At 40.6% G+C, this 72,089-nt stretch overlaps 1 protein-coding gene across 3 annotated transcripts; it reads right to left on the reverse strand.

Moving 5' to 3' along the window:
* Window positions 1–3,596: 3,596 nt before the first annotated feature.
* Window positions 3,597–59,142, reverse strand: LOC109922174 (signal-transducing adaptor protein 1). Of its 3 annotated transcripts, none has more exons than XM_048614168.1 (15): window positions 58,949–59,142; window positions 40,463–40,534; window positions 37,674–37,793; window positions 36,757–36,813; window positions 35,909–36,075; window positions 35,058–35,189; window positions 31,295–31,364; window positions 30,137–30,239; window positions 27,596–27,679; window positions 25,090–25,161; window positions 13,392–13,424; window positions 11,739–11,831; window positions 9,948–9,980; window positions 7,604–7,696; window positions 3,597–5,245 (listed from the first exon to the last, which is right to left on the reverse strand). In XM_048614168.1, the coding sequence occupies exons 2-15, from the start codon at window positions 40,463–40,465 to the stop codon at window positions 5,145–5,147; spliced, it is 1,161 nt and encodes a 386-aa protein (XP_048470125.1). In that variant the 5' UTR covers window positions 40,466–40,534; window positions 58,949–59,142; the 3' UTR covers window positions 3,597–5,144. The 3 variants fall into 3 exon arrangements, with proteins under 3 accessions (XP_048470125.1, XP_048470124.1, XP_048470123.1); XM_048614167.1 differs by lacking the exon at window positions 58,949–59,142 and adding an exon at window positions 58,577–58,752 and having other exon boundaries at window positions 3,597–5,242; XM_048614166.1 differs by lacking the exon at window positions 58,949–59,142 and adding an exon at window positions 58,577–58,752.
* Between the last annotated feature and the right edge of the window lie 12,947 nt (window positions 59,143–72,089).

Below are 72,089 nucleotides of genomic sequence, written 5' to 3' on the forward strand. Positions count from 1 at the left end.
GCACATTGCTAGTTACCAGCATTTATTACACATCCCTAAATGCCCTGGAGAAGGTGGTGGTGAGGTGCTTTCTTGAACCACACAGAAACAAACATAGTGCTGTCCAGGATTTTGATCCAGTAAAGGTGATATAGTTCCAAGTCCAGATGATGTCTGACTCAGAGGATAATATGCAGGTGGTGGTGCATTAGCCTGTATCTGCTGTCCCTTCCTTTCAGGTGGTAAACGTTATGGGTTTGAAAAGTGGTGTTGAATGAGCCTTAGGTCAAAAATCACAAGACGCCAGGTTATAGAACAACAGGTTTGTTTGAAAACACAAGCTTTCAGAGTTTTGCTCCTTCTTCAGTGTTAGTGAGAGACGTGGCATCAGGTACAGAATTTATAAGTAAAAAATCAAAGGGTCATAGAACTGATGCAAATGCATTGAACAAACCTAAAATAGCTGTTGAATCTTTAATCAATTAGAAAGGAGATGCAGGTTTCAATCGATTAAAATGCAAATCCCAGAATTTTTTTCAAGTTACTGCCCCGAGATAACTAAAGGTTTTATCAGTATACCAGAGGTGACATATCAGGTCAGACAATGCATTTTAGGTGTGAGGCCTTGTTTAGAATCTGGGCCTGTGTTATATCTTGGAATCAGATTGGTTTTATTTCCAAAGTAGGAATTTATAAAATACCACATTGACTGTGCATAAATCGTGTGCTTTTTGAACAAAATAGAATGTCTTACAAATTACAAATCTGCAAAGGCAAATTCAACTCATAGATTTATATGTGTGCGCCTGTGTGTGTCTGTGTGAGGGAGAGAGAAAGTGTGACAGACTGTGACAGACACACACACACACACACCTACAGGGTGAATTCGCATTTGCAGATTTGTAATTTGTGATACATTCTATTTTGTTCAAAAAGCACACGATTTGTAGACAATGAGGCATTTTATAAATTCCTACTTTGGAAATAAAACCACTCTGACTCCAAGTAATACAGACCCAGATTCTAAACAAGGCCTCACACCTAAAATGCATTGTCTGACGTGATATGTCACCTCTGGTATACCGATTAAACATTTAGTTATCTAGGGCAGTGACTTGAAAGAAATTCTGGAATTTGCATTTTAATCAATTGAAACCTGCATCTCCTTTCTAACTAATTAAAGATTTAACAGCCATCTTAGGTTTGTTGATACAGGTCTATAATCTGGTGTCGTGTGATTTTTGACCTTGTCCACCCCAGTCCAACGCTGGCATCTCCACGGAATGAGCCTTAGTGGGTTGTTGTGCATCTTATAAATAATACTGTTGCCACTGTGCTTTGGTGATGATGGAAGGATAACCAGCAAAAGCATTATTAGGAAGAAATTGCTTCAACAATGTAATGTATCTGCCAACAACAGTGCAAACCTGTAATGTCAGGCTAGCAAGCCTACCTCGAAGCTGGAAGGTATGAGTTTTTAATTGATTGACAGGATGAAGGCATCGCTGGCCAGGCCAGCACTTATTGCCCATCCCTCATTACCCAGAGGGCAGTTAAGAGTCAACTGTGGGTCTAGAGTTCACATAGGCCAGATGGCAGTTTCCTTCCCTAAAGAACATGAGTGATCAAGTTGGGTTTTTCCTGACAATCGGCAATGGATTCATGGTTGTCATTTTACTGCATTCAAATGCTGTGGTCAAACCCAAGTCCCCAGACCATTACCTGGGGCTGTGAATGAACAGTCCAGCAATAATACCACTAGGCCATCGCCTCCCCATTTGAGTCCTACCGCAGGTCTTAATAGCCACGGAAGGTGCATTCATTATTTGGACACACAGGTTGAGTATCAAGTGCTCACCAATTCGGTTGTTTTTTGTTTGAAATTCCATTGAGTTAATTTTGCAATCACAGTTAAGAGGAGCTGGAAATGACAAAAATGCACTGAGCCAACTGGCCACAATTACTTTGCATTTGATTGTGGTGTGTCTCAATTTATTTGAATGATTATCATAAGATCTTACCTCAGTTTTGGCATTGCACCTAACAGCAAATAGGGAAAAGATATTCAGCAAGCAGCTTCAACAGAAAAAGGATGTGATTATTTAGGGATAAATGGTTACTCACTGATGCATAACATTACAGCCTTTATAAAAGCTCAAGATGAAAATAACCCATCTGTCAAACATGCCATATCGTATGAGAAGGAAGATGAAGATTTGCAAATGACAAGTCACGTCTAATAACTAGTTGAAGAAATAGCATATGATTATAAAGGAAATTCTGTGGATATCATACCCACAGATTTTCAAATATTTGAGATAAATAATAGATACAGCTGTAAATAAAGTATGTATGACCCTAAATTATATCAATAGGGACATGGAATTCAAAAGAAAAAGTCAGTACTAAATAGATATAAATCACTGGTTTTTCTACAGGGAGAACAGTGTACAGTTTTAGGTTCCTAGCTTTGGGAAGTATACCAAGGGCTAATGGACAAAGTACGTAAGGATCCACTAGGATCATACTGAATACCAGCTTTTGGCTAGGAGGAGAAATTAAATGCAGTGGTATCATTTTTAGAAGAAATTTAAGGAAATTTGACAAAAATAATTAAAATTACAAAGGGTTTGATAAAGTAAATCGCAAAAATTGTCATGGTGACTGAGTAACTAAATAGAAGCCATAAATGTAAGATCATTGCTAAAAGAGGAACAAGTGAAATTAGTGAATTTACTTATATGTAAAATGTAGAGCATATGTAACGCTACATCAGAAGTTTAAATAGGAGAAAATCCACAGTAGATTTTAAAAGAAAAATGAATATAATTTTTTTTAATTTAGAAAGCACTTGAAGGAGAAAGGGAAAGGGCTAAGGAATAAGATTAAATGCATGACATTTTAACAGTTGGTACAGAGGCAATGAGTTAAATTGGGCTGTAAAACTGTTTTTCTTCTACTCTTTCCATCACTCCAGAGTTCCAGGTATTCCATTGCCTCTATTATCACTTGACTTTTCTTACTGTCTTGCTTTTGATCAGTTACCCAATATTTCCAAGAAGTGATATTCTCAACAACTTTCCATACAGTTCCCACAGTATGTTATTAGTGGAGGGCAGGAAGGGTGGGGTGAGACTGGAGTATTATAGATCAGATTCACTGACATCTTCCCTGCTCCCCAACATGTCAGTCAAACCCCCTTGTTTGTAATTCAAATTTGCCCTCCTGCTGAGTGGGATTCTGACTGAAACACAAGTCCTTCAAGATTCACCATATTCCCAGCTTTACATCGCAAACTTATAGGCAGAAAATTAAACATAGTGGGTATCTCATTATGGGCATTTTATAGGTGGGATAATCGTCATTCCATCTATACATACAATATATATACACATTTGTCAACCTGTGTGTCCAAATAATGAATGCACCTTCTATGGCTCTCAAGTCCTGAAGTAGGAGTCAAACACATACCTTCTGACTCAGAGATAGGTTTCACATTACATGTGTGCACTATTATTATACTGCATAGACTGACAACACCGAACAAGGAAAATTTCACCTGACACATTAATGGTACCCAGGATAGGTTAAAATATTATAAACACCACAACAATGAATTAAATAAAATGCTTGTCAAGACTTTATTTTCACTTAACAATTTGCAAAATTGTTGCAATTAAATACAGAACTAATAGTGCAATCCATAAATGTATGCATTTGTTTTTATAGTGTTAACTACAGATGCTCCCCCCTACTCCCTATAAATGACAAGGAGTGTAAGTCATATAGGCCAGAAGTTCGATAATTTGCACAGTGTTCACTCAATTCAGCCAGGACAACAATAGAGGTTCGATATAATTAGTCTCAGTGCTCCTGGACTTAGAGCAGAACAATTATTTAGGTCTCTTAGTGATTATGCTAATAATGCTGCAAGTCTGGATGAGGGCAGGATTAGATTTTATTACTTAAAGACAGGTCCAGATAGTTCTATATTGTTCGCCACCTGAAGGAATCCAGTGACACCTCTAAAGATCCCAGATAAAGAATAGCCACCTGATGTGAGGATTGGAACCATTTCTAACAAGAGCCTAGTGTGGGGAGAGGGGCAAAATTTGGGAAAAACAAAACAATTCTGTCCTACGTTACAATCTACTAAATATCATTTCAACCTATTTCCTAACATAAAGTGTATTATGTTTAAAAACATCGAGGTTGATTTTCACAGCACTGCTGGTTACTTGGCTCAGCTTTGTTATAAAGCAAATGGTATTGTCCACATGTACTCCTGTATATCAACCTTCCAACATGATGCTGGCAATGGTCTTAAAGGGAAGCTGCACTCTTGTGGGGAAGCCCGTTCTTTCACTTACTCACTCTTTGTGTGAGAGTGAGATTTTTGTCTCCTCCACCAATCTATTCCAGTTTGTGTACACTTTTCATTTCCCACTGAAAGTGTGTGTGTGTGTGTGTGTGTGTGGGGGGGGGGGGGGGGCAGTGGTTGGGACAGACACAAGAGAATGAGAAAAGCCATCTAAGTCTATTAACTTTTCACTACTGATTTGCATGCTACTTTTAGATATTTCACACATAAAGACCACTACCAAATCTCACGGTCAACTTTTAAGATAGACAAATGTGCCAGTTGAACAATGAAGTTCACACTAAATTAAGATAGCAAGGTGGGGGCACAAAGCTCATTTTAACTCCAGCTCACCCATCTCAGTCTGAGAGAGTCTCAAATTCTCTTGAATGTACCCCATCACAATTACTAACCTATGTACATCAAAGCATAAACCTGAATTAAATTCAGGAGGGTGTCTGCAAAGAATTGGCACAAGTGTCTACAATCTCACTACCAAAAATGAATGTTTGCATCTTGTTCAACTTAGTATAAAAGAATAGTGACACAACATTCCATTGATACATTTCACACTACAGTCTGGGTTGTATGTTTGAACATCTACGTTAACTGCCATAAAATAAGACATTCAGCAATGACAATTACCAAAGTTCATGGAGGTATCAGAATCACTTTGTGAACATACACTTTGTGAAGAAGTTTGGTTTGATATTATCCAAAAGAGAACTCAACAGCACCTCTCACAGTTCAATGTCCAGGTGCTACATATTTGGATTTCGTTTGAGCCAAATCCTATTTCCATGCTTCACTGCTTCTCTAGATCACTGGGAGGTGGACTGGGAAGAATGTCATTCATCACTGCCCTTCTCTGCTGCAACTTTAACTGGAGCTCACGACTGACAGCTGCTGGAGAAATTGTAAGATGTGTTAGCTATAAACATACAAGCATAGTTCAGCAAATATTTCTCTCCTTTCCTGAAGATGAGAGCTCACACTGGGACAGATACCAGCCATCAGCACCATTTCACTCCTTTGGGCCATTCTACATGGTTAATGCTACATTGTCAGTATAGGTTACAATTAAGCCTTCTCTTCCTATCCAAAAATTCAACCCCATGTATACTTTACCAAGGCTTTCAGGAGAGGTTTGTGACTGTTTCTTTCTCCACTTGCCCGTGGGTTTCAGTGGACCTTGGGCCAAAGTTACGAACAATGATGAGGTCAAAACATCATGGAAATTAATGTTGATAAGAGACCAATTTTACTTTCCCTAATTGCACACTTACTGAGATTAGCTAATGGAACAGAGACAAGTAACCAATGCCGATTGTGTGATCACCATGGCTCATTGTCACATTAGGTAGTTTTTTTTGAATGATGGGTGGTGCAGTGGATTAGGAGCTTCCAAATAGTTAAAAAAAAACGTATGCCATTTCATTACATTTAAACAAATTAGGAGATACCCCATCTAGCCTACACACAACAGGGCAGATTAATGTGGCAAATCCATCTAATCTGCACATCTTTGGACTGTGTGAGGAAACCGGAGCACCTGGAGGAAATCCACACAGACACAGGGAGAATGTGCAAACTCTACGCAGTTACCCAAGGCTGGAATCAAACCCAAGTCCCTGGCATAGTGAGGCAGTAGTGCTTACCATTGAGTCACTGTGCTGCCCCAAAATGGGGTTGGAGTATAAGAGTAGGGAAGTCTTACTGCAATTGTACAAGATGTTGGAGAGACTACATCTGGCGTACTGTGAGCAGTTTTGGACCCCTTATTCAAGGAAAGATAAAATTTAATTGGAGGCAATTCATAGAAGGTTCACAAAGATGATCCCTGGTATGGAAGGACTGTCTTATGAGCACAGGCATGTTGAAACTCTACTCACTGGAGTTTAGAAGAATGAGAGGTGATCTCATTGAAACATACAGGATTTTTAATGGACTTGACAGGGTAAATGCTGAGAGGATGTTACCCTCATGGGGAGAGTCTAGGACCAGAAGGCAAAGTCTCAGAATAAAGGGGCACCAATTTAAGGCTGAGATAAGGAAGAATTTCTTCTCTCAGAGGGTCATTGTGTATATTTAAGGCTGACATAGATAGCTTCTTCATCAATACATGAATTATTCAATCGTTCATCAGCAGTCCCTCGCAGATGAGGATGACCCTCTTCCACTGTCAGGGTGAGTCCTTAGATCTCTGTACTGATCAATGCAGCTACTGCAGGCTCTGTTACACTTGGGGCAGGTGTTGGTCATGGAAAGGGCTGGGTGGAATGTTGGTGTGGTAGTACGCTCCTTATGTTGTTTTTGCCTGGCTTCCACTTTTTCCCATCGGCAAGTCTAGAGATGCCTTCCCGGATGCTCCTCCTACACTCTGGACAGTGTTGGGCCAGCAATTCCCAGGTGTCAGTGGGAATAACGCTCTTCACCAATGAGGCCTTGAGGGTATCACTGAAGGGTGGAATGGATAGGATAGTGGACATGAGGAATGTCAGATCAGCCGTGATCCTACACGCACATCCCTGAACACTATGGGGCAATTTAGCATGGCCAATCCACCCAACCTGCACATCTTTGGACTGTGGGAGGAAACCGGAGCACCCGGAGGAAACCCACGCAGACACGGGGAGAATGTGCAAACGCCACACAGACAGTCGCCTGAGGGTGGAATTGAACCCGGGTCCCTGGCACTGTGAGGCGGCAGTGCTAACCACTGAGCCACCGTGCCGCCCTCTTGAAAGGCGAAGCTGGCTCGAAGGGCTGAACAGCCTACTCATGTTCTTATTTCTTACCGTCCTATAAGACTGTTGGAAGTTTCAATGAGGTCATTGTACATTCTTCAAAACTCTAAAGAATACATGCCTAGTATCCTCAATCTTTCCTTATAAGCCAATCCTGCCATCCCAGTGATTAAACTGTTGAACCTCTGCTTCACACTGTGCACAGCAAGTATATCCCTCTGAGAAATGAAAACAAAGACTATCCACAATACACCAGGAGAGGGCTCCCCAAGGCTCTATGTAACTGCAGTGAGGCACCCTAACTGCTGTACTCAAATATCTCAACAGAAAAGTTACAATAACTCCATTGATTCATTTTACTCGCTAGAAAATCCTATGAAATTTGTTGATTGCATTCCAAATTGCACCATGAAAATCTCCTGGTGAGTGAAACTTCTCTATAATTAGACAAGGTACACAATTTGATGATTACACTGAAAAATAATGTTCACATGTTTTAACCACTTTCTCTACCTACATAGTGTTAATCTAGGGAGAGTACTCCAGCTGGAAGGCTTTGTCTGTGTCTCTGATTTTGAACGTGGTGGCTTTAGTGCATCCTTGGATAAAGCTGCAAAAGGCAGAAATGAGATGTTAAAGAAGACTGCAGTGCCATGAGTCTACATTTTGAACATTTCATTAAAATAAAACCAAACTATTTTAATCCCATTTAACTAAAAGTGTTTAAGTATATTTATTAGTTTTAATTGTGAACAGAGCACTAAATATTCATAGTTAGAGACAAAAAACTGCAGATGCTAGAGTCCGAGGTAGACAAACAGGAGGTTTTAAAGAACACAGCAAGCCAGGCAGCATCTGGAGGAAAGGAGAAGTCAACATTTTGGGTATTACCCTTCTTCAGGACTTGAGTCTCCTGTCTGACTAAATATTCATAGTTTCCATATGTTCCCTTAATTCTGATGGATATTTTTGTTGTGGGAAGTGAAGGGTGGGGAGTCCTAATCTTCCCATCTGAGAGGCCAGAGGATGTAAAGGTTTGAGAGCTAGTGCCTTGCTCTATATTTTAAACATTTGATTGAGGGACCACAGCTCAATCAATTTCTTATTGTCAAGACTGCTACAACATGGGGGATTGTGACATGGCTCTGCAACAGCAAATCCCTACAGACCATGCCGTTGTTAAACTTGAAAGAGTTCAGAACATATTTACAAGGATGTTGACAGGGTTGTAGGGTTTGAGCTCGAGGGAGAGGCTAAATAGGATGGGGCTATTTTCCCTGGACCGTCAGAGGCTTGGGGGGGGTGACCTTATAGAGGGGCGTGGATAGGGTGAATAGTCAAGGTCTTTTCCCCAGGGTAGGGGACTCCAAAACTAGACGACATGGGGTGGGGTGGGCGGGGGGAGCGGTGAGAGAGGAAAGATTTAAAGGGGACCTAAGGGGCAGCTTTTTCACGCAGAGGGTGGTGTGTGTATGGAATGAACTTCCAGAGGAAGTGGTGGACCATAAGACCATAAGACATAGAAGCAGAAATTAAGCCATTCAGCCCATTGAGTCTGCTTCGCCATTCAATCATTGCTGATAAGTTTCTCAACCCCATTCTCCCGCTTTCTTCCCATAACCTTTGATCCCCTTGACAATTAAGAACCTATCTAACTCTGTCTTAAATATATTCAATGACCTGGCCTCCACAGCCTCCTGTGGCAATGAATTCCATAGATTCACCATAGATTCTCTGGCCGAAGAAGTTTCTCCTTATCTCCATTCTAAAGGGTCTTCCCTTTAATCTAAGGCTATGTCCTCAGGTCCTAGTCTCTCCTACCAATGGAAACATCTTCCCAATGTCCACTGTGTCCAGGTTGTTCAGTATTCTGTAAGTTTCAACTAGATCCCCCCCTCGTCCTTCTAAACTCCATCGAGTATAGACTCAGTCCTCAAATGCTCCTCATATGTAAAGGCTTTCATTCCTGGGATTATTCTTGCGAACTTCCTCTGGATCTGCTCCTGGGCCAATACATACTGAGGTATGAGGCCCAAAATTGCTCACAATATTCTAAATGTGTTCTGAGGAGAGCTTACGAAGCCTCAGATGTGCATCCCTGCTTTTATATTCTAGTCCTCTTGAAATATATGCCAACATTGTATTTGCCTTCCTAAATACCGACCCAACGTGCAAGTTTACCTTAAGAGGATCCTGGACTAGGACTCTCATGTCCTTTTGCACTTCAGATTTCTGAATTTTCTCCCCATTTAGAAAATACCCTATGCCTCTATTCTTCCTACCAAAGTGCACGACCTCACATTTCCCCACGTGTATTCCACTGATGGACAATTACAACATTTAAAAGGCATCTGGATGGATATATGAATAAGAAGGGTTTAGAGGGATAGTGCCAAATGCTGGCAAATGGGACTTGATTAATTTCGAAAATCTGGTTGGCACGGATTGGTTAGACCAAAGGGTGCATTCTCTATGACCATGAGCTGCTAGCTTTCAAATCATACCACTGTTGCAACTGAACAGAAGCCTGACATTTCTGCACAAGGTGAAAATTCATTTATAAAACATAAAGGTCTATTAAACACAATTTATTCAGACACCATACAGAAGTTGGGATAATCCTATCTCCTCATATGCAACTTAGTGCTTTTAGGAGAGGGCAAGACAGAGAGGATAAACAGCACTGAATCCAATATCAAACAATGGGCAGGCTGGGAAAGAGCCTCTCAGGCAGGCGTGGTACTAAGCCCAACAAGGTTTGCAGCTCAGCACCACTCACTGTATTCCAGGCACATCTGCCCCAGATGGAGATCAATATTTCATTCCTATTTCAAATGTAAGGTTTTTTTAAAACAACTTACTTTGTACTTTGCCATGATTCAGCTTCTCAGTTTCTGAGGAAAGAAAAGATGTTATACATTCAAATCAAAAATTAGAAGGGACTTACAACACAAGCCTTCCAGTTGTAGAAACATACAACACAGGAAGAGGCCATTTGGCCCAATATAAAGCCTGGTTACTGACCTTCCTTCAGAATGAACGGCTTCTCTCAATCTAATGCATCAAAACCCTTTTATAATTTTGAAAACTTCTGTTCAATCATTGCATAACCTTCCGTGTTCAAAAAGAAAAAATCCTGGCTTCCCTTGCTGTCCACATAACTGAAGTCCCTCATCCCCGAAACCAATCTGATAAATCTTCTGTGTGCCTTGTTCAAAGCTATGAAATGTGTCCTAAAGTGTGGTGCCCAGAGCTGGACACAATATTGCAGGTGAGGACTAAATATTGATTTATAAAGACTAACCATAAATTCTTTGCTTTCATAACTAATACCTCTATTTATCATATGGGGTGGTATTGCTCAGTTGGCTGGACAGCTGGTCTGTGATGCAGAGTGACACCAACAGCGTGTGTTCAGTTCCCACATTGGCTGAGGTCACCATGAAGGAATTCCCTTCTCAATCACTGACCTCGCCTGTAGTGTGATGATCCTCACATTAAACAACCACCAGTCGTCTCTCTCTAACGAGAAAGGAGCCCTACGGTCTGGTAAGACTATGGTGACTTTACCTTTATATCATGCCAAGGTTCCCATTGCGTTTTCAAGCTCGTCATTGCCAAATTCAAAGATCTGTGATTCCCTGTGTCCCAAACCCACATTAAAGTCAAACCCCTCATTTTATAGTAGCTGTCTTCATTTTTCCTCTCAAATTGTATCATTTCATATTTCTTTGCACTTCACAAGCTCCACATCTGCCCATTTCACCCATAATACCACCCATTAGAGTCATGTCATACTCATAGCTTGGTAGTCATGACAACAGTCAACCTGCAGGCAGGTTTAAGTTAGTTTTAGCCTATTGTATCATTCCTGCCAGACAAACAATGGAATCCAAGATTATCTTGGTTTGCCTAGTACAGCAATTTACTGGATACACACTTCCCAAAGCAAGTAAAGTGAGAGGAACTTGGAGCTGCTGTACGAATTATTTATTTGAAATTGGGACTAACTTAATAACTTCTCTTCTGTCTCTTACAACAACTCCAGTTATTCACTTTACTTGCTAGAAAATCCTATGAAGTTTGATTTGATTTGACTTATTAGAGTCACCTAGGTACAGTGAAAAAGTTTTGCTTTGCCTGCAGTACAGGCAGATCATACCATACAAAGTGCATTAAGGTAATAGAACAGAGTGAGGAATACAATGTTACAGCTGCAGCTCACAAAGAGTGAGGTCAACTTTAAATTCGAGATTTGAGAAGTGCATTTAGAAGTCTAATAAGAGTGGGGATTCTCAACTTGCACAATGTACAAAAACAAAGTTGCTGGAAAAGCTCAGCTGGTCTGGCAGCATCTGTGAAGGCAAAAACAGAGTTAACATTTTGGGTCCGGTGACACTTCCTCGGTGCGTTCCTTGATAAGTGAAAAGGTTTAACCTGAGGGTCACCACACCTCAGGCGAGGGCAGAGGCTGAGAACGGCAGTCCTTAGTGATGACCTCAGCCAGCAGAGGAATTAAACTCACACTGTTGATGTCACTCAGCATCACAAACCAGCTCTCCAGCTACTTAGCTACAATTCGACATGGTTCACAATTTGATAACTGCATTGAAAAACAATTTTGAACTATTTTAACCATTTTCTCTATCTACCTGATGTTAATGCAAGGTGAGTACTGAAACAGCAAGGGTCTGCCTGTGTCTGAGGTTTTCGATGGGGTGGCATCAGTGCCTCCTTGGGTAGTTCTGCAAAAGACAGAAAAGAAATGTTAAAGAGGACTGCTGTACCATGTAGAAATGTCTACTATTGTAAACCAGTATATGTTATACCACAGTAACTATTTATTTAATAGTTGGGCTATTAAACAACATGAGCCTATCTGTGGCTCTTAATTATTTAAACATGGACATATTGGCCCTTTTAATCGAATGTTGTAAGATGCAGAATGTAACAAATGTCCAGTTTTAGCCACAGGAAGAGCCTCAACTCACCTTCACAAAGATTTGGATGGAGCAGAATTCCAACATTCAGTTCACTGAGCAGTGGTGGTAAAACTTCAGTGATGGCAGCCATAAAACTAAAATTTAGTTATTTATTTCACAGTCAAATTCTCCTGGGTCAGTGGTTTTCAAAATGTTGTCCATGGGAGTCATCCGGGTTAAATGCAGGCTGGTCCAAAACATCAGTCACTGATGCATTACAACATGGCCAAGGACTTTTGAGAAAACAGGCCAGAACCCTTGTCCTTATCTCTTGTATAACATTACACATTCAGACTGGCTCTCGTATACACGGCACAAGTGATCGTAAACTCAAGCAGGAATGTTGCAGTTTTATCTGGAATATTTACTGTTGATTTTGTTTGTTTAATACAGGTGTAAGATAAATAATATTTTCTCAGAAGGTTGGGATGATTTAAAATGTACATTAGAATGTTTCAAATGTTCTCTTGTAGGTTCAATGTTTCTAATATGGAAAGATCCAAAGCTTTGCATGTGGCAAGAAGTAATAACTTACTTATTCTGTTTAAAGTCATTGAGATCTATAGCACAGAAAAAGGCCCTTCAGCCCATCTAGTCTGCATCAGTCAAAAACAATCACCTAACTATTCTAATCCCATTTAACTGAAAGTAAATTAGATACATATTTATTATGGTTAATTGAGAATAAATTGCATATAGATGCTTATAGATTCCTTATGTTCTCATTAACTCTGATGGATATTTTTGCTGTGGGACGGAAAAGTGGGTGCAGAGTCTTTTTATTCCGCATCTGAGAGGTCAATGGATGTAAAGGTTTAAGAGCTAATGCTTTGCATTTTAAACTTTTGATTGAGAGGTCACAACTCAAAGAATTTCTGGTGAAAGGTTTATTGTCAAGACTGCTGCAATATGGAGGATTGTGGCATGGGTCTGCAACAGCAAATTCCTGCAGACCATAAGCTGCTAGCTTTCAAATCATAACACTGTTGCAGCTGAACAGAAGCCAGATATTTCTGCACAAGGTGAAAATTCATTTATAAAACAAAGGTTTATTAAACACAAATTTATTCATACATTCTACAGAAGGATAATTCTGTCTCCTTATATGCAACTTAGTGCTTTAAGGAGAGGGCAAGGCAGGGAGGATAAACAGCACTGAATCCAATATCAAATAATGGGCAGGGTGAGAATGAACTTCTCAGGCAGATGTGGTACTAAGCCCAACGAGGTTTGCAACTCAGCTCCATTCATTGTAGTCCAGGCACATCTGCCCCAGATGGATTATTCCTATTTCAATTGTAAGAATTTTTTCAAACAACTTACTTTGTTCTTTGACTTGATTCAGTTTATCAATTTCTGGAAAGAAAAGATATTATATTTTCAAATCAAGAAATGAAAAGGGACATACAACACAAGCCCTCTAGGTCATAGAGTCATATAACACGTAAACAGTATACACCACAGGAAGAGGCCATTTGGCCCATTATAAAGCCTGGTTACTGATCCTCTTTCAGAATGAACAGCTTTTCTAAATCTAATGTACCAAAACATCTTATAATTTTGTACACCTCTGTTGAATCATTGCATTACTTTCTCTGTTCAAAGAGGAAATGTCCAGGTTTCCCTTGCCTTTCCATTTACTGAAGGCCCCCATCCCCAAAACCAATCCGATAAATCTTCTGTGTGCCTTGTTCAAAGCTATGAAATGTGTCCTAAAGTGTAGTATCCAGATCTGGACACAATTTTCCAGCTGAGGCCTAAACATTGATTTATAAAGACAAACTATAACTTCTTTGCTTTTGTTATTAATGCCTCTGTTTTTAAGCCAACAGTACCTCTCCTTTTTCAATGTTGTTTTAATCTCATCATGCCAAATTCCAGGCTCTGATTCCCCAGATCTTTCTGTCCCAATTTTAATGTTCACATTAAAGTTGCACTTCTTATTTTGTAATGCCTATCCAAATTTTTACTCTAAACACTTATCACTTCACATTTCTTTGCATTAAATATCATGAGGTCCAGGTCTGCCCAATTCACCCATAGTAGGAATACTATCCACTATAGCCATGTCATACTCCTAGCTGGATAGTCACTATGCACCACTCAAGTCTGAGTTAGATTTGTGCAATGACGCCATACTGATTAGGGCATGGTTCAAGACTGCCCTAAATTTGTCAGTAAACTCTTTAAACACTTTTAGCCTGTTGTCAAAGTTTTACTGAACTGCCTGCCAGCATGCCAAAACTTTTACTAAATTATAACAGAGTGCTTCTCAAGTCGGGTAATACTGTTGATTAGAATTGTAAAAGGAATAGTCACCACAGGCCTGCTGTCTCATTAGAGATAGTGAGTTTAACCCGAGCATCACCATGCCAAAGAGGAAGGGCGAGGTTGAGAAGCTGTGACCTTCATGCTAACCTCAGTCCATGTGGGAATTGAACCCACACTGTTTGCATCGCAAATCAGCAATCCAGCCAACTGTATCTATCTACTCACAATCCACCCATTATTTGAATGTTTCTTCACACAAAAGTTAGAAGTGAAGGGAGTGTCCACATGATGGAGCTCTGAGCACTCATTATGCGTCAAACTGGGACTAGTAATGTAAGAAATAGGAACAGGACTAGGCCCATTAATTTGCTGCACTATTCAAAAAGATCATAATTGACCTGACTGTGGCCTTAACTCCTTTCTTGTCCCTCCCATGGGCAATAAATATTGGCCTAGCTGGTGACACCGACTTCAGATGAAATGAATAAACTCCTTTCCTGTCCCTCTCTCTGGGAGACCTCGATTTTTAAATTGTTCCCCACTTTTGGATTCCACAATGAAAGGTAATATCTTCCCAGTATCTAATTGTAAACCTAACCATCCTAGAATCTTAGGAGTGTCAATAAGATCACCTCTCATTTGTCTAAAATCCAATGAGTGTAGGTTCGGCTTGTTCAGTCTTTCCTCATCAGATAATCCCAGGAATCAAACCAGTGAGCCTCCTCTGAACTGTACCCAAAACAAGTATCCATCCATCTTAAGACAGGAGACTAAAACTGTAGACAGTAATCCAACTGTAGTCTTACCAATACCCTGTACAGTTGGAGCAAGAGTTATCTAATTTTATGTTCCAACTCTCTTGCAATAAAGGTCAACAATCCATTTGCTTCTTAATTTTATGCTGTACCTGCTAGCCAAGTCTTTATGATTCATACACCCGATCTCTCCATATGGCAACATACTCTGGTTTCTCTCCAGTTAAGTAATATTCTGCTTTTCTTGTTTTCTGGACAAAGTGGGCAACTTCACATTTTTCTCATAGATTACTTCATCTGCCATTTTTCAGTCCACTCTCTTAACGTATCCATATTCCCTTGCAGTCTCTGGATCCTCCTTGCAGCTTGCTTTCCTACCTATATTTATATCAACAAATTTGTCCACAATGCAATCCATCCTTTCGCCTATACTGTTAATATATTTTGTAAATTGTTGGAAACTCAGCACTGGTCCCTGTGGTACTCCACTCATTACAACTTGCTAACCAGAAAATTATTCAGATTCTTGTGTTTCCTGGTACTTAGCCAATCCTCTATCCATGTTCATTTATTAGCCCCAACACCATAATCTCTTATTGCATGCAGTAACTTTTTAGGTAGCATCTCATTGAATGCCATTTGGAAATTCAAGTACTGGCCTCATTTCCAACATCTGGCACTCTCAGGACCAAGAGACTGCTCTGGATTTGGGATGTTCCTGGATTCTGGATAGCCCACTGGAGGAAGAGGAAGTTTGTGAATATGACTGAGTCCCTTCTAGCATCTCAGTGTAGAATTGTTTACATAGAGGTTACTGTTCAAAGGATGTGATCATCTAATTCATTCTAATCACTAAAACCCAGTTGTGTCAAATGCTAAACATTTGCCTTAGTGAGGAGATCCTTCACTCAAATTAGAAACACAACTAGCTGCAGAGGCTACAATTTAACAGCACAAACCAGCTGAGTGAGAACATCTCCAGTTCTTGAATCATTTTATTGGGGCACTGCAAACCTTTCCATTACTGCAGTTTATAGAGACCTCCACATTACATTAAATTGGAACATTTAGAGAAATGTGCTGATGCACTGTCAGGTACTTCATCAAGTAGACTTTTTTGTAATGTAAAGACTATTAGCATAAACCTTTTACTTTCTCATGAAGTGAAAATTTTACAATCGGATACTTGTTTCACACTAGATGAAACATTTAGTTCCTCCCTCTTGATGCATGTATACTATAAGGCACTGATACTAGGAGAGTGAACATTGGTTGAAGTTAAATCTATCATTCCTATAGCAACAACCTTCTGAGGTCTAATGACTCAGCAGAGACTAAGAACTGAACGTAGGTTTATTTACTGATTGTCTTCACTAACTGAATCACTGACAGGTCTCTTCAGTGTCCAACTCTTCCTGATTTTGTCCTCTGGCTTCAATGCAAAATTGGTCTCTTCATTCCCACACTTACCCTATTCCAGGAGTGGTACCCAGATTATCTGAGCGAATGAAATTCACTTTTGGACAAACAGATTTTGGATAATGTACTTCTAAACTAAATTGACTGATGCTCCTTCATCTGCTTTGCTAGTTAAATTTACAAGAACTATAAATTTTTTTATCAAATGCTATTTTCCTACAAACCATATTTACGCTACTTGATTGTTTTAAATGCCTCAGTAAGCCTCCATAATAATGGATTCTAGCATTTTCCCATTGACCAATATTAGACGAACAGGCCTACAATTTCATGCTTCCTGTCCTTCCTTTTCTGAATACAAATACTACATAAGGGGTTTTCTAACCTGCTGGGATCTTTCCAGCATCTAGGAAATTTCAGAAGTTTACAACAAAAGTATTCATTATCCCTATAGCCACTTTCTTTCGGAACCTACAATGCAGACCATCAGTTGCAGGGTTCTGATCAGCCATTAATCCCAGGAGTTTTCTCACTAATTTTTCTCTCTCGTAATTTTGGCTGTTTTAATTTCCTCCCTCCCTTCTGCCTATTGATTCTGGAATGTTTTCTGTGTTTTCTACTGTGAACAACACACAAAATTCTTTTTAGGAAAGGTTTAGAGGGATATGTGCCAAATGCGGGCAAATGGGACTACTTCAGTTTAGGGTACCTGGTCAGCATTGACAAGTTGGACCAAAGGGTCTGTTTCTATGCTTTATAACTCTAATTCTACTGTTTCACATTATTGACTCCTCAGTCACACCTTCTGAGGGACCAGCATTTACTTAAGTGTCTCTCTTTCGTTTTATGTACTTGTAGAACTTTTAACTGTCTGTTTTCATATTTATTTGCTAGTTCTATCTCAATCCAATTTATATCTTTCGTTAATCGTCCTTTTCTCATTTCAAATTTTTTCCAAAATGTCTGAGCTACCTCCACCTTTGCAGCTTTGTACACCAGTTTTTCAATTTAATACATTCCTAACATCTTTAGTTAGCCACAGATGGCACATCCTTTTCATAGTGTTTCTCTGAGTGGGATATATTTTTGTTAAGAGTTATGAAATATCTACTAAAACGTCTGCTAATACTTCTCCACCTTGTTACCTTATCAATTTTTCCATTCCATAACTCAGTCTTCATATTGTCTTTATAATTGCCTTTATTTAAGTTTAAATCACTAGTTCAGACCCAAATTACTTACCCTCAAATTGAATGTGAAAGTCTAACATGTTAAGATCACTCTTACCTGTAGTATCCTTTACTATGAGGGCACTAATTAGCAATTTCACTATTAGCCAAATTTTTAATTATAATTACAGTTTCTGAACAGATATAAACTGTAAAATGAATTCTAGGCAAGAAGTTAACAAAAGAATAGTGGTTGCACCATGAACACTTTAATTTATATAATGGATAAGCACAGTGCTACCTTGGGACTAAAGCTTGGATGTCCTGGAATTAAAAATATTGGCTGTGCATTTATAAACTAGACAGGCCAGTTCCTAGTGCTGCCCTCCAGTTAATGTTTGGTAATTAAATACAAGAGTCTGCACACTTTTCCAATTCTGCTTTTAAAAATCGGCATGCACATTATAGTCAAACTGTACTCCTAAACAATGCTGCCCAGCAAGCCAGCCTGTTGCATTCCTACATCGAAATTAACAATGCAAATTTCCTAAGCTGTACAGGAATTTATAATTGGAGACAGTGGGGGAAAAGTAGAGTCTTGCTGTATGGTACAAGCTACTACAACTAATGTACACAGTGGTCATACTGGGCTCGTACGAGGAGGATAAGAAAGTAATGAAGATGCTGTCAATGTTGTGAAATTCCAGCATTACTCAATATCACATGAACATTGGAGAATATAGCATACTATTGGACAAGTCATGATCACAAGCAAATAGCTGGGACACTTTGAGTAGTTTTTCCTGATGATTAACCTGAAGGTAGTATGTCAAATAATAACTGCAAAAAGAGAGGCAGAGCCAAGAATTTCAGTGACCAACACTGCACTGTACTTCAATGCATCAACATGCCTCTGAACCTGGATTTCACTCCTAATAATAGTAGATTTGAAACTATTTTCTTGCTCTTTCTTCTGTAAATATCAGGGGTTATTCTTCTAAATTAATAAATGGTGTCCCTTCAGAACTTTTTCGATTTCTTGATGAGGAAGTTTAATCAAGGAGCAGTTAAAGTTTAACTCTAGATGCACCCTACAGCTTTGGTGTAATCACCCACTTTCACTGAAATTAAATCAATAGCAAACTGCATTTATGTAGCATCTTTAACACCGCAAACATCCCAAGGTGCTTCACAGTGGTATTATCAAGCAAAATGTCATACAGAACCACAAAATCATATCAGGGAAGGTCAGAACAGATAGGTTTAAAAGGAGCATCTTGAAGGAAGAAAGAGAGTGAAGAGATCAAAGGAAAATTTCCCAAAGTTTAGAACTAGATGGTGACAATTCCAGACATGAAATTCCAAGTGGGTAACTGGTAGCTCCATCTCCAGCTCTTAACCTGTTCCTCCAGGCCTCCACTTTAGCCAGGAGGCCCTGTCCCCTCACGGCACACTCCATGAGTACTGACTGTCTGCACTCCCTGTCCATGGAAGTTGGCACCAAGCATGCATCAGCCTTGCCATTTCTAGAATTCAATTATCCACTTCATGCTCATTTTGGAACACATTGACACCTTGCATTGTAATGTTGCTCCAGGCAATTTTATACACAGGACGGGCACTCAATCATGGATTGGAACAGGGTGCATCGCAGAGCCCTTTATGTGCCCTATTATCCCTCATTCATTCCACACCTACATAGATGCTCACAACATGTTTTGCCTTACCTTGACTTTTAGCACATTGTCACATAATTCAGAATTTACAGGCTCATAGGATTACTGTTTCATCTTATCTTAGTACAGACATAAATCCAGGCAGCTGGCCATGTTTGTGAGCAATGATCATGTTGCTTTACAGCACCATGCTATGTTGCATTTGTGAAATTGACATGTGTTAGCAATGTACACAACAAACACACTAAATGTCCTTCAACCAGACAGTCATATCTCAAAGATAAGGGGAGTATCCCTTTTTCAAGTCGAAGGGGAACCGTTGTCAATGGGTGGGTACCAGCACAGTACGTCAGGGACATCTTGGATGTAGTCAGTCAAAAATTCAGGTAGCCAGGTTCAGGGGTTCCATTTCATTACATTCCTAAGACTGGGTAACAGTCAGTCCTAAACAATGGCAAGATGTTATGCTACGCTGGGCATTAGGGAAAGAATAACACTCCCTTAAACACGGTTCAAACATGATTTGGCACTAAGAATGGTTTGCCCGTGTGGCTTGATTCTTGTAACTGCAGTTACGATGACACTAGATCTGACAGGTGATGTAAAGTGGCAACACATCAATGAATGTGAGCTTTTAGTTCTCATTCCCTCACCCTATCCACTATGTGCACTGTGAAGGGCTATTTATGGCTGACAGCAATTGACCCAATGCACAACCGGACTTTAAGTACAATGAGGGAAATCCCAGAAAGTCCAGGCACTGCCACTGGCAACTGCTAGATAACATGAGAGAGGTGCCTTAGAGTCATGCTGTATTCATAATAATGTGAGCTGTGGAGAATTGCAAAGAATAAATCCTTGGGGGACATATGAAGTAACAGTGCAGGAATGGGTAGAGAGTAATTACAGCTGATTTTCTGGCGATGATGGATGGTTAAGAATGTGTGTAAATATCCATGAGTCCGTTGTTTTCAATGAGCTGAAGTTTGAGGAGGGTGGAAGATGGTAGGTTGACTAAGAGAGCTTTCAGATAGCTGAATCCTGAGATAACACAGGCTGGGATAACATTTCAGTTACAGATAGGCCAACGTAGGGCAGAAATGATTTGGAGTGGAAATTGATGATCTTTGTATTTAGGTAATTTGAGGGCAAGTAATAATAGTCTTTGGCCAGCAGCTGGGAGGAAAATGTGGTTAATGATGAGAATGTGAAGCTGGGAAGGAATTGAATAGGATAGCTATAGTTTTCCTAATGTCTACTTTCAGAACAAAAATACAGCTTCTTTAAATTGTAAGGCAGTCTTTATTAACAGAAGGGGAAGGAAGTGCTTGAAAGGTATAACTGGATGTCACATCTATCTACATGTGGAAGCTGATCTTATTTCTGTCGGTGACATTAGTGTGGATTAAACATGAATCTTTCGGTGATTTAATGGGTAATTCTACAGGATTAGAAGATAAGATATTGGTACAGATTCTTTAGTCACGGTTGGATAGGTAAGAGTGAAATCAGTTAAAGACTGGTCAATTGCAAGAGGATGCTATTGTTGGCAATGCTTAAAGTTGCAGAAATGATAATGCACCACACACACAGATGACAGAAAATGTCATTTGTGGGATTGGTTAAAACTATTTCGGTATAGGGAAAAAAGCTCGTTTGGATAGATTCAAACAAAGAGTTTGTGAAAAGATGGAGAGAGATGTGAGAGGGGTATTCACTAACTCCCCCGACCTTTCAATCTGAGAGAAAGAACATCATGCTCTTTGCAACATTCCAAAGCCAATGAGACACTAATTCAGAGAATTACAGAAGTGATATGGTGCGGAAAGAGGCTAATCAGCCCATCATGGCTGTACCAGTTCATTAAATGAACATCATTACCTAGTGGCAATCCCCTGCTTCCACCTGATACCCTCAAATGAACCTGCCCCCATTACACTTCCAGGCAGTGCATTCCATACCCTAACTACTTGCTGAGTGAAAGTTTTTCCTTACTTCACCTTTGCTTTTTTTTTGTAGATCACAATTAAGATTGATAGATAATTATTAGGCAGGCCACTAGGTTAAATTCCCTCTCTTCTACAGCTATGACGTTGTTTACATCTGTCTAAAACATAGGCAGGAGTTTGGTTTAATAACTCCTCTGAAAGATGCCACCAAAAACAATGCAGCTTCTCCTCAGTATTTCACTGGCACGTCAGCCTAGATTATGTGCGTTAAGTCTCAGGACTGAACGTGGAAATCCGATGGAACCAGGAGGAGTCTTACCATTCAGTCACAGCTGATTCTCAATTGGAATCAGATTAGGAAATGGTTCCTTCAGTTGGAAATGCAAGCAAGCATCAGAACTTGAAGGACCAGTGTGTCTGGAGTTTGGGAGGAACAGGTTTAGAAAATATCTGAGAAACAACCAAACTGACATTAAACTTACAAAGCTTAGAAAAATAAGAAAGACAAGGCCAAGTCATGCTATCTTATTGAACTTCAACCAGGTGAGGCTGTGGAAGGGGAGCAAACATGATAACTCATAATTTGCACCTGGAAATGCCTCTTTAGATTTAGATGAATGTTTCAAATTGGAATACTGTACTTTACTAGAATAATCCATACAGAATGTTAAGATGAATGGTGATGGTGTGGGCTATATGCAGTGAACAGAACATTTAACTAGGGATAAATAAATATCCTTTGCATTTGAAGCTGGGGTAAGTAATTTAGCACCTTTTTAATTCTGTGCTTCAGTTAGAAACAAGGCTCAACAATTACAAATATTCAAGTCCATGGGTTGTACAATACAAAATAATGACTTATTGCAGCTCTTTTAAATGTGAAAGTTTTGAAAAATTAAAGCGGTGAAATGGTTTTAATGCACGTAACAAATCAGATCTGCCAATCACCGTTCATGTTCTCAAAAGTAGCATGTCTGGGTCTGACTGATTCTTCACAATGTGCAGCAGCTGGCCTCTATTGTACATGCTTAACATCAGCACACCAAAAGGCCAGATAGTATGCTTCATTATATGAACATACAAACAAGGGAGAAGTGTAGACCACTTGGCGCTTCAGGTCAGCTCCACTTTTCAAAAAGATCATGGCTGATCTAATTTTAACTTCATTACAACATTCCTGCATGCCCCCAATAATCCTCCATCCCTTTGATGATCAAGAATCAATCTATGTTTGCCTGAAAATTATTTAAAGATTTTGTATCCTCTGCCTTTTGAGGGCAGCACTGCGTCCTCACAGCACCAGGGACTCGGGTTCAATTCCACCATCAGGTAATTGTGTGGAGTTTGCACATTCTCCGTGTCTGCTTGGGTTTCCTCTGGGTGCTCCAATTTCCTCCCACAGTCCAAAGATGTGTAGGTTAGGTGGCTTGGTCATGCTAAATAGCCCCGAGTATTCCAGGGATGTGCAGGTTAGGTAGATTAGCCATGGAAAATGCAGGGTTACAGGGATAGGGTAGTGGTGTGGGTCTGGGTGGGATGCTTTTCGGAGAATTGGTGTGGACTCAATGGGATAAGTGGCCTGCTTCCACACTATAGGAATTCTATGAAGGAAATTCAAATAATTCACACCCACAGAGATATAATAGTTCCTCATCTCTAGGATGAAAGTAAGCCAGACTCACTGTCTCAAATTTTACTAATCCTTTGACACTAGGCCTAGAGATGGGAAACGATTGTGGGATGTGGTATATCTTCCTGCTGCTATGCCATTTGAAAGCCAATCACCCGCTCCTGGACAATACTTAACAGATAGACTGCAGGAGTTCAAGAAAGCACTTCACTACCATTTCTCAAAGGCAATTAGAGATGGGCAACAAGGCTTTGACAGTGATGCACACAGTCCAGCAAAGTATTTTAAAAATGTACTTGTAAAATGTTGAGGTAAACAGATTGCATCAGTAAAGGGTGTGGTTGCAGAATGAAACATGTAACCATCTGTAGAAAGAAACTTGCTGTTGATTTACCACAAATTCTGGAACTCTGCCAGAAAGGATTGTGTAGTGATTATTCTTATCTGGCACAGCAGCCCTGAATAAATGTCATAATAATCACAGAATGCCTACAGTTTGGAAGCAGGACATTGGACCCATCAAGTCCACACTGAACCTTTGAAGAGCATCCCACCCAGACTCAACCCCTACCCTATCCCTGTAACTCTGCATTGCCAATGGCTAATCCACCTAACCTGCACATCCCTGGACACTATGGGCGATTTAGCATGGCCAGTGCTCCTAACTTGCGCATCTTTGGACTGGTTACTTACAGTGGTCTTGAAGTAACAAGAACTTGCATTGATAGAGTCCCTGTAACATGTCAAGAACAATCTGTGATACTCCACAGGAGCATTATTAGACAAAATTTGACCCCTAACCCAATATCTCTGCATGTGACTTGGTGACGAAAAGCTTGATCGACGATGTAGGTTTTAAAGAATAATTTAAAACGGAGACTAAATGGAGAAAAGGGTATAACTTTCAACGCTTTAATAAAAACTGAGAAGCATAAGAACCTCAAATTGGAGGAACAGAGAGATCACAGAAGATTGTGGGGCCATAGGAAGTTACTAAGACAGGGAAAGATAAAGCAAAGGAAGGATTCAAACACAGGGGTGAGAGCTTTAAAACTGAGACATTATCAAGGCACCAGTGTCAAAGTTTAAATACCTCTTTAAGAAAATGTAGTCAAGCTAAATTGGCACATACTCCCAGCTATAATAAAGGGATTTATCAGAGCCTCTCAAGTATTATCACAGTTTAGACTTCCCAACAACAGCCTATGGTTAACCTTGATAGCATTTTGGGACCAAGCAGTAACTTCCAGTCATAGAAACATAGAAGATATGAACAGGTGGAGGCCATTCGGCCCTTCAAGCCTGCTCTGCCATTTTTCACGATCATGGCTGATCGTCTAACTCAATAGCCTAGTCCTGCTTTCTCCCCATAATCTTTGATCCCATTCACCCCAAGTGCTATATCTAGCTGCCTCTTGAATACATTCAATGTTTCGGCATCAACTATTTCCTGTGGTAAGGAATTGTACAGGCTCACCACTCTTTGGGTGAAGAAACGTCTCCTCATCTCCATCCTAAGTCATCTATCCCGAATCCTTGTACTGTGACCCCAGGTTCTGGACACCAAGATTCGGGTTGTTGAGTTGTCAGCTGACACTTGACTATGTTGAAACAACCAGAAATACTAGAACAACAATGTTTCTTTCAGGATAGGAATAGTTTTATTATCTGAAGTCTGATCACGTACAATATCCCAAACTGTTGAATTGGTAAAGATGTTAACCAATGTGGAACTGCATCATCTTGTTCTGACAGCCCTAAGTTTATTCCCTGGTTTGTGGTAAATTAACTAAACCTTACTCAGATTGATATGTCAGCATTCTTGGGCTAAGGATGGGTCTATTTCTGATGGCTGTAGTTACTTCTATTAGAAGGTGCCCCATGCGATATTGAGTGAGGACACAATTGCCAAGATAGCTATGATACTCTTGGGATCATGCTGACAATCAACCTAGTCACAGGAACATGGTAATAGATGAAAATCTGTGTAACCTTACCCAGCAGGAGACTGTACCATCAGAAAAAAATGGGTAAAAATTGGAAAATAAAAATATGAATACTATGTTGGAATTCATCATAAGCTAGGGATAGTTAATCACATTTAACATTTCAACAGTGCATTGGACGTTACACAGAGAGAAAAAGAATTTACCATAATCATTGAGGTACTCTGCTTCTGGTTCCATGATCTCAGGAAACCTTGGACCTGGTTTCTCTTCCTTCCCTGTGAAGAAGAGAATAATGACAAGGTAACAAGAAGAATGACTAAACATAAATATACATCACTATTTGGATAGGGTCCCTTCATCAGATTGATTGAAGAAAAATAGGAGAACCCCTTCATATGGTGGACTTCCTTCCCATGGTATTTGTTGCTTGTAATGGAGACATTAAACTCAAACTTAGTGACTACTTCAGTAAACATCTACATGCTATCTACAGGCAAAAGCCTCACCATTCTGACTCACGGCTTCAACTGCCTCTCCCATGCTCACTCCAGCTTTCTAATTTCAACCTAGAATCGTAGAATCTCTACACAGTGTAGAAGAAGGCCATTCAGCCCAGCAAGTCCAAAGTGACCCTCCCATCTTATCCCTGTAATCTTGCCTTTCCCATGGCTAATCCACCTAGCCTGCACATCCCTGGACACTATGGACAATTCAGCATGGCCAATCCATCCCAAACTATCCATCTTTGGATTGTAGGAGGAAACCAGAGCACCCAGAGGAAACTCACGCAGACAAATGGAGAATGTGCAAACTCCACACAGACAATTGCCCCAGGGTGGAATCGAAACCAGGTCCCTGGCGCTGTGAGGCTGCAGTGCTCACAACTGAGCCACGTGCCACCTTAAGCTCCACACAAACAGCCTCGCACCTTTCTCCTATACACATACTACCCCTAACAACTTTACAGATGGAACTTCCCCTCCTGAAAAACAGAGGAGGGAAAGTAGCTGGAAAGAAAGATGATCAGGCAGATTGGCATCAGGCAGACACCCACAATCTTCTCACCACTATAGGAATTAAATTCTGAGCGGCAATACCCAAACACTCCCATCCCACTGCCAATTGAGGTTGTTTAGATTGGTCAATGCAATCACTTTTAGTAAGGGTAAATCCCTGCAATTATATTAGCTCTAGGTGGGATGAGAAAGTATCCACCTATACAAAGGGTAAACTAGTATGGGGAAATTGTCAGCTTGCAGGGTGGTTCCTTTGATCTGCAAAATTTGTGCAAGATTGCTGAACTCAATCTAGGAGAGGAAGACCAGACTTTGCCTCCTTCCTTCTCCCTATGACTCTCACCAAATGCCCTTACCTTTCCTGGGAGCCAGCAGTGGGGAACAGTATGGGTGGTGTTGGGGAACAGGGGGATGGAGGGATGAGTGGGACAATATCTCAGCAGCGACCATGGCCTTCACTGTGGTGTCATCAGGTTCTGAAGCTGCCGGTCTCTGGTTTGCCAGTAACTCCAGTTGTACAGAGCCTCCTGCTCCAGGGTGCTAATTCCAGGCGAAAACCCCCTGATAACCAATCAGATTTATTCGAAAAACTGGAAAAGCCTGGCCTCTATGTTGCCCCTTTTGTCTGTGAGTTTCATATTCAATAAGGTCCCTTGTATATTGTATCATTCTTCCTTTCTTGTTATTCTAACATATTTTCAGCAGCTTGACTTAGATCATCATCTTTTATCATCCAGCACTTTGCTCAATTTTATAATGTTTACACATGCTGTTAAATACTTTAGTCTCTTCTTTAAGAGATAGAATTTCTGTTATCTTATTCTTTATCTGCTGCTACTCTCTCTTTGGCTCCTGTCTTTGTGTTGGTCATTTTGGACAGTTTAACAAGGAAGCACTCTGTTTCTTTCATCAATTCTGAGGCAAGGTTTCTACCCAAAAACATTCACCCATCATTCATCTTTCAATTATCGATCATCAGACTCTGTACTTCCAGCACTCAAACCCTGGACCAATGGTTTCTCCCATTAACAAAGACAATAGGGGAATTCTCACCAACTCAGCAATTCGTATAATCTTATCACATGCCAAAGCTTCTTCTGAATACTTAATGCTGCCTGTTTTACAGCATGTACCCATTAACCTATTACAAAGATACATTACCCTTTGGAAATGTTCGCCTAACTTCTCTTTCCATTCATAAATCAACTGTTTCTTGCTACTTGACTTATGCCTGGTCAATGTCACTCATTAGACCATACGACCATAAGATATAGGAGCAGAAATAGACTCTGTTATTCAATCATGGCTGATAAGTTTCTCAACCCCATTCTCCTGGCTTCTCCCTACAACCTTTGATCCTCTTACTAATTAAGTTCTATTTCTAACCTTAGAAAGTTCAATGAAATAAACTCTAAGTTTCCCCCCTCTGCAAATAATGCACTTAATATCTTTGATAACAAGGTGTAGAGCTGGATGAACACAGCAGGCCAAGCAGCATTAGAGGAGCAGGAAGGCTGACATTTCAGGCCTAGACCCAGCATCTGCAGTTCCTACTATCTCTCACTTAATATCTTTAGCCTTTTCATCTGCAACTGAAGGCGACAAGTATTTGGGTTGTTTTTTGCAGGTCGCTCTCTTCTCAAAGACAACAAATAACCAACATCAGAAAGTCACTGCACAGGTATCAGATTACCTGCTGGGAGTGATGTCTTGGTTGTCCTTTTTAGGGGCTTCTGATGGATCACTTCACCACTCTCAACATCTTCCTGCACAAAACCTAAAATAAAGTGACAGGGATAGCAACTTTGATGGGTGTTTTACACAAGATCGACACAGTGGTGTTCACAAGCAATTACGTCCTCTTTGTATCAAATATCTCTCAAGGGTGAAATTCTAGAGTAAACGGGGGGAGATGTAGTTAATTTTAACATAATTTGACCAAGCTGGGTTGGCAGGGGGTGGGGGGAGTAGGTGGCATTGACATAACTCAATCACAGGCTTGTTATACAGGATATCAATCAAATGAAATTGGCCAGTAGTTTAATAATAAATGATGGCCAATGCAGCCATGCCAATTTCTTGTCAGGCAGCTTAGGTTAATATTAACCTTATCTTTTTACCAATTGAAAATAGGTCACTGAAGGGATAGTTTAAAAAAAAAGAGAATAGATACATTTTGGACATAACTGCATTGCTTCAAACAAAGTTGTGATAATTTGATTGGTTATAAGATTAAACTGGTGAAAAACAAATGTAGGAAAGAATCTACATTTAGATAACATTCTGAACATATTTAATCACACTGGTTAAATTATTTTCTGAACTACAGTCACTATTAGAGTCATAGAACTGTACAGCATGAAAATAGACCAGATATCCTAAATTAATCTAGTCCCATTTGCCAGCATTTGGCCAATATCCCTCTAAACCCTTCCTATTTATCTACCCATCCAGATGCCTTTTAAATATTGTAATTGTACCAGACTCCGCCACTTCCTCCGGCAGCTCATTCCAGACACATCACCCTGTGTATGAAAATGTTGTCCCTTAGGTCCCTTTTAAATCTTTCTCCTCTCACCTTAAACCTATGGCCTCTAGTTTTGGACTTCGCTACACCGTGGAAAAGACCTTGGCTATTCACCTTATCCATCCCCCTCATTATTTTATAAACCTCTATAAAGGTCACCCCTCAGCCTCCAATGCTCCAGGGAAATAGCCCCAGCCTATTCAGCCTCTCCCTATAGTTCAAACAATCCAACCCTGGCAACATCCTTGTAAGTCTTTTCTGAACTCTTCCAAGTTTTGCAACATCCTTCTGGGAGACCAGAATTGAATGCAGTATTCCATATTATACAGATAATTATGGCAGTAAGTTCATATACAGCAAGGGATTCGAAACAGTAACCGAGATGAATGACCAGTTTATATAGTTTATAATGGTGTTCATTGAGGGTAGAACATTAACAGGACACTGGGAAATTTCACTGGTAAGCAAGGTCTTAGCTTGACAATCCGAGACAACAAGGTGCAGAGCTGGATGAACACAGCAGGCCAAGCAGCATCAGAGGAGCAGGAAGGCTGATGCTTCGGGCCTAGACCCTTCCTCAGGAGACCCTTCTGAAGAAGGGTCTAGGCCCGAAACGTCAGCCTTCCTGCTCCTATGATGCTGCTTGGCCTGCTGTGTTCATCCAGCTCTGCACCTTGTTGCCTCTTAGCTTGACAGTCCAATTTGTAGTAGGTATCTGACTACCCAGAAAGATGGTAGAGTGACATTCTTTCAGGACTATGTTAGACATGGTCAAGTGCTGGGGTAAAAGCATTGGCTTATGTCATAATGTGCCAAGAGTAGCAGTACCAATTGAGCCAACTTAATCCACTCAGCTATTGCTTTCTACTTTTACAGCAGTTTAACAATGTGCACATGCCCTCATGTCATCATATATTGGCTTGGTCTGGCTTCCAAGTGATTGAAGAACCAAGTATGCAACCAAGAATAACATCGAAGTCAGGTCATTAGAGAACACTATCATTCCACTCCTGGCTTTTATCATCATAGGTTAAATATTGAGTGGTACAGACATTCTCCTAGCTCTAAGATGCTCAGAATGCTTATGGGAATGACTAGGATTAGTGTAGCCAAATGATTAGCCATGACAAAACTTTAAAACTTGTCAGTCTACATCTTCTGTGCATAATGAAGGATCACTGCAGAAAATAAGTCTCCCAGCCATCCCTCCGCCAGCAAGTAATCATGGTTTGGACTTCTTCACTGAAGCATAGGAGGTTAAGAGGTGACCTCAGGGTTTTATAAAATATGTGGCGTATAATTAGGGTTAATGATAGGTGTCTTTTTCCTAGGATGGGGGATTTCAAGACTGGGGACACATTTTTAAAGTGAGAGGAGAGAGATTTAAAAGAGACATGAGGGGCAAATGTTTTACACAGAAGGTGGTTCGCATGTGGAATGAACTTCCTGAGGAAGTGGTGGAGGTGGGCACAGTTACAATGTTTAAAAGACACTTAGATAAATACATAAAGAGGAAACGTTTGGAGCGATGTGGGCCAGGAGCAGGCAGGTGGGATTAATTTAGTTTAGGATTATGTTTAGCATGAACTGGTTAGACCCAAGGGTCTGTTTCCACGCTGTAAGACTCTATGACTCTGTGTTCAGTGTAATCATTTGTTATTTGTGAAATAACCAATAGATCTATGAACAATGAAAGACGAAACATACTCATATTGACTTCATAGTCCATTGATCTTTCCAAAGGCTTCAAAACTCCATTGGTTTGTTGAACAAAATAATTGATTACTTCCTGCTTGCTGCTGCACAAGATCTGGAAAATATCAGAAAATTTTGTTAAGGCTTTAACACAACTTGATTAACAGACAAAGCAGAATATTGGTACTTAGAGTGCATATGTCTCACATTGAACCTGTAGGATTGGTGTGAAGCAGTTTTACTTTACAATGAGGGTGCAGTTACATTGTGAACTGAATCAGGAAGAACCCAAGCTGACACCAGACAGAAAAAGAAATACAACTGACTGGAGGAGTAAGTTCTATTTTGGTCTGGAATCAGACGGAGTCTCAACATCAGCTAGCCAAAGCACCATTTTAAAGTTATGATAAACATTTGCTGTAATCATTTCCTACCAACATTAAAACATTAAAACATGAATGGTATGTATGCAAGTACATGTGGAATTGGCATTGAAGACAGAGATGTTATCTGTGATGAAGGGTTGACTGACAGAGATGTAAAACGTATTTTAGCTTTGTGACAAGGTTGGCAGAGAAGATTGTGAATGTTTTCCCATGATTGCAAAGGAATGCACTCAAAGTTCAGAGTTTCAAAACTTCAAACTTTCTTATGTAGGAGTGAAGAATTAATACTAGTTTAGAATTGGCCAAAAAGTATTATGATCAGTTTATGATCACGTATAACAAATATAAGTTCTAAAAACATTCATGTTAGCATATATTTCTGCCTATATATGCTGACTCCTCATGGGGGTATAGTTCCCACATATTATCTTTCTCCAGCAATTCAGTGAGTTGCTTGAAATGAAGTGATCGTGGACACACAAGCATCAGTAATAGGTGATTTCATCACAAAGCTCACTCTATTTTCCCCCGACAACTACATAATTACACTTTCTAATATCGCTCACTGAGTAGCAATTTCAGTATGAGATTGCAGGGTGATTCTTCCTCTCTGTAACCCGAAAGTCTAACTCAGGAGGATTGCCAGTCTAAATCTGATTGCTCAAACCCAGGCACCTTCCTGCCCCGTGTCATCCAGAACAACAATGGAAGGTACATCTGTCAGCTGTGCCTCTCAGTATGAGAATTATTTTATAGAGAAATAATTATACAGCCATTTACTTACTCCACCCTCGACTTCAACTATGTATCCATTTTCTGCACAGTGGACTCGGTAATGCTTTATAAGTGCTTTGCTGAAAATGTAAAATAAAATTTTACTTTAAGCAAATCACTAACATTTTCTACTTCTAAGACCATTGTCTCATGCCCTTATCACAATGGTTCTGACTAACTTGTATTTATTCAGGACATGTAAACTTTGCAATCCCATAACACCTTGAGTCTTCCTTTCCCTCTGTAATAGACAGACTTCTGAAACCCGTTTGACATTTACCTAATCATTTATTTTCACCGTTGATTGCTTTCTTCCAAGTTGCATTTTGGCTCAGTCCAAGGTTTCTCCACAAAATAACATTCTACTGCTTTTTGCTTTCATATAGTTACATTGTCTGTCTAAGCCATTAAGCTTTCAAATCCTAACTTTGTAATTTGTTGCAAATTTAACTCTTATTGTTTGAAAGAGATACTTTGTATTCCTAACATTTGCAACCTAATCCTTACCCAACTTAATGATGGGAGAAGAAGCGTGGTCTAATGAACCCAAGCACATTTAATGAAGTTGCAACTGAGGGGGCTTCTTCAAATATTTGGAACTGTATGAGCTCTTCCTTCACTGTTAATGGGTCTTACTTATCAATTCCCTTTCTTCACAGATATGTGGATAGCTAACTCCCATGATTTGCAGCAATTCAACGAAGTAGCTTACCATCGCCTGCTCAAGGGTATTGAGGGAATAGCAATAAATGCTGCCCTAGCCAGTAATGCCCACATCCCATGACCAAACTATCCAGAAATTTGGCTTTCTGCCTACTGAGATAACAAGGTGTAGAGCTGGATGAACACAACAGGCCAAGCAGCATCAGAGGAGCAGGAAGGCTGACGTTTCGGGCCTAGACCCTTCTTCACAAATGGGAGAGGGGAAGGGGGTTCTGAAATAAATAGGGAGAGGGGAGAAGATAGGTGGAGAGGAGACAGACAGCTCAAAGAGGTGGGGATGGAGCCAGTAAAGGTGAGTGTAGGTGGGGAGGTAGGGAGGAGATAGGTCAGTCCAGGGAGGACGGACAGGTCAAGGGGGCGGGACGAGGTTAGTAGGTAGGAGATGGGGGTGGGGCTTGAGGTGCGAGGAGGGGATAGGTGGGAGGAAGGACAGGTTAGGGAGCCGGGGACGAGCTGGGCTGGTTTTGGGATGCGATAGGGGGAGGGGAGATTTTGAAGCTTGTGAAGTCCACATTGATACCATTGGGCTGCAGGGTTCCCAAGTGGAATATGAGTTGCTGTTCCTGCAACCTTTGGGTAGCATCATTGTGGCACTGCAGGAGGCCTAGGATGGACATGTCATCTGAGGAATGGGAGGGGGGAGTTGAAATGGTTCGCGACTGGGAGGTGCAGTTGTTTATTGCGAACCGAGCGTAGGTGTTCTGCAAAGTGGTCCCCAAGCCTCTGCTTGGTTTCCCCGATGTAGAGGAGGCCACAACGGGTACAGTGGATGCAGTATACCACATTAGCAGATGTGCAGGTGAACATCTGCTTGATGTGGAAAGTCTTCTTGGTGCCTGGGATGGGGGTGAGGGGGGAGGTGTAGCACTTCCTGCGGTTGCAGGGAAAAGTGCCGGGTGTGGTGGGGCTGGAGGGGAGTGTGGAGCGGACAAGGGAGTCCTGGAGAGAGTGGTCCCTCCGGAAAGCAGATAAGCGTGGGGAGGGAAAAATGTCTTTGGTGGTGGGGTCGGATTGCAGATGGTGGAAGTGTCGGAAGATGATGCTTTGGATCCGGAGGTTGGTGGGGTGGTACATGAGGACGAGGGGGACTCTGTTTTGGTTGTTATTGCAGGGGAGGGGATGTGAGGGATGAGTTGTGGGAAATGCGGGAGACACGGTCGAGGGTGTTCTCGACCACTGAAGGGGGGGGAAGTTGCGGTCTTTGAAAAATGAGGACATCTGAGATGTACGGGAGTGGAATGCCTCATCCTGGGAGCAGATGCGGCGGAGGCAAAGGAATTGGGAATAGGGGATGGCATTTTTGCAGGAAGGTGGGTGGGAGGAGGTGTATTCTAGGTAGCTGTGGGAGTCGGTGGGCTTGAAATGGATATCGGTTTCTAGGTGGTTGCCAGAGATGGAGACAGAGATCCAGGAAGGAGAGAGAGGTATTGGGGATGGTCCAGGTGAACTTAAGGTTGGGGCGGAAGGTGTTGGTGAGGTGGATGAACTGTTCGAGCTCCTCATGGGGATCCCTCTTCTGTACCTACACTGGCCCTAAACGCCACCTCTTCCTCCGTTACATTGATGACTGTATCGGCGCTGCCTCGTGCTCCCATGAGGAGCTAGTGATGAGTTTAATGTGAGGGTCACCATACCTCAGACAAGGGGTGAGGTTGAGAAGGGAGGACCTTCATGGTAACCTCAGCCAGGGTGGGAATTGAACCTGAATCATTGGCGTCACTGTAAATCACATATCATCCATCCAGCTAACCAGCCCATCAGACAGGGCAAATACACATTAGGCGGCCACTCTGCAGAAATTTCTATTTACGCATGATTCGAAGCTTTTATTTCTAATCTCTACTCTGGCCTGTATGTCCTTGGTCTCCAAGGTCAATCCTTGGTCAATGAAGCACGACTGGAGCATGAGCACCTCAACTTTTGATTAGGCACCTTAAACATTTTAAACTCAACAATTTCAGATCTTAAGCGCTGCCCCCATATTTAGTTGGAACAGCAGGTGCTGGTGAGTATTCTGTTGCTCCCATTTAAACCTCCGAAGGCCCATATTTCACTTCTTTACTTGTCCCATTTCTATCTGCTTTTACCTTGCACCATCATCCCCCTTGTCATTTAATATCTTCCGTTTCCCACCCTATAACAGACACTCCTTATCTCCTCCCACCTTTGACTTGCGCCCCCTAAAACCTGGAGCATTCTCAACTTCTTACCAGAGAGGTCACTGACCTGAAACATTACTTCTGTTTCTGTCTCCACAGATCCTGTTCCACCTGCTGAGTATTTTCAGCCTTTTCTTCACTCATTCATGGGATGTGGGTGTCACTGGCTAGGTCAGCATTTATTGCCCATCCTTAATTGCCCAGAGGGCAGATAATAATCAACCAAATTGCTGTGGGTCTGGAGTCACGTGTAAGCTAGACCAGGTAAAGATGATAGTTTTTCTGACAATCGGCAACAGTTTTGTGATTAGAGCCTTAATTCCGCACTTTTTAAAAACTGAATGCAAAAGCCAATGTAGTGATTGGAACCAAGGCCAGATGCACCTCATTGACTATGAGATCCTTGATTGGGATTGTTAACCTGGGCATATTAGGGTGCCCTGACTGACAGATATAAACAGGAGATTCAGAGAGTTTCTTCTTTCTAGGAACTTGCTCTGAGCTGGCTGGTCAGAGCCTATGTACTGCGCTTATGTAAACAAAGGATGAGTTGGTGACAGGATACTGGGCTCGGTGGAGTTATTTCATCCTCAATCTTCCACGTCCAGATTCAAACCTGAATTCCCAGACGTTAAATGGGTCTCTACCTCAATAGTCTAGCAATGATACCACTAGGCCATCTTCTCTCCATAATTAGTTCTTCATTTGTCATTCTCCTGCAGTTTTCAGGACATTGTTATAGTTAAAATGGCTGCTGTATCCAACAATATAACATACACTGTACTTCAAAATTAATTCAATGCTTGTTATCTATTGATTGCAAAGTGTTTTGGGATGACAAAGTTGCAGCAAGACCCTAATTATTATAAATTCAAGTTCTTTCTTTCTTACTTTTTGAACATTTGCCGTGTTGTAATTGCAATGCTCTTATTGTCACTGCCTGGTCTCATTAAGAAGTTTCCATTCTCCATGTTTCTCTCTAACATGATCTCAGCCTCAACCCGTGAGATCTTATAGTAGCATCTGGAAGAGATCAAGATAAAAAACAGTTAAAACTTAACAAGATTTAACTAAATGGAAAGCTGTACATGCACAAAGCCTGCGTTATGCAATGATGCTTTCACATCAAATTCTTTAGTCTGGTCTTTTCATGGAGGTGTTGGTCCCTTCAAACTGAATAGATAAACCCTGCCATTAAAATATTAATTCGGAAGGTTTCATTCAAATGTTCATGGGATCATAATGCAGGGTGTAGTTTTCAGCAATTAGTGTTTCCAGGTTCCCCCAGTGATTCTCTATCTCTGAAGCCACACAAATGTAGAATGTCCCAAGTCTAATCTCTGGGTTGTACTAATTAGATGATCAAATCAGGGTAGCAGTTGGGCTCCCTAGTTGGGCTAGAGATGATCAAATTCATCCAGTGCTTCTGATTTTCTTCAGTCCAGTACTGAAAACCATGAGAATGGCATTCAGCTAGAATATGATGCTCCCCTTACAACAGAAGAGTTTGTCAATGAAAACTGACCAGTTTGCTGATGCACTGGAGAGTAAAGCTGTATGAAGACATCGCCTTCAGCAGAAGGAGTGAAGAAAATAAAAATGAGGGGATGGACATGCATAACCTTTCGTTTTCCTCTCTTCTCTTTGCTCCTCTTCAATAACTCAAGATCTATATCACTCCCCCAACACTTCTACCCCTCCTCCCCATCCCCAAACCTTCTTCCCACATCCCAGCAAGATACCTGGGCAGGTTTTCTACATCATCATAGCTGTCTCCAGGGTCTGGAGTTGCTGGTCGTGCCGGGAGTGGTGGAGGTGTCGACTTCCTGCGTTGTTTTATCTCTTCCTCAAGTACCTCCTTAAGTCTATGAAACTGTCCAGGGAGGAGGTCCAGGTTGGGGATCTCCAACTACAGAAAGAAAATGTGCAAAGTAGCATTTAGATCAAAACAACCATCTCAGTATATGAAAAAAACATCACAGTTCCTTATTTAAAACCTAGCATCTATTTAGCTGTTTAATATGAAGAGTTTGGAGCACCACTTTCCTTTGGCATTGTTCACGGGTATTCCAAAAACTGGAAAAATATTTGCATTTCTTACTTTCTAATTGGACTGACCCTTTAAGGTCACCATTCAGGAATTCTTTAGGAATCTCTATAATTATGACTGCTTATAAATTGCTGAGGTTAACTGGAGGACGGTAAATTGCACACTTTCAAAAATACAGTACCCTTTTGAAAGCTGACATGCCTATCTGGAGGACAAAATCTACACAGAAGGAGGGAGAGGGAGAGCTCTCTTTTGTTCTGGCCAAACCAGTCAATTTAAACTTACTTAATATGAATTCTACCTATCTACTCTGCACTCACGGCCAACAAAGTGTTCCAAAACAGACCAGTCAAAAAGTTGAATGGTTGTAGGCAACAGACCATCAAAAGGTCCTTTCGAGTCCATTCAATGAGCTACACAATCCTCACTATTCATCTTCTGTTTGGTCTCAAGTTACTGCATTGCATAGGTTCTGAATATTCAGACAATGTTTATTCCACCAGTCATCCAGGCTACAAACGAGAATAAGAGCTGGATTACCTTTGCAACCGTGTGAATAAAACCTTTCCACTGTTCTCGGCTCTCCAAACTATCTGCCTACAGAGGAATGAAAAAAGACAATTATAAAAAGCCATGGGATTCGAGGTTTGTTTTGTATTTCACCATCCTGATAAAAAGGACATGGACACCAGTTAAAGATCCTCAAATGACAACTGGAGGATTTGTAGCTTTAATAGAAAATTTTCATTATAAGAATCTGAGATTGCTTCCATTTGCCGTGTGGTGCTTTTATCTACTCTAGATGCACACAATGCTGACAGAAGAACAAAACATATAAGCAGAAGGAACTGAATGACTCGCATTTATATATCGCCTAATTACATTGTTCAGAATATCGCCTTGCTCAGAAACATCAAAATGAAGTGATCCATTTTAACAGTAAGGGTATCAAAGTGAACATAGCAACTATTTTACACAAAGCAAGATCTCACAAAATGAGCAAAAAGCCAAATGAACAGTTGACCTGCTTTTTATTTGTCAGTGTCGATAACAGCTGGTGAAGCAGAGGAACTCAATGCTCCTCCTCAACATCCACCCAGAACAAACAAATAGGGCCTGAGTTTTGGATCTCTTCCACAAGGGCAAGAAAAAGAAAGGGGATAAGGAGGCTAGAAAATATTACATTAATGTTGTTTGGCTCTTCCCTGTTGCTTATGTGACAGGCAGCATGCTGCTGTAAACCATATTTACAATTTCAGTCTGACAGGTGCTCCTGGTGAACAATTCATATCTCGAGGATTCCTCCAGTGTTGACAGATCTGCCACAGGTGACGCACTGAGACCTTTCTGGGTGAGGCAAGTTACAGGAATATTAATTGAAATAAGAAATGTTTGCTGGAGAAATAAACTGCCCAGGGAGAGAATGGTGGAATTCAAGATCAAGAACAAAGTGCTACCTTTAATTTAACATCTCCTTGCTTCAGCTTCAGTATTAAGTTGGCTGCTTGCAGGTCCATGTCATGGCTGTCCTCATTTACTACAGCTACAAAGTCATCAAGACAGATTTTCTCAATATACTGAAAAAAAAAATTTAAAAATGTTTCTCAGAGCTTATACAGTGCTCAAGTGTTATGGTGCATTGACTATGAGTAACAAAGATACAGTATAAATGAAGTGGTGTTCTTGCATCCATAGGAGCTTACAAGATGCAATTTTCTCAGGTTCGACAATCGACTTGGAGAAGCCACGCAAATGAGAAACATTGCTCGTTATGTCCTGTTGAATGGAGACAGGTTCAGATTCACCATTGACGTGGCTTCCCAATCACCAACCTGTACTGACTTCCTCCACCTTTAATGGAAGCTTCAGCTCCCAGGAAGGTCTAGCTTTACATCCAACAACAAATTAAACTTCCCACCTGCACATAAACCAGCCACAGAGGCTGTGACCGCAATGTCTGCAAGAGAGCAGACACTTATACCAGCTGCTGGGTCTATTAAGAGGAACTGGGCTATATCGAGCAAAATTGGAAGACAGAGTCTTACCGTTGAGCTGCAATGCTTGCAGGAACTCGAGGAGTGTAAAGAAGCAAGCTACAGACTTCAATTCATAGATTTTCAGAACACTGAATTATGCTGGATAGACTTTTTACAGACCTGAGCCACAGGAAGCAGTAAAATCAGAAAGTGAAGGGGAGCCACCACTCAGAACTTTTTCACACATCTCGTAGCCTTACTGCAGGCTATGCTACTAAAAACCAGGGAGGCGATGGCCTCGTGGTATTATTGCTGGACTGCTAAACCAGAGATCCGGGTAATGTCCTGGGGACCGAGGTTCAAAATCAAACACCACAAGAGGTGGTGAAATTTGAACTCAACAAAAATCTGGAATTTAAAGTCGAATGATGACCACGAAACCGTTGCTGATTGTCGGGGAAAACCTACTGATTCACTAATGTGCTTTAGGGAAGGAAACTGCCATCCTTATCTGGTCTGGACCAGATGTGATTCCAGACCCACAGCAATGTGGTTGATTCATAACTGCCTTCTGGGACAAGAATAAATGCTGGCCTAGCCAGCAATGTCCTTGACCCATGAACGAATTTAAAATCAGTTCCCAACAAGCTGGTCAGTGAAGTCCACATCAGTGAGCCATACCAGCGCTTGGGCAGGGTGATAGCAGAAGGGGGAGGATCAACTGGGAACTAGGGTCCATAAGATAGTCTACTAACACTAGATTGAGAGGTCAACGGCCTAAATAGGAACAGGGGGAAAGAGGGACTCTAGGTAGGGTGGATAAAGTTCCAAAACACCTTGAAATGGTTTCCTGGCTCACCCAACCTCTGCTTCAGGAAGGGTATAGATTGGAGGCCACGTGACATCAGGAAACTAGATGCTCCTGACTTGAGACTACCTCACCTGACCCAAAGCCACCATTCCTTTTCAGGTTAAAATGGAGCTGCACAGGATAAAGAGGAGAATTTCCACAATTTGAGCTGCAAAGATTCTTTGAAAAAGAGGGCATCACATTTGCAATCCCCAACATACAGGCTGCACTATCCAACACTGTACCACCAAAACAGGCTAAATATAATTGGGACCATTACTACCAAGTAGGAATAATTGTTTCCATTTCATAATGCATTTATTGCAGCATAAACCCTACAGACAAGCTTGTAATATAAATGGTGTGTACATTATTAAATTTAAAATTGCAGCTGTCAAATAGGCCGATGACAAGATTGCTCAAAAAGTTACCAGTCAGAACAATATCTCCATTGAAAGAAGCAAAGATTTGTTTTCATAATGCAGGCCTAGCAGGTGTAAGCCTTCTCTGAAGCCAAGATAATATCGATTTATAAATCAACCTGTAAGTTCCTCACATACCTGGGCACTTTGCCAATTTATCATTAGGTAGAATGATTAAAAGAAATATCCCAATCAGATTTAAAATCTTTTCCTCAATGTTGACCTTGGTGAATCTGTGTATTTTTCTTTTGAGGTTACTAATGTATCAGCAGTCTAACAAGGCAGTGCAGAATTATAAAAATAGATTCCGCGACAATTGTATATTTTAATGGATGGCACTGTAGGTTTTTTTGGCTGGCTGAGCTGAGAAGTGTTTTTTTATTTCCTTCTGGGATATGGACAGCTCTGGCTAGAGCAGCATTTGTTGCCCATCCCTAATCACCCAGAGGGAAGCTAAGTGTCAACCACATTGCTGTGGGTCTGGAGTCACATGTAGGCCAGACCAGGTAAGGATGGCAGTTTCCTTCCCTAAAGGACATTAGTGAACCAGATGGGTTTTTCCAACAATTGACAATGGATTCATAGTCATTATTAGACTCATGAAATTCCAGATTTTTACTGAATTCAAATTTCACCATCAGCAATGGTGGGATTTGAATCTAGGTCCCCAGAACATTTACTGAGTTTCTGGATTAATAGGTCTAGTAATAATACCACTAGGCCATTGCCTCCCCTTAAAAGTCTTGCATGTGTTTCACTGCATGCTTATCTTGGAAGCTTTTCTTTTTAAGATCCAAATAAAAAGATAACTTAAATGTATGATAGCTAGTGGTGACAATTTTTTATACTCCTCATTTTGGCAAGCACGAGGAAGACTCCCTAGCATTTTCAACTTCTCCTGACCCCAACAATCTTAGAAGAATTAAACAATTTGTTTATTCACATTGTGTTGTTGAAAAGATACAGGTATCAGTAATCAGAATCACACAGAAACCTACCATTGGATCCCGGCATGTCACTTGGAAATATAGATAGTTCCCTCTTAGCACAGCCCAGTATTTCTTGTATTTCTGTCAAAAAAAATTGTACGTTAAACAAAGAAATGTATTTCTTTAATGTATTTTCTCTTTCATGTCTCTGTTCAACATGCTCACAGCTCGATTCCCTACCACCACCACTGTGTGAAACACAGTAGTTCAATTCTTTGGCGTCGCCATAGAGGCTGAATGGAACTCTCACTTTGATTTGAGTCCATTGCTGGGAACCGTACAAACTAGTTATCCACCACCTCCTGTCTTCACTGGAAAACTGCTTCATAAATCAAGCCTGTCTGTCGAATGCAAATCTTCAATCCAATTTTCAGTCTCCATTTACTGAAGGTGCTGACTCTTCCTAGATGCTGGTTCACAGCTCCCATTTCTCCAGTGCAACAATTAGAGCGGTCATTTCTCAATGCAATTCCTGGCAGTGAGCCTCATTGGGCTATTCAACCACAAATTTGCCAGTTCTATTGCTGTTAAATGAAGATGTGTGTCAAATGGGAATATAGTGAGCAGAGGCCAGAACAGGCCAGCCAAGCCTAATCCAGCCCTCTCCTGATATCTGAATACAACTGTCTTCATGTTTCTTGCCTTAGTCCACAGGCATCAATAGATACTTCTGGCATTCAAAGCTCTGCTCCAATTGCAATCAGCCAACTCAGCCTAGGGATCCATCTTTGGACCTCCGTTCGTCTGTATTGGTTCAGTACTATACACTGTTATCACTGTAGCAAAGTGCGCTTGCTATTTTATAGCTCAAGAAACAGGACAAAGCTCAGTTTTCTCATCTAGTTAGCTATTTCAGCATCACCAACAAGCTCGGAGAAAACTATAAATTTGAATCCGCTTCTCAAAGACCTGTAAGAAATATTCAGTTGGATATGGTCAAGCAATCATAGGCTGCTTCATATTGTTGTCATCCCCTCTATTCTTGTGAGGAGCCATGATATATCGGCAACTCAAGGAGGGAGAGGGATTGGGGAGAGGAGGAAATTTCCTTCTCACTAATGATCAGGTTGTGGGGAAGAGAGAGAAATTTATTGCAATTTATTATATCCCATAGTGTTAGAATTACAGGTGTGATCAACATTAATAGCTAAAACTGATTCAGTGTAAGCATGATTTATGTCCTGGAGTATTTTGAACAGTTTGATATGTATCAGCCAGGAAATGATCCCCATAAACAGTAGATTAATGATTTCTAGAACCTGGAAGAGTAACCAACCATACTTAGGTTTATCGGTAAATCATTTTTTCTCATAAATGAGTTAACTAAATTCGTACAGTTAAAAATAGTTTAAGCTTAGGTAAATTATGCAAAATGTATGTAATTGTGTTATTAACTAGCAGTCAACTAGCATCAAAGTCTACTGTCCTAAGCTATATGCCTTAGCATAGTTTCTATGCAGCAGTGACTGCTGAAAGACAGTAGAGGTAGGGGAGTGGGGAGAAGAGAGGTTTAGACCTAAATGCACAGAGAGTATACAAAGTGGAGAATAAAAAGATGAATTTTGGTTTGCAGTCAATGTCAAACTTGATTTCCTATATATCATCAGCTGCACTTGAATGTCAAGGACATTCTGATGGCAGTTCAAGAAGAATGATGATGAAGTAATGTATAATCTCCGCCACTGTCTGATTTGTACCTCTGTTTCTGCTAAATGGAAGATATGCCTTGAGCAGAGGCCAGTAAGTGGCCGTAGCCTCAGAGGACGATGGTGCTGCTCTCTCATTATACAGGCGTGACTGGTGGTGGTTTACCCCGAGGGTCACTACGTCTCAAGTGAGGGGAGATATCAAGGAGGACAGTCCTACATGGTAACCTTAAGCTGGTGTGGGAATTGAACCAACTCTGTTGGCATCACTGCGTTGCAAACTAACTGTCCAGCCAACTGAGCCCCAAAGTAAAGTTCCCACACTCCTAGAGGACCATGGGACTGCTCTCTTATTAGAGAGAGGCAACTGGTGATGATTTAGCCTGAGGTGAGGGACAACGTTGAGAAGGTGGGACTTTTTTTTAGTTCAAAAATATACTTTGTTCATAGAAATATCTTTATATATACACATAATCACTAAAGCATTAAGATATTTCTACTCACAAAGTATATTTTTTGGAGTTTGACTATCAAACAAACAAACCAACCCAAGGCAACTCCTACTTATGCAGGATTATATTTACCTATATTTGAGGCACCAGGAGGGTGTCTGTGTGGGTTTTCTCTGGCTGCTCCAGTTTCCTTCCACAGTCCAAAGATGTGAGGGTTATGTGGATTGGCCATGCTAAATTGCCCTGTAGTGTCCAGGGTTAGGTGGATTAGCCATAGGAAATGTAGGATTACAGGGATATGATGGGTCTGGGTGGGATGCTGTTTGGAGGAGTGGAGTGGATGCAATGGCCTGCTTCCACGCTGTAGGGATTCTATTCTATTCTATGGAGATTTACTGGTGGCATTGGACAGAGTTCCTCAGCTGACTGCCAAGGAATTTTGACACTAACTATGATTTTTAAGTCACATCTTGCCCCTCCCACTCCTGTAACTGGATCCCTTTGCTGATGAGAATTGAAATGAATTATCAACACCATGGAAACAAGTCTCAGAAAACCAGCCCTGACACCACTATTATCCCCTTCAGGTGAAATTTTACATCTTATTGTCTTGGTAGTTAGAATTTCAGGGTCATTGGTTTACACAGCTGCTAGGACCTTAGCTGCTGTCTTCTGCAATCAGAGCTGGATGAGATATCGAAAATGGCTGATTATATAAGCAAGCCCCTCTATGTTCAATCATCCCAGGGCACTTCACAGTTTAGATAACAGGCAGGGGTATGAATTTGCTTTTCTTAAGCAGCTTTTGAAAATAGCAAGACAGAACAATTAAAGGACAGTATTCCAGATGGTGGGATCAAGAACATCAACGATTGTCACTTAAAGCAATGTTAAATATGCACTGAAAAGTGTACCAAGTAATATCTATCCAAGTACAGTTTGTGAGTTATGTTTAAAATGAGACGGGATAGAACTTGAGCATTTTTTTTTTCTGACTTAATTATACTCTCCTTTACATTTTGTAACAATAAACTTACTCGACTTTTTTGGTCATAAGTTAAAAGAATCACAGGATCGTACAGAAACACAGAAGAAGGCAATTCAGCAAATCATGTGTATAGCAGCTCTCATAATTAGCAATCCACAATGCCATTCTCCTGCCTTCTGCACAAAGCCCTATACATTAATCCTTTTCAGTTAACAGTCTAATTCTCTCAACTGCTTTGACTGAATTTGCATCCCCCACACTCTCAGGCAGAGATTCCAGACCTAAACTGCGTGATGCATGAAAAAGATTTTCTTCATGTCCATTTGCTTCCTTTACCAATTACTTTAAATTGTGTCGTCTCATTTTCAATTTTGTCACAAATAGAAACAGTCTCACCACTCAAAGTCTGTCCAGATCCTTCATGATTTTGAATACCCCTATCAACTCTCCTCAGTTTTTTCTTCTCCAAGAAAAGTTTTCCCGATTTCTCCAATCTAGCTTTGGAACTGAAATTCCTTATCCCTGAAACCACTCAAATATCTTTTCTACTCTCGCAATGCCTTCACATTTGCATAGTGTAATGCCTAGAACTGAACACACTGCTCCAGCTGAGGCCGAACTTGTGACTTGTACAAGCTCAAATAATGTCCTTGCTCTTGTATTCTATGCCCCTTTTAATAAAGCCTAGGATACTATATACCTTATTAACTGTTCTCAACCTGTCCTGCCACCTTCAATGACATATACACCCAGGCCTTCCTGCTCTCACACCATATTCAGATTTATATTCTTTAACTTGTATGGTGTCTCCATGTTTTTTCTATTAAAATGAATCCCCTCATGTTTCTTTGCATTGGACTTCATTTGCCACTCGTTCAGTCATTGAACTAACTGGTCCATGTTCTTCTGAAATTCTAATCTATCTCCTCACAATTCAGAATGATTCATTTGGTAATATTTGTAAATTTTAAAATTATGCTCTGTACAAAGTCCAGTTCATTAATATATATCAGGAAGAGCAAGGGTTCCAACACTGAGCCTTGCAGAAGTACAAACTCTCCTCAAGCCTGAAAGACATCCATGAACATCAGAAGATTCTGGAGAAGTACCAAAGTATTCTGAAACTGCTAATGTGACACCCTTATTCAGAAAGGGAGGGAGGCAAAAAGCAGATAACTATAGTCCGATTAGTCTAACATCTATTTATTGAAAAAGTAATGGAATCAATTATTAAGGAAGCAATGGCAGAACATTTGGAAAATCATGATCTATTCAAGCAGAGTCATGAAAGGGAAAATATGTCTGACTAATTTATTAGAGATTTTTTCGAGGAAGTCACAACCGGAATGGATAGAGGGGAACCAGTAGATGTGTTGTATTTGGACTTCCAGACAGCATTCGAGAGGGCACCTCAAAAAAGGTTAAGACATAAGACAAGAGCCCACAGTGTTGGAGGTACTATATTGGCATTAGATACAGAATTGATTCATGGGCAGGAAACAGTGACACAAGTCGGGGAGGTCTTTTTCAGGTTGGCAACTATTATAAAGCGGAGGTTGAAACGCCCCCTCCCACTCTGATAACTAAAACCAAAACACTCAGAGGTGTGCCTTGCCCTATAACCTGTTTAAAGAGCCCCCAATCTGTTACAAAGGAGTCGTTAAATAAAATAAACCCCTGACACGCACTTTAAAGTAACAATTTATTTATCTAACTCTAACAGTAAACAAACCAGCTAAGCTATTAACAAACTAAATAAACCCCTTTTAACTACTAACTATTCATGAATAAAACAAGATTATAATGGTATGCTGTTCCAATAAGTACAAGTCCCACTTATATAAAATAAAATTTTAAAAATTAGAATTTAGTGTCTCAAAATTACAGCCAGGTGTCATCTTTTGGGATGTTCTGTGTTTTCTCTGATGAATTCTTCTTTCAGGAATGTTTTATTGGTGAATCCTTCTGTCAGAAATGCCTTCTCCATTGAATCGTTTTCTCAGGAACAATAGTTAGTTTGTTTAGTTGGTACCTTTAAGTTAGATGGAGCTTACTCTAAGGCCAAGAGAATTCTGTGATAGCCAGTGATTCTTTCTTTCAGAGCTGAGAACTGTTCTCTTGGCAGATGGCAGTTGGCTTTCCCAAGATTTTCCAAATGCCCACATCTTTTATACCCTTGATGACATATCAATTTCTTGCAATAGGATTGGTCCTATGTTGTCAAAACCATCAGATTTAAATTTAATTGGTTTTTGGTATCTAAGCAGCTGGTTTAAATTAATTGGCTAAATTCAAAAACCTGTCGTCTTGGTAAAAATGCTGCTTTGCCTGCAAACAGTACAACCTTTTGATACACATGTTTCAATTCAGGTGTTCTGTGCACCTGCAAACCCACAGACATCCTTTTTGAATCTCTAAGCAATGAAAAATCACATCATCTTTAAAGGGACCATGCACTGCTTTCCTCATAGCATTTTATAGACACCAACATTTTATAAACACCAAATTCTGACATCCTGCCTTCCAATCCACAAGTACTCTACCCAAATTCACAACAGCAACCCATGACCAGTGGCCTTCCACAGTGATCTGTGCAGGGACCACAACTGTTTATAATACATGTTGATGACTTAATGTCATAGATACACAGAGTTGCACTGCATGGAAGTGGGCCCTTCAGTCCAACTCATCCATGCTGACCAGATATTTGAAATTAATCTAGTCCCATTTGCCAGCATTTGGTCCATATCCCTCTAAACCCTTCCTATTCATGTACCCATCCAGGTGCCTTTTAAATGCTGTAATTGTACCAGCCTCCACCACTTCCTCTGGCAGCTTATTCCATACACGCACCACCCTCTGCGTGAAAACGTTGCCCCTTAGGTCCTTTTTAAATCTTTCTCCTCTCAGCGTAAACGTATGCCCTCTAGTTTTGGACTCCACTACCCTGGGAAAAAGACCTTGGCTATTCACCATAGCTATGCCCTTCATGATTTTATAAACCTCTATAAGGTCACCCCTCAGCCTCCAATGCTGCAGGGAAAATAACCCCAACCTATTCACCCTCTCACTAAAACTCAAACCATCCAACCCCAGAAACATCCTTGTAAATCTTTTCTGAACCCTCTTAAGTTTCACAACATCCTTTCTATAGCAGGGAGGCCAGAATTAAAAGCAGTATTCCAATAGTGACCCAAACAGTGTCCTGTATAGCCGCAACATGGCCTCCCAACTCCTATACTCAATGCACTGACTAATAAAGGCAAGCATACAAAATTCCTTCTTCACTATCCTGCCTACCTGCGACTCCACCTTCAAGGAACTATGAACCTGCATTCCAAGGTCTCCTTGTTCACCAATACTCCCCAGGACCTTACCATTAAGTGTATAAGTCCTGCCCTGATTTGCCTTTCCAAAATTTATCTAAATTAAACTCCATCTGCCACTCGTCGGTCCATTGACCTATCTGATCAAGGTCCCATTGTACTCTGAGGTAACCTTCTTGGCTGTCCACTACACCTCCAATTTTGGTGATATCTGCAAACTTACTAACCACACTTCCCATGTTCACATCCAAAGCATTTACATGAATGACAAAAAGCAGTGCCCAGCCCCGATCCTTGTGGCACGCCTCTGATCAGAGGCCTGCAGTCTGAAATGCAACCCTCCACCATCACCTTCTGTCTCCTATCTTTGAGCCAGGTCTGTATCCAAATGGCTAGTTCTCCCCATATTTCATGTGTTCTAACTTTGCTAACCAGTCTACCATGCAGAACCTTGTCAAACGCGGAAGTCCATATAGATCACTCTGCCTTCATCAATCCTCTTCATTACTTCTTCAAAAAACTCAATTAAGTTAGTGACATCCCACACACAAAGCCATGTTGACTATACGTAATCAGTCCTTGCCTTTCCAAATACATGTTAATCCTGTCCCTCAGAATCCCCTCCAACAAGTTGCCCACCACTGATGTCAGGCTCACAAGTCTATAGTACCCTGGCTTGTCCTTACCACCATTCTTAAATAGTGGCACCACATCAGCCAACATCTAGTCTTCCCACTCCTGTGGCTATCGATGGTATACACATCTCATTGAGCCCAGCAATCACTTCCTGGCTTCCCACAAAGTTCTAGGGTAAACCTGATCAGGTCTTGGAGGAAGGAAATGAATGTACTATAGACAAATTTGCAGATAACACAAAAGAAGGTGGAAAGGCAGGTTTTGAGAGCAACACAAACTGTTTACAAAGAGATATTGATAGGTTAAATAATTGAAAAATTGTTTCCAAATAGAGTATAATGTCATTTTGGAAGGGAGAACAGAAGAACAAAATATTATCTAAGTGGAGAAAAACTACAGAGAACTGCAACACAAGGGAATTGGTGGGACATGTACACAAAACACTGTGATTGAGCACACAGGTAATCAGGAAGGCTACTAGAATGTTGGCCTTTATTTGAAGAGAATTGGAGTGTAAGAGTGTGGAAGTCTTACTGCAACTACACCAGGTGCTGGTGACACCATATCTGAAGGACTGTGAACAGTTTTGATCCCCTTAGTTAAGGAAACATAATCATTTCATTGGAGATTGTTCAGAGAAGGTTAATTAAGAGGGATGGAGGGATTGTTTTCTGGGCAAAGATTAAACAGGTTGGGACTGTTCTCTCTGGAGTTTAGAAGAATGAGAGGTGATCTCATTGGAACTTATAGGATTCTTAAAGCGTTTGACAAGGTATATGCTGAGAGGCTGTTTCCCTCATGGGAGAGTGTAGCATCAGAGAGAAAGTCTCAGAATAAAGGGGCACCTATTTAAGATTGAGACAAGGAGGAATTTCTTCTCTCAGAGGGTTGTTAGTCTTTGGAACTGCTTGCCACGGAGAGCTATGGAGTAAAATCCTCATGTATATTTAAGGCTGAGATAGATAGATACTTGGTCAGTCGGAGAGTCAAGTGTATCAGAGAAAGAGTAGGAAAGTGGACGTGAGGAATGTCAGATCAGCCATGATCCTATGAAAGGTGGAGTGAGCTTGAGGGGTCAAATGACCTACTCCTGCTTCTGTTTCTTAAGGCCTAACACTATTCTTTGTTTCCTGTCACTCTACTTTGTATCCCATTTTATTCCACAAATTGAAACTTTGCTCACATGTTTGCTGTGTGGCACCGTATCAAATATCTTTCCAAAATTGATGTCCACTACATCAGAAGCATTGCCCTCTGCCATCTCTCTGATACCTCAAAAATTCCATGTTAGTTAAACAGGATGCTCCATTAACAAATCTGTTCCGGTTTTCCTTAGTTAACTTGCACTTGTTCATGACTTTTAATTTAGTCCCAAATTATTATCTTTGGATGTTTCTCCATCACCTAAGCTCAACTGAGTAGTCTGTAGTTGCTGAGTCTATCTCTATAACATTTTTTTTTGAATAAGGAAGGAACTTTTGCAATTCTTCAGTCCTCTGGCATTAGGTTCGATTTGAAGTAAGACTGAAAATTTATAGCTAGTGTCATGGCCGTGGCTGAAAACCTCAAAATACTATGGGTATTTGTAACTTGCAATTACAAAAATGACTGGAAATGTAAATTAAGTGACTGTCTGGAGAGAGCGATTGATGGAAAGTAACACTTCAAGTGTCAAAAAAAGAAAAAAAGCTTCAAACTGACTGGACTGTAATCACTTGCAACTACAAAGACAACGAGGAGCTGACAATCCTCTGCTCAAATGCTGGCCATTTCCCTCTGGATCATGTCACAAGCTGGAGACACATTTTGTGCTTTTTCATTTGAAGAATACACAAAGATAGGGGTTAGAAAACCAGTTTCATCTGACTGGAGTATCTTAGTGGGGCTGAAGGCTCTCATGTGTACTAGTCTGGATTCAAATGTTAACATGCTTTGAAGGTCATAGTTGAAGAACAATCTCATAGTTATCCCTGTGTTGCAGGTAAAATCTCACTCCACTCTGTGTGCTGCAAACTAGTTAAAAGGGAAAAAAGACAACAAAAGTACACGCTCTCACCCCGAACGCTGGAATTCAACCATGGTCAAAAAGAACCAGAACAACAGAATCTCAACCAAACTGCAAACCAAACTCACTGTGAAACTGACTGTTCAACTGCCAACATTAATGCTGCTGGTAAATTCCACAGAAACAACTGCAATCTACAATTATCTACTCTTCATGAACAATTCAGAGACTGACCTGTATATCTTTTTCTTTTATTTTTATTTTGCTGGACTGACCTTATGTCTAATCTGTGTGTATGTATGCTGCGTTACTAATGTTTCTCACTTCCAGTAATTAATAAAGTCATTCTTTGTTAATTCAAGGAAGTTTAGTTAAATTAGCTCCTTTAAACCATGGTATCATATGGGTTTGGGAGAAAGGAATCACAAGGCAAGGGTTGCTTATCCTTCTGTGGAAGGTGCTAAGGTCTTAGGAGAATCATGAAACTGTATAGGGTTTGCCACTTCTTGTCTGACCTCAGTCTGTACTATGGTTATGATAATGGAAAGGAATTGGCACCAAATAATTAAAAATCCCACTAAATAATTTCACCTAACAATCTATTGTTGACCAACAATTAAAAAGAAATCCCATTAAACTTTGGTGAACAGGGCACAATTAAGGAAAGCCAACATAGATTTGTTAAGGAAGGATGACATTGATTTTATTTACAGCAGCTGTGTCTAAAATGCTTTTGTCAAGGATATGTTAGGTGACCTTTGCAATGTTGCATGGTAGCATACACAAAGAAACTATCTCATCTGGATAGGCAAGGGCCTGACTAGTTTCTACCTGTGCTTATTAGAACAAAAAATGATTACTTTAACTCAGCCAGCATGATCCGGCAGTTAAAACTGTCGTAGTTACTTGCTGGCTGTCTCCTCATGGTTTGGAAGCAGCTGACTGATGCAAATCAGGCAATTGAGGCTTGAAAGTAAATATTATTCAGGCTTCACATTTATCCCATTCTAGAGATCTCACATTTATTCCATTCCCACCCATCTAATTCACACCCAAATTAAAATCAGGTTTGATCCCAACGTTATCTCACATTTTCTCTATCTCTCTTTATGTAATTTAATAATGGAAATAAAATCTTGTTTGTTTACATGAAAAATCCAAATAAAACTGTTAAACTAGCTACTAACTACATGAAAGCCGAGGCACCAGTAAGGTGTAGAAAGATTGACAAGAACGATACTGAGAACTGAGCAGTTATAAATATGAAGTAATACTGAATAGGCTGAGGATCTACTTGTTAAAGAATAAGAAGGCTGAGGGGCTGCCTAAAAGGGGTTTTTAGAGGGATAAGGTAGAAGCAAATATGGTGCCTACATTTTTGGACAAGTCCAAAACTACAGACTATCAATATATGATGGTCACTCATAAATGTAATAAGGAAATATGCAGAAAGTGGTGAGAATATGGACTTTGCAACAAGGAATTGCTGATGTTACCAGCAATCGAGGAAGCTAGATCGGTATATGAGGGAGAAAGGGAGAGAAGAATATGTAAATAGATTCAGATTAGCAATGGAATGGATGGAACATAAATAAAGACGTCAGATAGGCTGAATGACCTGTTTCTTTGCTGTAGGTTCTTTATACCGTGTCATTGTTGCCACACCTATATTACAAAATCTTTGACCCATTAAGCTTTGTTTCAGACGTTGATCAGGAAATGTCTTCTATCTGAGTAAAAATGCAATCCAGACCAAGGTGTGGGAGCTCCTCCTGTTCACTGATTTGCAATAAATATGTTTGACGGATCAGTAAATACCCAATTAAATATACAACCAAGGAAAAATGCTGCCTTTGGTTTAGTCAGAACTAACCATCGCATTCTAAAGCCATAGTGACGGCTGGTTGGAAACTGGATAAAATGTCCCACTGGCTCAGTAAGGGACACTCCGTTTGGGAACACTACAGGAGGCTTTACTCTGCATTTACCTTGTACTGTACCTAACCTAGAAGTGCTTAATAAAACATGATGGAAGAAACTTTACCTTGTATCTTACCAAAACAAGACAGCCAGCAAATGCTTGGCACTGACACAAGCTTTGATAATGGAAAGTATTCCATTTCCCAGCACCATCGTCTCTCAGTCAGCAAAGAAAATAATCCTGACTTACATTTTTAAGTTAAAATAAAAGTGGAAGTTTTGTGACAAGTAGTCCTTTTTGAAAGATACATTTCCAAATGGAACAATCACCTCAATACATTTTCCCCAAAAGTTTCACAGATTGTCACTGTGACTGCAGTTTTCTATAAAGTGGGTGACACAAAGTGATTCCAGTCAAACAAATTAGTTCAGATGAAAAATGCCTGATCTGAAAGGTTATTCCTGTCAGACCTGCTGAGTATTTCTAGCATGTTCTGTTTCTATTGAAGCAAAACCTGACTTGTGTAAAGTCTGTCATTCTAATTGTCACATGAAGACTTTATGGCTATTTGATCGCACAATGACAAAAAGAACACACTGCAAGGGCAAAAATAGAAATCACATTTTATGTGACTCAGTGATGGAGAATGCTGGAAACACCCCGCAGATCAGACAGCATCTGTGGAGAAAGGAGAAAGATCCGTGTTTCAAGATCTTTTGAACCTCTGCCATTTGGACAAAAGTTACATGATCTCAAATAGTACTTTTTCTTTGCTTTTCTTCGTGGATTCTATCTAGCTTGCTGAGTATCTCCAAAACTTTGTGCTTTTTCATATTTCAGATTTCCAGCAGCTGCAGCATTGTACTTTTTACTCGTTGTGTGCCCTAATAAGCTATTTGCCGCAAGCTTTTATTCTTTCTCTTAAAAAAGGTATTTGGGGTAGATTTTACATTTCTGCAACCAGCTTTGTCATCAGCTGTCAGCATCAAAATTCTCAGGTCATACAGCAAGACTGGAAGCAAATTAAAGCTTCCTGTATATTGATTCATCAACATACTTTACGTTGTTTGTGGCCAACAATTTTCCCTCAACCAAAATGAAAACAGATCATCTAGTCATTTGAGATAACAAGGTGTAGAGCCAGATGAAGACAGCAGGCCAAGCCGCATCAGGGGAGCAGGAAGGCTGACGTTTTGGGCCTAGACCCTTCTTCCATTTCTGAAGAAGGGTCTAGGTCCGAAACATCAGCCTTCCTGCTCCTCTGATGCTACTTGGCCTGCTGTGTTCATCCAGCTCTACACCTTGTTATCTCAGATTCTCCAGCATCTGCAGTTCCGGCTATCTCATCTAGTCATTTATTGTGTTATTGCTTATGTAATGTTGCTGTACAAAAACTGGATACTGAGTTTCCCACATTATAAGTGTGACTTTAAGACCACTTCACTGGCAGCAAAATGCTTTAGGACCTCCTGATGTTATGAAATGTGCTATAGAAATACAAGTTCTTCTTTTCTTCAATGATATAAGGCAAAGAATCATTAGGAAAACAATAAATTTATGATCAGTATTTGGATGTTCTTTCCAAAGTGTGCAAAATGCTGAAAATGAACTCACAGGTAGAATATTGGCATTAAAATGCCAAGAATCACTTCTGTAACTGTTGGGTGATATGACGGATTACTAAGCTTTCCTAGAATTATGAGCCAGAAAATGCCGAATGTTCATCCCTGTCGATATTTTGTGACCCTCTGAGTCTAACTGAAGGGAAAAGTTTTAAAAGCATGAACTGTCAGCGTGACTGACAGCTGACTGGAGTCTTCAAACCCCTCCCCCCACGCCCCCCTCCCCACCACCACCTTCCCCCCTCCCCGCCCCCACCAGCTACTAGGCCCGAGACTGAACTTGAGCAGTGATCCAGAATCTGAAACTAAGGTGCTGAAGGCCAGCTTTTAATCAAAATAAACAAATAACAATTAAATTTTTAAATAAAACATTTGGCATTTTGCCACAAGAATAAAAGAAAATTGGAGCATTTTGGGGAAAGAAAACAGCAGTTAAGACACAGATGTTACATAAAGATTGATGAAAATTTCCACAGGTTAATAAAAGTCGAACAAAATTTTCAACAATGTCCAACTGTTGGGTTCAAAACATTGCTCTCTTCTTGATTGTTAAGATTAATGTTTTGGGTAAAACTCTCCCTGTACATCCCATCAATAGATACGCTAAATAAGGAAAAGAAAGGTTAAATTAGGAATTAGACTAAGGAATACTTCCAAACATAACAGGATAATTTTTTGATTGAATGAGGATTGAATTCAGGCATTTTAACCTTGTCCTGCCAATTCTCTTGTCACACAAAACAAATAACACATACCTTGAAAATCAAAATTTTATTGACATGCTAGGAATAGAGTTAGAAGTTCAAATTTTAATTACTAAAACAGTGCACCTTCAGCTCAATATTCTTTTTATGTTATTCAAACAGGTTTACAGTTTGAAAAGACAATGCAATTTGATGTAAACACTTCCTCATATTTCTCAGGGCACAAGCACCTTGTTTGATATTTACATTCCATCTTCAATGGTACACTCAAAGCTCATGAATTTCTGGGAATTGACATAAGAATCAAGCCAAAAGATAAACCCAAAAGGCAGATCAAAGCACTTCTGTTGCCAATGCATGAAGAGCAGTCATGAATCCACGGGTCGCTGTGCTGTAGGCACAGACCTGAAGTTTGATCCACAGACCTAAAGTTAGCTCATTCTACCATAGAGTCAGTGAGGTCTATACCACAGAAAAAGATCTTTCAACCTATCAAGTCTGGCTGGCCAATAGTAAGCACCAAACTATTGTAAACCCATTTTCCAGCACTTGGCGCATATGTTTCTATACCTTGGCATCACAAGTGCACATCTAAATACTTGCTAAAATGTTATGAGGGTTTCTACCTCTACTACACTCATAGTTGATGAGTTCTAGATTCCCACCACGCACTAGGTGAGAATGTCTTTCCACAAATCCCTTCTAAACCTCCTGCCCTTGCTTTAAAGCTGTGCCCTCTGGTCATTGATCCCTCCACCGAAAGGAAAAGTTCCTTCGTGTCTACCCTATCTATTCCCCTCAATTTTACACATCTCAGTCATGCCCCTCCCAGTCTCCTCTGCTCCAAGGAAAACAATCCCAGTCTGTCCAATCTATCTTCAGAACCAAAATTCTTCAGCCCAGGCAACATCCAGGTAAATGTAACTGTAGCTCATTTCTGGATCTATAGGTTAAGCAGGTGAGCCTGGATCGCCACTCTTGATCACTATTGAGCAATTAGTTGCACAAGGACAGAATTTGGTTTGTTAGCAGCCTTAATGCATACAAGAAGAGGCACTGACACGGTATTGGAGTGCTGACAAGTGCCAGGCAACAACTGCAACCCTTACATGCCAGATAATGAATATCTTTAACAAGAAGAGGCTACAATACCCCATCCTGCACTTCACTAGCGCCATCAACAATATTCTGATATCACTAATAACCAAAAATTTACAAAGACGAGCTAGATCAACATGGAGCTATCTTAAAGCCTCGTCACCATGTGTGAGGAGGTGATAGATTACTTACTACTCAACTGGATCGGTACAGCAATAAAAAACCTCAAGACATTCAATGCATAGCCTCAAATGTCTGCTTTACCAGTAACACTGCTTTTATATTCTGTGTCCACCCCTAAACCATCACCACACTACTGCTACAGAGCATCACTTTCTACCGGAATCACTATGTCAGCACCGTATTTACTTCAAAGGCACCTCCAACCACATGGTCTCTGCCATTACGAAGGACAAAAGCAGCATGTTCTTGGAAACAGCTTTACTTTCTAGCTCCCCTTCAAATCCATTCTGACATTGGAACAGATTATGATTTCTCTATCACTGGGTCAAAATAGTAACATTTCTTTCCTTTTCTTTCTGGTTAGTGGTAATCAGGGAGGTGATGATGATGAGGGGGGTTATATCCTTACGTGTCAAGGGGAGGGTGGAAGGACAAGCTTTTTCTTATCAGAGATGGTTATTGTGTTGGAGTTACAATATGCTGCTTTTATCTGCCAATTGTCAGCCCTTGCCTGGATGTTATCCAGGTCGTAGCTTGATGCAGAATGCTTTATTAACAGAGAAACAGTGAATGGAACTGATCACTATGGAATCATCAGCAAACAGGTACACTCATGACTTTATGATAGAACGATGAAGCAGCTGAATATGGTTAGCCTGAGGATGCTCCTGAAGAATCCCTAGAGTGATGCCCTGTGCCTGTGATGACTTGGGCGCCAGAGCTAGCTAGTCACGAACAAGCTATTCCAGTACAGGTATATCATTGTTATCTACCCAATAATACCCAAGGGATGGCATGGTGGCACAGTGGTTAGAACTGCTGTCTCACAGCACTAGGTACCTGGGTTCAATTCTAGCCTCAGGCAACTGTCTGTGTGGAGTTTGCACGTTCTCCCCATGTCTGCGTGGGTTTCCTCCAGGTGCTCCAGTTTCCTCCCACAATCCATGATGTGCAGGTTAGGTGGATTGGCCATGGGAAATGCAGTGGTACAGGTATAGGGTAAGGGGTTGATTTGAGTGGGATGCTCTTCAGAGGGTCAGTGTAGATTGAATGGGCCAACTGGTCTGCTCCCAAACTGTAGGGATTCTATAATAAGTGGAAGATTGCCCAGATTTGCCCTATCCCCATAAATTTGACCTAGTCATTTACTGCCTCTCAATTTCCTCCCATTCATCAGCAAAAGGATAAAAGGAGTCAGAAATGCTGCCTTTAAACAAATTATTAATAAGCCGGAATATGAAAATTGTCTATTTCATTTTCTTTTGGGATCTTATTGACTTCTGAAACTTAATCACCCTTGGCAATGTTGGTCAATGCCTGGGAAATGTTTGCTAATATAAACTCTCTGGTAGCTTCACAGTATCCTGTCACCTTTGCTTTTTTAATCCAACATTAAGCTGGTAGCTCAGCAGCACAGTGTTTGAACAGCAATTGCACTATAAAAAATAATCAGAAGGTCTTCCAGGATCAAAGAGAAAACCTGCCACAGGAAACATGTTATTTCTTGAACTAAGTAGAATCAAACAGCCTTATAAGAAACTTTAAGCCAGCCACAGAAAGGAAATTAAACTAGGCGAGGGTGAAGTGAAGAGGGCAAATAGGGTTTCAGGTGAGACAGAGGTATAGAGTCAGTTTGACATAAATGACCAGAGATATACATAAAAAACAAAAACTGAGAATGAGGGAATTTGTGACAAGAAGAATTTATAGGAACATGTCTGCATGTGACTACTAGTAGAATTAGCAACAAGTTAATGCGACTGGAAATTTTGTGGCAACGATGAGTTATGTTGTCATATCAGAAACATGCCTGCATGTAAAAGGTGGAAATAAATACAATTGGAAGTACAGACTGTATAAAAAAGATGGGACAAATGAAATGCTGTTGCAATTTTTCTTTCCTGTCAGTTTCTACATTTATGTGGTTTCAATTCCATCTGCTATCATTCTGTTCACTTACAAAGCTCCATACAACTAACTGTAGAATTTAACTGTCTCTCATAATCCAATCACGACATCTAGTTTTGGCAAATGTGATCACCTTGCATCAAGTTTATATGCCCAGGTCAATTCTGTAAAATAGCAATGATAGTATTCCCAGTAGGATTGAGCCTCAAGGTACACATTCAATTCTTGTACATCACTCTGATATTAATACCTTAACATCTAAGCGAAATTGTTCATAGAACATAGAACATAGAACATTACAGCGCAGTACAGGCCCTTCGGCCCTCGATGTTGCGCCGACCTGTGAAATGAGAGATTTGAAGATTTACACCACACAGAAGGTCAACTTGTTTTTCCCTCACAGATATCCCTGGTACACCATTAGTTTTATTTACCCATTGTCTTCTCAAACAATGAATGATGTTGGTATGGCTAATGATGATGCAGAAATCTTAATAGATTGATTGCTTCAATGCATCCAAACAATATATAATCAGTAAGGAGTAAAGTTTGTTGGACGTTGACCAACATCACCCAGGAAATGAAACATCAGCCAGAGGAGGAAATGATCTTAAGTAAAAACAAAATACTGCAAATGCTGGAAATCTAACACAAATGCTAAGAATGCTGGAGAAACTCAGTAGGTCTGGCTGTGGAGAGAGAAAGAGTTAACGTTTTGAGCTCAGTATGACTCTTCTGCTGTACAGACCTGCTGCCAGACCTGCTGAGATTCTCCAGCATTCTCTGTGTTTGTTTGATGCATTGATTTTGTCACACTAAATCTTAAAGACCGCATCGGTTCTATTTGTCAAGTCGGGGCTAGGTGTTCAAAAATTGGAAACAGCACCAAAAAGAACCCAAAGTTAATCTTTATGGACCTAAATTATGAGAAGCATCTAGTGCAACTTATTAATTTTGAAAGGAGACATTTGAGAAGCAATCTTGAGGTCTACAGATTCTAGGTTTAAGAAAGATTAGTCTTGAATGTTACTTTAAACTGCACAAGGAGGCACAGGATCAAACGCTCGTTTTTGGGACAGATCTCAGAATTTCTCTTTAAAAACGACCCTGATGTAGAATGTGGAGTATAGAGCAGGCAGCAGTACTGAATTCAGTGAAGTACCTGAAGGTTTATTGGATTTCCCCGCAGTGATGAGGTGGTATTTGTTGGGACTTTCCCCGGTGAGACTTATTGATCGTTCTGGCCTGTTAATGAAGCAAAGTCCAGTTCGCAACATGAACTTTGATCTCCAATTGGATTAACTACGGGTCTGTTCATGCGTGGATTCCCCTCCAGAGAAATTGCCAAGCGCAAATCCCTTTCGCAGCTCAACAGTAAATAACTCAAGCAGAATAATTTAAACTCGCTGTCGCCTGCGTGAGCGAAATGCGCCATCCCTCAACACATAATCCCAGACATTCCATGTGGCAGCAAAAAACTAGCTGCAACATATTTGTAACTCGCTGTTCCCAAAAGCAATCAAGTGAATGAATATTGCAATAATCTCTTAAAGCATTTGTCAACGTTTCCAAATAAAGACATAATTTATGACATTAATGAATAATTAGAACGGTTCGATCAGAAATTCAGTTACCTTGTTTTTGGATTCTAGTTTCTCTAAATAACCCTCGAAGTAGCCAGGGCTGACAAAAGTTCTGTGTCGTGTTGGTCTTGGGGATGACATTGCAGCTGGACTGGTGCAGAAGAACTAACTGGCTCAGAGACCGCAGGCTGAGTGAGTTATGCCCAGTTGCAGGAAGTGTCTAAGTTTGGAATGTCTCAGTGACTTATACCTGAGCAATGTTGGACAGGTCTGTCCCGCCCTCTCCTCGCAATTGATTGCACCAGGGAGATTTGACAGGCTATAGAGGTCCCAAGGATTGGTTCCCATTAATGCCCATCAAAAAGATTTTGTAACCCTAATGAAGAAACATGATCTGCTGAATTTATCTCAGAGCATACTTACGCTGCGTCCACGTATAAATGTTTTGAATGTTTGTAGGTTTTGAAGTAAAATAGAAATGACATGAATTCCAAAGAGCCTTTCCAAAGGAATTTGTAGGACCAAGCGTCAGTAGTAAGAAACTTTGTTCGTAGTTCTATCTCCTTAGTTCCAGTCTTGTCCAAGATATCCCCCGGTCCTTTTGCTCTCCTGTAGAGAGTCCTCTAAAGAAAGGTGTATATTTATACAGAGCCTTCCTCAACCACTGTACCCTTTAAAGCGCTTTATAGTCAATTAAGTACTTTGATTTGATTTGACTCGATTCGTTTTATTTATTGTCACGTGTATTTTGTTACAAAATACAGCGAAAGGTTTTGTAAAAGTGTCTGGTGCCATTTCAAAACACAGAAAAATAAACCAAAACATAGAATCTAAAAGAAGAAAAATGAAGATATTAAGAAAAAGTAGTCAACTTTATAGTCTGAGATAGTAGGAATTGCCGATGCTGGAGAATCTGAGATGACAAGATGTAGAGCTGGATGAACTCAGCAAGCCAAGCAGCATCAGAGGAGCAGGAAAGCTGATGTTTTGAGTCAGGACCCTTCTGAACCCTCCTTTTCTGAAGAAGGGTCCAGACCCGAAACGTCAGCTTTCCTGCTCCTCTGATGCTGCATGGCCCGCTGTGTTCATCCAACTTTACAACTTTATAGTCTTTCTTGTTAAGTGCTCCATCATGGGCCACGGTCCCGGTGGCCAGGCATGAGTCCCCTTTGCTGTGCCCCCACTGCTGGAACAAAAGTTGCCCACTCTTTGGTGCCTCACACCTCCACCGATGCCCTCGCCTCTGTGTGCCCTTGCTGAACTTCGCCAATGCAGAGGCCACCGATGCCACAAGGACTGCACCAAGCACAAACTCGACTCCCCTGCCGCCATGAATCTGCTTCAGGCCCACCTCGTCGATGCAGCCAGGTCTTGTGCTGGGCCCAAACTCACCTCCGCCACCACCTCCATGAATCTGCACAGGATGCAAACGCCACCGGGAACCCAAACTCTCCTCCACTGCAGCAGCTAGGGCCGCCTCGTTCATGCAGAAGCTGCCAGGAACCCAAACTTGCCTATGACACTGCCACCACAAGGTCCATGCTGGGCTGACTCAAGTCTGCGCTGGGCACACCCCTTTAGATGTGCCAGCTGTTAAGGTACGAAGCCCAGCAACTAAAATACGACAAAGGACTGGGGATGCTGAAGATCTAAAACAAAAATCTTTGAAATAGTGGCATCAGAGAAGATCCCTGATCAGAATGAAGAAATATGATCACTGAACAACTTTAAAATCATGATTGCATAATGTCACATTACTACTTTAAAATTCTCTTACAGTTTTTGAACAACTTCACAAATAAACCAGGGGGAGGATGAGGCAAATATCTTTCTACTGGCAGTTAATTATGACCTGGAATGTATTGCCTGTTACATCTGGTGGAAGCAGATTGAGTAATAAATTTCAAAAGGGAATGGTTGTATACTTGGAAAGGAAATCATTGCAGGGCTGTGCGGTATGACTTGGGGAAAGGGACTAATTGAGATCTTTAAAAATACTTCATTGTCTTTAAAGTGCAGTGAGCCATCTTAAGGTTGTGAAAGGTGCCAAATGAATGATTATGTCTCCTTTTTCCAACTGCTGCACCCACTTCCTGCAACACTTTCCAAAACAGCTTTTTGATATCAACACATGTATTATAAATCTAAAAATGTTCTGACTCACAGTGAACAATACATTATATTAAAACTTCTGAAAATGACTCATTTATGACTCGGTGTAAACATCTCTCATCTCTGAGGCTGAAGATTGCAGGTTCAAATCTCAACAGAAGCACCTAGGCACAGAATCCTAGGTAACCAGATGCTGTGTCACTGTTAAAAGTGTCATCTTTTAAATGAGATTTTAAAGGAAGATCTGTCTGTCTTCTTAAAAAAAACCACAGCACAAGTTCAAAGAAGAGCAGGTAGCTCTCTGCGATCTGGTGAATATATATTCTTCATTTAACATCAATAATATTGTTAGCCTGGTCGTTATCCTATTGCAGTTTGTGGGAGTTTACTGTGTACAAATTGGTTGCTGTGTGTCTTATCCTACAACAGTAATAACAATTTAAAAATTAACTCATAAGTTAAAAGGGCTTTGGGACACCCTAAAGACATCAGTGATGCTGCATCAATGCAAATCTTTCTTTTTCTCTTCAAGTGTTATGTGTACTTGTTTGTTAGTAGCACCATTATCGTTACAAAGGTCCATTCATGCTTGAATTACCGTGAATAAATGTGTGGGAGTCATCTGTTCACATAGTGTAAGAGAGACTCGGGGAGAGAATGGAATGGCAAAACCTCTCCAACATGATAGAAAGCTATCATATTTACATTAGCTTTCTTAAAAAAGCAATCCACTTTGTGGGATTGCTCAGCAATTTACACAAATATTTTCTGTTTAAAATATTTAACTATTTCCAGCTAAAACAATCGTGAAGCAAGCTCTCAGCACTATTCCTGTCAGGATGTTCCATTGAAAATAAAAAGAATCTGATAAGCTCTTGCGTTGCTCTTTATTGCAGATCACCACATATCAATTCATTGGCAAATGTAAATAGACCATACCTATTCAAGATTCTTAATAATTTGAAGGCTTTATCTGAAGCTTTCTCTGAACCTTCTCTATAAGTGACAAATCAGACTTGTGATGGAATGTCGTCCATGTGCCTGGTATGGTTGCAGCTCCAACAAAACTCAAGCAGCTTTATGTCATCGAGGCCTAACCTTTTCATCAGTAACCCATAATGACCTTAAACATGATGTGCCTCAGCCACCAGTTTTTCACAGAGTATAGTATGTTTCAACTGTTGCCTTAACTTCATTTACCAAAGCTGCAACCTGTACAACTTTGAAGGACAATGCCAACGATTGAACAAACATCTTCAAATTCCCCTTTCAAGTGAGCTATCAAACTGACTTAGACATAAATTGCTGTTTCTTATTTGTCATTCAATCGAAAGTCTAGAATTCCGCACCAAATAGAAACATGTAAGTTCATTCAACACACACTTCAGTGGTTCATGAAGGTTGCTCATTATCATCATCTCATAGTAACCAAGGAATGGACAATAAACATCAGCTTTGCTGGCACTGTTTTTATCCAAGGAATAAGTTTTAAAACCACAGAGATGGTGATAGTACAGAGAAAGGAATAACAACCGTACTCCTTTGTTTTCTGAACTGGATATTTCCTTATCATAAGTATCCCCAAATAATAAAGTCTTTGATCCCTTTTTTTTGGTCCACATGCATTCTCTTCCCAACATGTGTGCATGAAGTGTTTTTAAAATCTTTTTCATAATTATAGATACCTTATATAGGCACATTGTTACAAGTTTGTCTTGGGTTAAGATGCTAAAGGGTTTTCATTTATTCTTTCACTTGTCAAGGCACAGGTGTTAGTTCTAAAGAATTAAATACTTTGCATTTCAAAGATACTGTGAGCAGCCACCATTCCCAGATTAAGTATAACTTGGGTTACAATCCGATTAAAACTCTCACCAACGTGCTTCAAACATACTGCCTTAGAGAGCACTATTACTGTACCACGGTGATAGCTTTCTATTTCCTCACACAACAACACCGTAGCCTTTCAAAGTGAGAGTGCTAAGAGAGTCTCATTGTTTTGGAGGCAGTTATTTTCCAATGGGTTCGTACCTGTGTCATAACGGTATACCACAGAGAAGGAGTCCATTTAAACTATGGTGCACTTTTTAAATTCACTTCTGGGATGTGGGTGTCGCTGGCTGGCCAGCATTTATTGCCCGTCTCTTGTTGCCCTTGAGAAGGTGGTGGTGAGCCGCCTTCTTGAACCGCTGCAGTGCATGTGCTGTAAGTTGGTCCACAATGCCCTTGGGGAGGGAATTCCTGGATTTTGACCCCATGACAGTGAAGCAATGGTGATATATTTCCATGTCAGGATGGTGAGTGGCTTGGAGCAAACATGCAAGTGGCGGTGTTCCCATGCATCTGCCGTCCTTGTCCATTTGGATGGAAGCGATCATAGGCTTTGAAGATGCTGTCTAAGGAGCTTTGGTGAATTTCTGCAGTGCATCTTGTAGGTAATACACACTGCAGCTACTGAATGTTGGTGGTGAAGGGAGTGGATGCTTGTGGACATAATGCTTTGTGCTGGAAGGTGTTGAGTTTCTTGAGTGTGGTTGGAACTGCATCCAGGCAAGTGGAGAGTATTCCATAACACTTCTGACACTTGTCAGTTCTTTGTCACAGCTATGCAATTAAACCTATTCACCTGCTTTTTTCCCTTAGCACATTCATTTTGCCTTGACAGTTTTTTAAATTCCTTTTGCAAGTTCGATTTTGCTACTGCACCTTTTTCAGGCAGCACTTTCCAGGCCTTAATAACTCACTGTAAGAATAAAATTGCTACATTCGCCCTCTGTTTCCTTTCCTAATTACCCTAAATCTCTGCCTTCTGCTTATTGGTGCTTCTACCCCCAGTTTGCCTTACTGGTTCCATCGAAACCGACCTGATCTTGAATTATATTTCTGTTAAATTGTCTCTGAACTTTCGCTACTTTAAGGAGAACGACCAGCTTCACCTGTTTCTTCATGCAACTGAAGTTCCGCACCACTGCACAGCATCATCAACAACAATAACATCATCATCATCATCATCATGTGTGCTCTGCCCAAAGGTAGGTACTTGCTTCAAGGTAATCTTTCCACATCTCTTTATTTTGTGTCAGTTATAGAGTCATACAGCATGAAAACAGACCCTTCAGTCCAACTAGTCCATGCAGACCATTTTCCCAAACTCATCTAGTCCCATTTGTTTCATTTGCCAAAAATCCCTTCTATTTTCAAACCCTCTTGTATCGATATCCGTCTTCTTTCTCTCCCTCTTTTGCCTTGAAATCTTCCCTCAATAACATCTGTTACAAATATTTTTCCTATTAAAATTTCCCCTACCCAGACTTTCTGATTTGGTTCACCAAATGTTTTTGTTTATTCTCTCTCCTCAGCACTTCTTCTTTTATTATGTTTCTTGTACAGGTGATCCTTTGCAATATCCTCTAAAACCGCATTTCAAAGTTATTTATCAATCTCCTTCTTTGCCTCCTACTTCCAAAAGGTCCAAATCTCACAACCACACAAAATCACACTCCAAATCAAGCTCATTGCAAGTTGCTTCTTGAGTTGTTTATTCAGTTTTCCTGCCAGCAACTATCTTCTCTTAACGAAAATGGCCTTTCCCATTGCTATCTTTGTTCTTATCTTTCTATTTATTCTGGATCTCTTCTTCTTTGAATGCATTAGTACTTGCTGGGGATGTTAAACTATGTATCACTTTAGTTTGCCAATGTTCATCTTTGGTACCATATTAAATTTCTTCTGCACTGGATCCTCTCTAAGATTTCGACATTCAACATAACTTGCGTTGCCCAGAATCAAATGCACATTCGATTCACAGTCTTTTATAAATGTATACCACAACTTACTGACTTTTGTATTCATCTATTAATAAAATTAAGGGTCCAATATGCCTTTTAGCACCCTCTTCAAGTTATCCTGCTATCCTCAAGTATTTGTGTGTCTACATCTCCAGGTCTCTGTGATCATGCATCACCATCACGATTGTAAATTGAATTAATATTACCACTGCACATGCTTCTAATCAAAACACATCACTTCATGCTTCTTTGCATTTAATTTCATCTGCCATGTAACTGCCCATTTCGCCAGTCTATATCCTCCTGTTACCAATTTGTTACTGCATTTCTAAGTTTCACGCCGTTTGTAAAGTTTGAATTTTGACCCTGCACATTTGGTTACTTCATCAATTTATCAAAAAGAGCAAATGGTTGAAATATCTACTCCTTGGAAACATCCCTTCAATCTGAGATGCTCTGGTTCACCAGTTATCTTTCCCTTAGGTAATATGGCACTCAAACCCTCATTGTCCCTTTAATCCCATAGTCTTTAATTTTTCTTGGAACCCTATTTTGTAATACTTTATCGGATAACCTTTGAAAGTCTAAATATAGCATCAATACAGCAAGGCCTCAATAATAGAAATATGACAGATGACAGGGAAACCCATTTTTAGTAATATTACTCAAGAGGTATATTTGGCAAGGTAACACTGCAAGAACCAAACTGCTCTTCTACACGCAATGCAAAAGAATCCTTTACATCCACCTGAAAGCACAAACAAGGCCTCATTTTAATATTTTGTGTGACACTGACTCATCACTTAGTCAGACAAGATTCTGATCCTATTAGACTCAGCTGGATTCAAACAAGTTCCCTCTCTTTCCTCAGAGGTCAAGATTAACATCTGATGTCTCAGTCAGTCTCATATCACTTCTCTGTCTCTGATCCTGGATAACCAAAGCTAGGGACAATACTCAAAGTTGGTCCCCAGGAAATAACATAATACTGATTTCTGTCCCATTTCTGACCGCAATTGCATTTTCTTTATTGATCAGGTCAATATTATCTAATAACCAGTAGCTTATAATCATTCAAGATGATTAGGATTCTTCCAGATTCTGGCACAGCTTTTGGGTATGACTTGATATTCTACAGGATTTCAATGTTATTCATAATCCAAATTATTCTTTAAAACAAACTTTTCAATTTTCTTCACTGGTCTGTTCAAAGCACAAGCTCCAAAATCATTATCAGCCTCCCTCCCCTTGTTACACATGGGGAATTTTAGAATTAGCTTTATTGACACCATGTACTCAAATGAGTGCAGTGAAAAATTTACAAGTGACATGCCAAAGTACGTAGGTACAGAATCTTCAGTAGAAATTCTTAGGGGAAAAAAAATGAGAAAAATAAAGAAATAAAATGTCCAGCAATAAATTAGAAAAATAAAAAAAAACAGTTCAGAATAACAGCCCTCACAACTCAGGTTGGGCTGGGCTTTATCTCAAGGTCAGGAGTCGAGTCCACACTGAGTGCCAGGAGTTCGAGTCCACACTGAGGCTGGGATTCAAGTCCACACTGAGACCGGGAGTTTGAGCCCACACTACGGCCGGGAGTTCGAATCCACACTGAGGCCGGGAGTTCAAGTCCACACTGAAGCCGGGAGTTTGAGCCCACACTGAGGCTGGGATTCAAGTCCATGCTGAGGCTGGGAGTTTGAGTCCACACTGTGGCTGGGATTCAAGTCCACACTGAGGCTGGGATTCAAGTGCACGCTGAGGCCAGGAGTTCGAGCCCACACTGAGGCTGGGAGCTCGAGTCCACAACGAGGCTGGGAGCTCAAGTCCACACTGAGGCTGGGAGTTTGAGCCCACACTGAGGCTGTGAGATCAAGTCCACACTGAGGTCGGGAGATCGAGTCCACACTGAGGTCGGGAGATCGAGTCCATGCTGAGGCCGGCAGTTCGAGCCCACGCTGAGGCCGGCAGTTCGAGTCCATGCTGAGGCCAGGAGTTCGAGCCCACGCTCAGGCCGGCAGTTCAAGTCCGCACTGAAGTTAGGAGTCAGCACTGGGAGGTAAAAAGACAAAGAAAAGAAAGAAAAAACTGGAAAGGAACCAATGGAGCAGATGAGCTCTGGTTCAGGAATCCCAATCCGCTGCCATCTTGATAGATGGAGTTGTAGGCCTTGGAAATCCAGATCTTGGCCTCATGAGTAACAACATAGCAATTAAAAGCAGAAATCTTGGCTCAATTCCCAACACCCCCAACACCAACTTGTGTAAATCGAACAAAATCACTGTAATGGCCCTAATGCCAGCGCAGCTGAGACCAGTTTGGCCACACCACATAGAGTTAAATCCAAATTCAGAGTTCCAAAGTAAACATTTGAGAGTGAGAATACCTACAGGCACAATGACTCGAAATATTACAGGAAATCCTTGACAGGTTTTACGTGAATCCACCTTTATACAGGCTCACTTCTCGGTTTTCTTGTTTCTTAATATATTTTTAGTCAAGAGTTCCTCACTCACACAAAGAGTTGATTTTCTATTTTTGAATTCTATAGACATGAGGCATCACTGTTGATGCATAAAGCAGCAGTCATTATATTTACCCAAATTTTTAACCAATTTGTTTTTAAGCTCTTTTAACATTTGTTGCTTGTGAAAGAGAGACCAAAAGAGAGAGAGAGAGAAGTTAAAGACTACAAAGAGAGAAATATTATCAATCAAATGGCACACATACATCCATTCTGGTCACAGAAAACAGAAATATCAAACCTGTCAAAAGTCAGATGAAGATTAGAAAACTGAAGTACCTTGTGGCTGTTTCATACAATGTGTATCGGAGATGATTTACAGACTCCCTGGTTATCAGTGGCCTGGAAGAGTTCAAGTTTTTGAAGATTCAAGAGTCTGTAGCCGGTCTTCCATAATCTGAAGTGACTACTCCTCAGTTTCTAACTGCATTACAGCCTCTAGACTTCAGCCCGTTCTTCAGCCACCTAGTGTGTTGGAAGTGGACAAATCTGATGAACTTCTTGTGGGTCCACTGCTGGTCCTGAACAAGGTGGCCATCTCAGGTCCAGAGAGCAAATGGTCAAAGAGGGCCATTCAGCCCAACTGCCTGCTTCTGTTTCTTTGTACATCTGTGCCTGGATGTGCCTGGAGAGGGAACACACAGTGTCTGGTAGCATAATTCAGGCTTTCTGAGACTGATGGGTATCAGAGGGACTGTAGTACACCATCATCACTGGGAAAGTCATTTTAATTTGATTTGTTAAACACCCTTTAAAAGTTTTGCATGTTTCATGAAATTTTAGTAATTGTGTCCCTTCAAAGCAGGGTATTAAAACTTATGCTTGAATTCAAGAAGGTAGAACACTGAAAACAAGTCTTTATTCATCTGTTTAAGATGTAGAGGTGATGGTTTTGGACTGGGGTGGACAAAGTCTGCAGTCATACGACACCAGGTTATAGTCCAACAGATTTATTTGAAATCACAAGCTTTTGGAGTTCTGCTCCTTCGTCAGGTGGTGTCTGACATTACAGACTTACAGACATTCAGCTCAGACTCACCTCCAAAAAGCACTCTCTCGGCCTGTTCCTATATAGATGAGTACAGATGTGCTATGTAAAGACTGGTTATTTTTCCACATTTTTGATTGTAAACTGAAATCAGAATTTATTTTTAAAATCAAAGATTCATACAATTTTTGAAAGGAAACAACCTGTACTGTTTACTCTTTACTGTTTAAGTGTAGTTTGCAGATGAGCTGGAGTCAAGAGGTGTGTATAATTGGCGAGTCAAGCGGTAATAAGTAGCTGATTGGTCTGCCAACTAATAACAAATGTCATCTGCCTACCAATGACCATCTGATTGGTTCTCAAATGGCTGAACAGCTCAGTCTATGAACAAAATATGGAAAAACAATCATACCTCCAACAGCTTAGGAGCTCTCTCTTCTCTGTAATTAAAAACCATTTTAAAGCTGAAGAAAACTAGTTATTCCTCCTTGCTCTAAGCTATCACTTTTAATTAATAAACATAGTTAATTAATAAGCCAGAAGAACTTTTATAAGCGTGAAGCAGCCTCTGCATGCCTTGTGTAAAAAGCATCCAGAGAAGGAAGACTGAGAAGCAGAATTCTGATCAGCACAAGAATTATTTCAGCAGATCCTGTGAACAGGACTTCCCGGTTTTCCCTCTGTCCGTAACACCAATATTTTGTTTCCTATGTTTGTGTGCATATGTGTGTGTGTATATTTAAGGGGAATTTTCTAAACACATTTGAGTTTTAATGACAGAGTTGTATGACAATTTTGCGAATTATTGTTAGTACTTAAACCTGTGCTCTCTATAAATGTGGTACTGAAAATCTAGTAAATTGGGCAATTCTGCATAATCTTTAACTTCCGTGACAACTCCAGAAATAGTAGGGCCTGATTTCCACCATGCTGCTCCAGTGAGGAATGACAATTCCCAATTAAAATCCTTGATTAAAATACAATTGACAACCAATTTATATACCTCATAAGAACTGTGACTACAAAGGCAGGTTGGTGGCTTGAACATCTTGGGAAAGCTACTCACCTCCTGACTCCTCATCTCCAAAGCACAAGACACAACGATACTTACCATTTTCCTGGATGAGTGTAGCTCCAATAACACTCAAGAAGCTCAAAACGATTCATGAAAAAGCAGCCCCTTGATCAACCCCCCCTCCTCCATACATTAGACATTCATTTCCACCACCATGAGTGCACAGAGTCAGCAGTGTGCACCATCTTCAAGATGCACTGCAGCAAGTCACCAAGCCTCCTTCAGGCACTTTCTGAACATGGGATCTCAACCATCCAGAAGGATAAGGGCAGCATTCCAACATATCAATATGGGGAGGCAATGGCCTAGTGATATTGCCACTGGACTGTTAACCCAGGGACTGAGATAATGTTCTGGGGACCCAGATTCAAATCCCACCATAGCAGATGTTGGAATTTGAATTCAATAAATATCTGGAATTAAGAGTCTAATGATGACCATGAATCCATTGTCAATTGTCAGGAAAAACCCATCTGATTCACTAATGTCCTTTAGGGAAGGAAACTGCCATCCTTAACTGGTCTGGCCTACATGTGACTCCAGACCCACAGCGACGTGATTGACTCTTAACTGCCCTCTGGGCAATTAGGGATGGGCAATAAATGCTGACCTAGCCAGTGATGCCCTCATCCCATGAATGAATAAAGAAAGAAAACCTGCAAGACTTCCAACAAGCCACAACCCACCATAATTTGGAACTATATTATTGTTCCCTTACCGTAATTGGATCTCCCTTCCTAACAGCACTGTTGGAGTACCTAGACCATATGGATCGCAAAAGTTCAAAAAGGCTGCTCACCATCTTTTGAATGGCAAGTAGGGATGAACAAAAATTGCTGGTCCTGCCATATACATCCCCTGAACAAATATTTAAAAACTTGCCGATTTATTCAAAATCTCCCATCTGCAGGGAGGGATCAGGGATGCTCCATTTCACCACAACCAAGGTTATTAACACTTCAGTTTTCTTCTTATGAACAATAAAGAAAACACCAGAACTATGCATGTGCAGCATGCCGTCGACGTGAAACTGACATAGCACGGTGCCATACACTAGCAGGGCTGCACATTGACTGATCAGCGTTGGCAAACATGACAAGTCACCTGGCTGTCTGTCTGTGTTAAAAGGTCAGGAGAAACAGAGCTACTGTGAGCCTGTAAATTCTGAATGAAGCAGCAATGTGCAAACAGGCAATGCATGGCAGAGATACTGTTTGTCAAAGTAAGAGCAAAGTGAGTGAGTGCTAAGAAAGCAAGTTGAGGGCCGTTAGATGCACTGTTTTGATGCACAAGCTAAGTGCTTGTCCCTGCATGCAAAGCATCTTAGCAGCATTATTACAATGTAATGTATCAGTGAACTCCAAAGTACAATCTGAAGAGGAGAACTGTGTTATAAGTTGGCCTGAGACGTCCCACGATGACATAGGAAGGCTGCTGTTTTGCCAATTCCTGATTTCCATGGACAGGGTTTGAAGGTGGTTACTGCTCATATAGCATGTTCTGATGTGTTAGACGATGCAGGCCAAAACGGATGCTATGGAGATGTAGCTGGTGAGTTGTAGCTGCCAAGGTTACTGGTCTGACCTTCAAGTTGGAAACTGGCACTGTTTAGTTTACTTTGTTACCTGGGAACATAACAACCTGCACACAAATGAGGTGAGGATAGGTAATAATTAAACGTTAAATGCTTGGAAATATGATCCTTATCAGTTACTCATGAGATCCTCACCTAACTGTTCAAACCTCAAGGGGAAAATTTCACTTTTTCTTCTCAATGTCAAGAGTCGCATTTTCTCATCCTGTCCATATTCTTCCAACGTTTTCAGTATTGCCCGTATTGTTCAGATGCTGGGAAAATTTCATGCATTGGCTCCACAGAAGCTACCTGACCCAGTGAGTATTTCCAGCAGTTTTCGGTTTTTCCCTCAGATTTCCTGCTTCTGCAGTATGCTACCTTTCCTTAGCTTTACTGTTAACAAGGTTCTCGGCCTGATTCAAGATGCGTTCAATGTTAGGCAATGCCAGATGGAGCCACAGTTGGTATGGTTCAGTTCGTCCCATCTTTTCTTGGATGGGGAAGGAAAATGACAATCAAATCCATTCAAGTCAAATGTTATCTTGAGAATTCAGCAAGATGTAAAGTCATGAAATCATAGAATTTTACAGCATGGAAAAGGGCCCTTCGCCCTATTGTGTCCACTCTGTTCATCAAGCACCTATCTTTTCTGACCCTACTTTCCCACACTTGGCCCATAGCCTTATGTACTATGGTGTTTCAAGTGTTTATCATAAATGCACTGAGGGTTCCTGCCTCTACTTCCTTTTCAACCAGTGAGATTCCCCCCAACCCCTGAGTGAAAAGATTTCTCCTTAAAATCCTTTCCTTAAATCTATGCTTCCTGGCTATGACCTAAATGAAAAAGTTCTGCCTTCTCTAACTTAGCTATGTTCCTCATAACTTTGTACACCTTAATCACATCCACTCTCAGCCTTCTGTGCCCTAAGGATATCAACCCCAGCCCACTTAGTCTCTCTCTTCATTGCTGAAATTCTCCAGCCCAGTCAACATCCTGATGAATCTCATCTGCGCACTTCTAATGTAATCACATCCTTCCTACAGAGACTGCACACAATACTCCAGCCGTGATCTAACTAAAGTTGTATACAGTTCCATCATAACCTCCATGCTCTTGTATTCAATGCCCCAACGAATAAAGATAAGTATTTCATATGCTTTCTTAAACAACTTATCTACCTATGCTGCTGCCTTCAAACATTGGCTTGCATTTGATGGCAATCAAATGTGCTGGTGTTCAACTTAGATCATATATTGAAAGGTACCACACTCAGTTACACTGCTGGCCGAAGTTGCTTTTATGTTTGATTGACCCTTTGGGTACAATAGTTAGATTGCCAACTTTCTGGGATTGCCCTGGACTTTCCAGGAATTAAAGATGAATTTCCAGAACACAGTTACAAGTAGGCTGCAAGATAAGTCATAGAGGTATTAAACAAAATGCCTCCATTCACATGGAGGACAGCAACACACAACTTCAGTCTGGTCAGTACGTTCTTCC

This window comes from Rhincodon typus, chromosome 29, assembly GCF_021869965.1.
Source record: "Rhincodon typus isolate 14 chromosome 29, sRhiTyp1.1, whole genome shotgun sequence".
Classification (NCBI taxonomy): Eukaryota; Metazoa; Chordata; class Chondrichthyes; order Orectolobiformes; family Rhincodontidae; genus Rhincodon; species Rhincodon typus.

What these genes read in the sequence shown, in the direction of transcription:
- LOC109922174 (XM_048614166.1), bottom strand. Translation starts at nt 58,666, where the DNA reads ATGTCATCCCCAAGACCAACACGACACAGAACTTTTGTCAGCCCTGGC. An exon ending in GGACTATGAAGTCAATATGA is followed by an intron (nt 27,680 to 30,136) that starts GTATGTTTCGTC and finishes ACTTTATTTTAG; the next exon opens with GTTTTGTGCAGGAAGATGTT. An exon ending in GAATCATGGCAAAGTACAAA is followed by an intron (nt 7,697 to 9,947) that starts GTAAGTTGTTTT and finishes TGCCTTTTGCAG; the next exon opens with CTTTATCCAAGGATGCACTA.